The following is a 72,089-nucleotide window of genomic DNA, read 5'->3' on the forward strand; positions in this document are numbered from 1 at the left end:
CAAACTTCCTCACCATTTTATATAATTATAGAATGTTTTTTTTTCTTTTTGGTTCACACAAAAAGAGCAATAAAAAGATTGTTTTGAGGGCTATGTATACCATTCCTCTGAGTATGTGAAAAAATTAACAACTGGAGCATTCAAACCCTTAAAGAAAAACTACAATATTTGTAGAAAGAAAACCTTTTAAATCTTATTGGTTGTGATTTAGCCCTTGAACTCAATTTTACAATTTGTTGGTTTCTAGTTTTGTCTTTATAAAAAACGGGGGTTCTTGTTAGTTTCTAGTTTTGCCCTTGTATAAAACTAAGTTGTGTTGGTTTTCTTAGTTTTGTCTTCTGTGGAAAACTAAGCATTTGTATTGGTTTCAGTTGAGCCCAAGTTGGGAGCGAACTTGTCAAAATTATAAGTTTAGTGGAAACCTATAGTTTGAGTAAAGTGAGTGTAGTTGTGAGTTTACACTAAACCACTGTAAATGTTTCTCTCCTATATTTCTATCCTTTTCATAAATATAATTGCTAATAGTTTAATCCACAATTTTCTTAATTAGCAACTATTTAACACCCCCCACCCCCCGGGTCATTCTAGTTGCACCTTGTTTTACAATTGGTAAAAAAGCTTAGTGCTCTAATATTTCTTAATTGCAAGAGTTTAAAGATCCAAGTGCAATGAAAGATTCAAGATATTTATCAAAAAATCCATTCTACGATGATTTGAATAATAAAAGTGATAAAGAGATGGCGTTATTCATCAAAAGATATAATAGTGTATCCAAGAGAAAGCTTGACAAAGAGAGGAAGATGGAGCTTCACAAAAGAGCTTTTATGAAAGAAGACTTAAAATGTTTTGAATGTGGAATAAAAAGGACATATGAGAAATGAATGTCCTACTTCAAAAAAAAGCTCCTCAAGATGGAACAAGGAGAAAGTGAAGATGAGATAAGAAATCATAAAAAAGAGACACTCCGTGTTTCATGGCATTTAAAGAGTCCACCTTCAAGGTAAGTGATGCTCCTGCCACTGATTATGTTAGTGATAGTGATGATAAGAAGATCACAATGATGAAAACTATGGCTAAGAAGATAAATGATTACAAAAGAAAGATTTTTCAAGTTTTAATATGAAGTTTAATGTTTTTTAAAAACAAAACTGTTTTTTAAATTTATAAAATAAAGTTATACAAGAATTTTTACTTCAAGGTAATGCTTCAAACCTCACTTCTTATGAAGCTGTGAAAAGTTGAAGAATGAAGTAAGTGAGTACAGACTTTTTTTGGGTCAAATTTCAAAAACAAAGACAAACTTTTTTCATAAAAGAAGATTTGAGAAGTATGTAATCCTCTTCATCATCTCCACCTCCGAAGATCTCTCTCAAGAGGGCTACAACCACTCATTTTTCTCATATTGATGTGGATGCCCTTAAGAAGCTTACACCCTTCTAGTACTTCAATGACTAAGAAGGATGATAGCACTTCCAAAACTAAGACTAACGCATCTAAGGATGATAAGCCTCAAGGTTTCAAGCCAAACATTCCTACTAATGCTAAGGCCAAAACGTCTAGCCTAAGCATAATTCCCAAGAACGATAAGGTTAGACATGCTTACATTTACACAAGATAACCTCATAAATACTGCTCTTGTGGTCATGGTACTCAATCATCTTCTCCAAAAGCTTTGAGAATTAAACTTAATAAGGCTAAGTCATATATTTGATGTTTCTATCGCATGAAGGTTGGGCATATAAATGGTAAATGCTATGTTAGAGAAATCCATCTGAACATGATTTATTTGAATGGCTTTAAGACTAACCTATAAGGATCCACGTACATTTGGGTACCTGAAGTTGCTTGAGCTTATGCGATATGACAAAGGCATGGTCATCTAGGAAGATCGATCATGTTGTGTGGATAGTGGATGTTCTATGTATATGACCAGAAATTCAAGACTACTCGTAACACTTCAAGTAAAGGATGGTGGTCATGTGACCTTTGGAGACAATGCACAAGGTAAAGTTGTGGGTATTGGCAAGGATGATAAGACTTCTAATTCATCCTCTTGCATTAAAATTTTCTTTTAATTGATGGAGTAAAGCACAACCTATTGAGTATGAGTCAATTGTGTGATAATGGCTCAAGAGTCACTTTTGATTTTAAGGCCTGCTACCTCATTCAAATGGATGATAACAAGACTATCGTTGGAGGAAAAAGAGATGATAACATCTACATAATTGACTTGAGCTCAATTACTAATCATAGCTTTAAGTGTCTTATGTCTATCAAGAATGAGTCATGGATATGGCATAGAAGGCTTGCTCATGAAAATATAGAATTGATTGAAAATTTGAAGAAAGAAGAACTTGTGGAAGGACTTCCGGAGATCAGTTTTTAACAGGGCAAAGTTTGTTCTTCATGCCAAAGTGGGAAGTGAAACTCATATTATTGTTATACATATATGCATATTATATTTAACTTGTAACCAAAAATATCAAACCCGGGACTTTAAAATATTTTTTTTAAAATAATTATTCTTTTAAAATATTTATTTTTTAAAATAATTATTTAAATAATTATTTCTTTCTAAATAATAAATTTTTAAGATAATTAGCGATGGTTCCGTCGCTAAAATATGTCGGTAATTTTTAGCGTCTCGCTTCTTGCCAAATTAGCGACGGAATCGTCGGTAATTTAGCGAGGACAAATTTATCGCAAAATCCGTCTAATAACAGATTTAGCGACATATTTTTGATCCATCACTAAAATCTGTCAGTAATTTGCAGTTTTCTAGCAGTGTTAGATTATTCAAAAAACAAGAAGGCACATAGAGTTTTTATCAAATCATCCTTGATTGTTGAAGAATATAAACATGTGGTCTTTGATAAACTTGATCCACTTGATAGAAAATGAATTTATTATTTTGTAGATCATTTTAAATATTTTGAGATCAATGAAGAAGAGGTTCATGTAAATGAGCACAATGATGAATATGATGTCCAGAAAGATCAAGAAGTACCTGAAGGTTCGAATCGACCAAAAGTATCTAGAACATCAAAGAACCACCGAAGAGAGCAAGTAATTGGTGGATTTCAACGAGGTATATTTACTAGATCTAAACCCATAAATAATCTTGCTTATCAATCTCAAATTGATCCAAGCATCATTGAGAGGCTCTATTTGTTAGTGTTGCGTGATTATATTGGAAAATAATCTCAACGGGTTTGAAAAATTTGCTTGAATTTGTTATGACTTATTAAAACGATTGGACCTTTTATATTTTAATTCAATTTAATAAATTATGATAAATTGTTCATAATAATAAATTAATTTTTGTTCCTTAATTTTGAGACCAAGGCTTATAAGCATGATGCTTTTTAAAATCTTTTTTTCCCTCAAAACCTATCAAAGTTTGCGAGCGTCAACTTCATTTTATGCTCGTGCAAACTTGTGTTCGCGACGGTAAACCTTGCAACTGTTGTTAAAAAAATTAAATTATTAAACTTCATGAACGCGAACCGGACTTCTCGATCGTGAATGGTGCAGTTTTCAAATAAAATAGTCATTTATAACCATTTTACGTCATATGGTTACAAAATTTCTAACACTTTTCATCTTGAATCTAAGGCATTTTACTCTCTTTTTTCAATCAAATTTCAACACTTTTCTCACACTTCATACATAAACATTCATCACTCATCATGGAATTCTTGAGAAGCATCAAAAAAAGGAAAAAGCTCTCAAGAAAAGAGAAAGTTCTTCTAGACAAGTTCAAGCACAAGAAGTGCCTCCTTCTCCTCTCTTAATTTATATTCCAATACTTGATCAAGATGTAGAAGCGATTAGGAAAAAAAAGCTTATTGAGCAGCCTGTTTATGGGACTCGGTTTCCCGACTTTTCTGAGTTGGAAAAATATGGAGTTAAGGACACGGTTTTGAGATGGTTGATGAATTTGGATGGAGGAATTTTTTATAAATGCAACATGATGGATATGATGTTTTAGCACGAGAATTTATCATCTCCTAACAAATCATTCAAAAGAAAGATAAAAAGATTGTATTTTTTAGCATCTCGTTCAAGGTAAATTGCCGCCTTTTTCGTCTTTCAACCAAGAAAATAGGTTAATCATTTGGGTTCACTCAAGGATATCACACTTGTCCTACCAAGATCTCCTTTGATAAGAACGGATTTTGGAGGGAGATTAGCACGAAACGACTCTATAAGTCTACTTCTTCCACCCCCGAGTGCATTAAGACCATGCCACTCTTTGTTTTTCATCAGATTATCACCTACACCATCAATGTAAGACATGAGAAAAATTAAAAGGTGAGTAAGAAAGATTATTTTTCATGTATTGTGCCTTGAAGTAAAAGAAGTTCTCTCTACTCTCTTCTTTTTGACCCATATGTTTAATTTGGACAAACGACAAAGTTATCTTTGGGTCCCCTCGTTTGTTACATGTCTTGTGAAAAAGGCAAGCGCATGGACTCATCAAATGAAATGTTTGAATGGAGTTTTAATAAAATGGATAGAAATTTCTTTATTCGGTCCAACACATTGCGAGAGGTTGGGGATCATTTTGAGCATTTGATAGGTGAATTATATGTGTTAAGGGAGATTGAGCGGATTGCTCAAAAGAGAAGAACACAAGAAAGAAGAGAGAAACCATAAAAAGATGATATTGACAAAGAGGTAGACGGGGTGTTAAGGAGTTTCATGAGGAAAAAAAATCAAATGGAATGGAATATGCCTCCTCATATGGGTATGAATTGAACACAATTTCTTAAAGCCGTCTATGGCCAAAACACCCAAATGTTGTAATGGATAACAAATTTAGAGAATTGGATGTCTAAAATGCAAGTCAACATGACTTCCATGCGGACAAGGATAGACAACTATTGGGGTTTTTACTCACCCCCATCGGCATCTTCTCCACTTCGGGATAAAGAAGAAGCCTGAGAGGGAAGCAGAAATGGAGATGATTAGAATTCAATTGCATATCATTTCATCTCATTTTGTTTTCTAATCCTCATGCCTTACGTTTTTAGTTATTTTGGAACACATTTTTCATCCTTTTTATGTCTTGTATTTTTGTTTATTGATTAATTAATAAAATGATATATTGTGTATATCTTTTGCAACTATGCTTCTTTATTTCTATGTGCTAAAATTACTTTTTGCATTTGACAAAAGAGCAGAGAATTACCTTGTTCTTAACTATTCAATTAAAATTTTATCTTTAATTTTATGCTAAAATGATAGAGTACTTAACTTATTTATAACTTACTTATTTTGAAGTCGTTTCAATTATATGCATAAGTTGAGAGGGCCAAAATTAATTTGGACTCTCACTTTACTCTTAGCCATTTATTTTAGTTGATTGTCAAAATTAAAAAAGAAGAGAATTTTGGACTTTAACAATTCAGTATCTCTTTAATTTTGATACTGACAATCAGTAAGAAGTGTTCAAATCGTTTTATTTAACGTATAAGGTTATTATAAAATACTTGGAAAAGTAATAGCACCCCTCTAGCAAAAAAGTCATACTTTGGAATTCAAGAGATACAACGAAATTCGCGAGTATGACCCGAAAACTTCTGGGTGCAAACTTTTCCAGATCAAAGAATTTATGAAGGTTCGTGAGGGCCAACCCTAATGCAAAATGGTTCATGGATGCAAATTGTATAACTTGCGGGCCTGACGTATGGTTGGTTAGAAAATAAGTGCAACAAACATATCTTGTTCCGATAATGGGCTGACACCGCAGCAAAAGAACCGTTGGGACTTTCCCAATTTTGAATTTGCAGATATGAACTTCCGAAGCATTTTACAATTTTTAAATGCTGCTTTTGTTGCTTCTTGGTTCGCACAAAAAGAGCAACGAGAAAATATTAACTTGAGCATTGAAACTGACAGAGTTGGTCCTCTTAACGGGGTTGACCTGTAAAATAAAGGATAGAAGGCTGATCGGACGTTGGTTTTTCGATAAGCGCTCTGTTGTTTAAGTTATCATTTTTCTATGATGGTTTATGCAAGTGTAAATAATCATGTCCAATTTGGCTTATCTCGTGTTCCTTTTATATTAGTAAAATGAGGATAAACCTAGGAGTGTCAAAGTAGGATTAGGATTTCTATATTGAGGTTATCCTTATCCGAGTTGGACTTGGACTCTTTCAATGTCGCTATTTTAGTCTAAACAAAATTCTCTAGTGTGTCTTCTAGCAGATCCGAAGTCTTTTGGATGATTTCAGAAGCTTCTAGATTGATTAGAAAGTCATTTAGTAAGGGATTTAAATATGGATAAGATAAGATTTTAATGCAATTTACACTGTCTTGGCAATTAACGTTCTCTCCTAGTCCCTAGAGACTCGGTCGTCTATTTTTAGCGAATCAACTATCTCAATAGGCGATCCTTTATGGCTCGGTCTATTGATGATTCGAACGACCCAATTGGTTGTTTATAGATCCCATATGGATTCAATATTGAACCACTGGATCCGGTTTCCATCAAAACTCTTAAAATAAACTTCAATACTTATGTGATAAAACCTTTTAAACCTTATTGGTTGCGAGTTAGCCATTGAAACTAATTTATTGTTGTTTGTTAGTTTGTAGTTATGTTTTTGTGAAAAATTAGGATGGTTGTTGGTTTCTAGTTTTCCCTTGTAAAAAATTAGATTGTGTTGTTTTTTTTTTAATTTTAGCTTGTGTAAAAGATTAAACATTTGTATTGGTTTGGATTAAGCCTTGAAAGACCTAAGTTGGAAGTGAATTTGTCAAAATTTTAAATTTTATGAAAATCTCTAGTTGAAGGAAAATGGATGTGGGTATGAATTTACACTGAACCACTATAAATATTTGTCTTTTATATTTTTTTTTTAAATATAGTTGCTAATCGTTTTAATTCATAAAAAAATTATTATCAACTATTCTACCCCTCGCCCTCCCCTCCCTCCCTTTTAGTTGCACCTTGTTTCCCAGCTTCTAGCTGGGAGGGTGGTCGACACCCTTTGTATTTTTCTGTTGAGGAAGGTAAGCCTACCCTCCTCGGCCTTTTTACATCTGCCTTTGTAACGATAGATGAGTGGACTTTCTCAGCATTAAGTATCATAAAAAATATATTAATTATAGGATTTAACTCTCTTTTCGTAATAAATATAATCAGTATCATTTATTTGTATTGATATTTTTGGATTAAATTGTATCTCTCTATTAAATTTTTGATTTCGCTCTTCTTCTTTTTAAAATAAAAAGTTCTATTAATCAAAAGTTGGTTGATCAACCAGTACATAGAATTTGATAACTGGAGAAACATGTCCCAACCAATTAGATAAACTAAAATAGTCATATGTTATCACATGAGATATTCTATGGTAACTAAAATAACATTTATACATCTCAATTAAGTTAAAGTAGTCATGTGCTATCAAACTGATAATATTATAAAGCAAAGAGTTGTTGTTGAAGGCATCCATTACAACCTTTGAAACAAAGGGAATTAGATTAGTTTCGCTGACTATGATAATACTAACTTTAATCGCACGACCACTACAACTAGCAGTTATAATTTTATCGTTAAAGTCTCTGATCGCATCTCATGTGATATATCTATTCTCTTAAATATTAAAGATATCATCAATATTAACGCAAAACATATCTATATTTGGTGAAATTCGTCGTAAGATGATGACTCCAATTGTTTCAGAGATCCAAGTCGCTTGCACCGCAAAAAACAATTTCATCTTCTAAGATAAAAAAAATAAACTATTCTTAATTGCGATTAGATCACATCTAATAAAATTAAGATACTAGGGTATAAAATAATTTATAGATTCAGACTAAAATTGGCTAAGAAAGAAACGTTATTCAAAATTAAAGATAAAAACTATAAAAAAAAACTAAAAAAACGGAATTTTAGAGATTGAGAAGGTGATTTTTGTCTAAAAATAGCCAAAAACCACCTCCCAAATGAACAAAAAAAAAACTTGATAGAGTTTGAGAGGTTTTTCAAAAAAGAGAGACGGCTAAGGTTTTGTTTTGTAATACTTAAAAACCTATTTTTAAGACATAAGAAATGTGATTAACATGCTGAAAAATCGAATAATAATCGCTCAATTTCGCTCTTCTTTAATTATCTCAATTGTGAGTTTAGTTCAAACATTATAGCTAATGCTTTCATTAGAGTTATTTTTTTATAATTTTTTTTGTTAATTTTAATATTTGGATGAAAGATAAATACGATTAAATTAAATTTTAATTATAGCAATCAGACTCTTTTGATTAATTCATATAAAAAATAGTAGTTATTCAATTCAACTCATTGCTTCCATTTTTCATTATTATCTAATTTTTAGATGACTAGTTTCGCATCATGTGCTATGCACGTGGCTCGTAACGTAACTCGTCAATGAACATATTAGTAAATTTATTATAATTATATCAATTTTTTATTATAATTAATATTAAATTAGTTAATAATTTAATTAGGACTTTAATTTTAATAATGATTAATTAAATAACTAATTAGTTAACGATTATAAAACCTTTATTTAGTAGTAAACTGAAAAGGATTATTCAGTAAATTTGTTTGTCCCCCATCCGTGCTTTTATATATAGTATAGATAACATATAAAGTAGAGTTGTAATATAAAATTTATATATTTCAATAATATATCTCCTCGGACAATTATATGTAAATATAAAGCAATTGACGGTTATGAGTTTCGAAGGAACGTGGCAGCATAACCTACATATGTTTAGAATTTGATAATGGCATTTTCACGAGGCAATTTGAAAGGGAATTAAATCCCTAAATTGAAAGAACATTGAAACATCAGCCACGTTATTTGCAACATAAACCACTCTCTCATACCAATTGGCTGATCCCCTACTACTGCTCCTACTTAAATTTAATTGCACCCATAAATAATTTACTGATCGACACATATAATAATTATAATAATACTGCAAAACTAAATTAAAATTGAAAACAGCACATAAGTTTAAGCAATAATTATTAAAACCGTTAATTAAAATAGCAATAAAAGTACTCATGAACTACATAGTTCAATTAATATAAATGTTGTTAGATTGTGAGTTTAAATCCTTTTACAAACGCTCTCTCTTTTTAATTTTTAAAATAAATAGCAATATAAATTTAAGGAGTAATTATTAGAAGTCGATGCTACTAGATCAAACTAAATTAATTTTTTTACCAATAAATTATAGTTTAAATGGTATAAACGCTAGCTAACATTTTGTTAAGATCGTGAGTTCAATTTCTTTCAAAAATACTCTCTTTCTAATATAACTTTTAAAATAGTTCATATATTAAACATTCTTCTAATATTGATGACATGAATTTCGGAGTAATTTTAAATGATATTATTAATTTAATTTCTCAATTTTCAGAAATTAAATTTTAGTTGGGTGGTCTATTCGGTGGCTGAAAAAGTCCTTAGGGCATCTCCAAGGGGAGTCGCCATTTTTTCCTCACCATTTTTTAATTTGGTGAATTTTCACCAAATTTACTCCAATGTTTATCACCAAATTCTTCACCAAAAAACATATTTTTTTACTTTTTAATAAAATAATTATTTTTAATTCTTAACATTTTATACACTTTTTACCAATTACACCCACAAACTTATTTATTCTCATATTCATCCGAATTATAGTATTATTTATATTTAAAAAAATAAATTACTATTCATTTTTTTAATTATGAATATCTATATAAAATTTAATTTATATTAAAATTATTTAAAATGAACATTACATTAATTTATTTAAATTAACACAATAAAAAAACTAAAATAAACATTACACTAATTTATTTAAATTAACACAATATAAAAACTAAAATTAACGAAAACATAAATCAATCCTCATAATCACAAGATAAATCCATGCAATGTAAAAAAAGTACAATTTTTTTTTATGATTACTTTATCCATATGAAGATAAGGGTGAAATCTATCCAACGATCAATTTATTTACGAATTCCATCCAACGGTATTAAATTTTTACAATTATTTTTATTTTGTTTTTTACTTTATCCATAAAGAAGATAAGGGTGAATCTCATCTAACGATTGATATTATTACGATATCCATCCAATGATAATAAATTTTTACAATTATCTCTTTTAATTTTTACTTTATCCATACTTTGTTCTATTTATTGAAGAAGATTTTATAGTTCTCCAACCCACAAAAAAATTCTATCTTATTTTCAATCAATAATATCACCTTCACATTTTTAATAGCCTTACTTTCATTACAAAAATGTCTATTCGAACGTCCGGTTACGGTGTGCATGAAGATATACGATTATGTGAAGTCTATATGGAGATTTCTCAAGATTCTATTAGAGGTATGCAACAAAGTTCAACTTCATTTTGGAATCGAGTTGAGGAAGCGTATAACAAAGATAAAAATGAAAATTGGGAGGAACGCAACGTTAGATCGGTGGGTGCTCGTGTTCGTGCTATAGAAAAGGCAATCCGAAAATAAAATGGGTGCATGAGACAAATTGAAGTAATGAATCATAGTGGAGCATCGAATGAAGATATTGTAAGTACTCGAAATGTAATTTTATATTTTAATTTTATAAAAAAAATTCTTGAAATTTAATTTAAATATTTATTTATTTTTTTAGAAATTATTAACTTGATATTTTTAATAACTTGCAGTTAGCCCAAGTAAAAATATTACTCATACAAGATCCAAGCTACAGTAAGGGTTTTAAATTCAACCATGTTTGGAATATCATGAAAGATTTTGAAAAATTTAATAATTGATAGAATATGTGTTCTATTTATTTATTATGTAATGTCGTAGTATGTTTTGTTTTTAGGTTATTATATCGTAAAATTATCTATGTAATGTTTTTATATTATTGTCTCGTAAAATTAATTATGTAATATTTTTTTAATTGTCTCGTAAAATTATTCATTTAAGTTTTTTATGTTATTGTTTTATAAAATTATTCATGTAGTATTTTTATATCATTGTCTCGTTAAATTATTTAAAAAGTAAGTAATTAATTAAATACAACTACAAATAAATTATATATATTAAAATATAAATTAACCATATTATTATATTTAAAAAGTGAAATGGTGAAGGAAAAATTTCTTCACCATTTTTTATGAAAGAGAGTGTGAGGGAGTCATTAAAATGCATTTTGGTGACTCCCTTGGAGATGGGGAGTCATCAATTGGAGATGGTCTTATGGATGACTGCTTTGCAGTTCTCATCATTTAATCATGAAATGACTTATTGATCAGTGTTGAGGAATCATTTCCTATTTGTATATATCATTCTTCATTCAATAAAAATTAATTTTTTTTGAAAAAACAATATATTTTAATTCCTTTTTATGATTAATTATATTAATTTATTTAATAAAAAATGTGTCAACAAAATAATTTTTTGTGCATTATATGAATTTTTTTTCTAAAATTTTATAAAATTTTAAAATTATAAAAATTCAAATTATGTTTTTAAAATAGTTCATATATTTATTAAATTATTAGTGACATGTATACATATATAATTATATATTTTTAATTAAATTTAAAGTATTAATAAATTAAATATGTGTATTTATAATAGATTGATGTAACTAAATGATGGAATACTACAAAACCCACAAATCCCAGATCGCTAAAGAAAGGAGGACACGCGAAAAAATCTATAAAAGGGTAGCGGTGTTACTCCACTGTGTTCTTTCACATACATTTATCACCCACATTCAATACCCTACTAACATAAGCATTAGAGTGAACTCACCGCCCAAAGCCGAAAGTTTTTTATCTGTCGTTTGCAATATTTGTCCTCCGCAAGAGATCTGGCTCGTTCATAAACCACACATAGATCTATTAGAAATCACACTAAACCGTCTTTCTGGATCCATCATTTGGCGTCGTATGTGGGAACACCGTTTTCGATAAACTTTTAGTGATTAGATCCCAAAATGACGGAAACAAAAAAAACCCATCAAACCCACAACAACAAAAAGCCCTACTGACCTAGGATGTCAGAGAAACACCTGATGATACCTCATACACGCCGGCAGAACCACCACAAACGGCAAGGTCATCGCCTATTCACTTCCAGGGGTTTGGAACGCCTAATGTTCCGAACCAACCTTACATAAAGTGATTAACCAGACCATCGATAGTTTGCTAAAGCAATTTCGAACAGTTATAGCCACAGTAATGGAAGAATCAACCAGCATGTTGAGGTCCAGGACTCTAATAATAAAAACAAGAAGGAAACCAAGAATAGGAAATGAGAGAAGAGGAAACCACCAGTGACGAAATAATAGACCAACGGGACATGACAAGGATATAAACAGACAAGAAGCAAATGGAGCAGTTCTAAACCATGCAAACAGATAATAGGAATAAATTGAGACTCTACCAAGACCAGCAGTGAAAAGACAATCGGAGATAACAATGGAAAGAGTTGACCTAATAGAAGTACAGAGGCTAATAGAAGAGGCAATGCAATCAGCAATGGAAAGCAAAGCAAGGGAGCACATTAAACACCAGAAGTTTAACACGAGCGAAATCACCACTAGCCGCAAGCATCGTATCAGAGAAACAACCCGAAAGATTCAAAAGACCGAACTTTGATGGGACCAAATGTCCTGATAACCATGTAACCAAGTTCTACAACAAGATGGTCCTTTTGACGTTACTAATCCCATACTATACAAGACATTTCCCACCACTCTAAGAGATATGGCGCAGCGTTGGTTCAACAACCTAGAGGTAGGAAAAATCAACACCTGAAAGCAACTAATTCAAAAGTTTATAATGAGGTTCTTCATAAACATTCCACTCAAGAGAAGCTCAGAGGAATTATATCGATGTAGACGAAGAAAAGGAGAAACGTTGAGGGCATACATAGAGCGGTTTAACAATAAAGTAATGAGGATTGAAGACTTGAACAATCATACGGTGGTGCATGCACTAAAGAAAAGAACCTGAATGGGGGTGCTAGGAAATAAGCTAAGTTTCAAGAAACTAAAAACTTACCAGGAAGTCATTGCAGTAGCACAAAAATGCATAAATTTTAATGGCGGAAGAAGACATAAGAACTAAGATGCACCAAAGAAGGAAGAAAACAAAGGAAGCTCCTCGCAGAGATAAATGTCCCACTCACGAAGAGATTACCTTTCCAATCACCAAAGTATCAGCTGATATTCTCCTTACAAATACTCCAGCCATTGGCAAAATGAAAGTATGTACACAAGCGAAGATTACGGTAATAGAAGATACATCGACAGAAGGAAATGTTCACCCCGCTCAACACTACAAGGACCAACGTGTTAATATGGGTCAAATAGGATTCTGATGACATAGCCTTAGAGGATGGGGCACAAAACCGGGACAAAGGATGAGAGCAGGCATTGCAAATTCCACGAGGATTATAGACATGACATAGAAGAATGTTACGACCTAAAGAAGAAAAACGAGAAGCTGATAAAATCAAGATCACTGAGGAAGTTCACACACCAAAAAAAAGAAAGAAAAATAACACCTAAAGTAACAAGCGAATAAAGAAACAAAGGAAGAGGAGAAGAAAGAAGCAGCAGGAATCATCAATGTAATAATAGGAGGGAGGACCCTGAGAACAATAAGGAAAAGATCAATGGCATAAATTATACATGTAGCATAAAGGGCATTAGGAGAGTCAAGTGCGGCGAGTACAATCACTTTTGGACCAGAGGATGGAATGCACGTGCAGCGACTGCATAATGATGCACTGGTATTTGGGGGGATCATCAATAATTATTTGGTGATGAAGTTGTTGGTCGACAAAGGAAGCACAGTCACCCTAATGACTTGGGAAGTATACAAGAGCATTGTAGGAGATTTGGGGAAGCTTAAACATTTTCCAACACCCATTGTCAGCCTAGGCGGAAATCCCATTCAACCTAAAGGTTTGATAAATATGATTTTGGAATTTGGCAGAGGAGAAGAGGCAGCGAAGCAAATCAAGACAAATTCAACATAGTTGATATTCCATTTGCATACAATGGGATACTAGGAAGGCCGTTCCTCAACGACTCGGGAGCAATAACAAGCATACATTACTTAACCATGAAAATACCAACGGCATAAGGAATTGTCAATGCAAGAGGAGGCTACATAAGGTGGCAGCAAGATGTTAAACGATGGCCATGGAAGAAATAAATGAGGAAACAAGCAAGACAGAGGAATAAGCAGGCGAAAAGGGAAGGATTGATAAGGAGAAAACGCAAGAAAGAGAAAAAAAATCAGTAGCAACAATAACCATTGTAACGGTTACCAAAATTAAATATATAGTATTTTCAGAAAAGTAGCAAAGCAAGAAACAAATATTGAAAGAAAGGAAGTTATGATATGCCAGGGCCATGAGCCTCGAGCATGTTTAGTTCAGGTCCCTCAACTACGAAGAATTAGAAGGAAAATAAATCGCAACAAAAGAGATATATATCTTAAACAAGGCAAAGACCAAAGTATATGAGAAATATTTCTCCTAAGGCTACGGTCAAACAATATGAGTAACATATCTTATAAGGCAACGACCAAAGTATATGGATAATATTTTTCATAAGGCAACGACCAAAATGCACTAGAAATATTTCTCGTAAAGTAGAAACCATCATACATGAAGAAAATCTCCCACAAGAAAAATAAACAAAGAAACGAATGCATTATCCACAAAGCAACAATAACAAAATATTTCTCGAAGAATAAACAATATTCAAGGGAAATAAAACAAAACCAACATCTTATTAAAGAAAATAATGTATGCGCGACACAAACCGGGGCCACACTCCTTCACTATATATATATACATAAAAATAACAATAACAAGAGAAGGAGGAGAATAAGAGAAAAATAACGAAGAAAAACTACACTCATCAAAGTTACTTACGAGCAGCTTGTGTAAAAGGCACAAGGAGCCCAAAGGAAGCAACAGTTGAACCCTTCAGAAGCCGAGGAGAAGAACCAAACTGAAGAAGTAACAACCCTTTAATGGTTGGGAAGATGAAAGATCAACGGAAGATAATTGGAAGTGATGAAAAAGCAGAAAAAACAACATGAGCGGCACCGAGGGAACTCGAAGAACCATCATGCAAAGACAAAGAACGCCTCTACTCTATAAGAACCGACAAGCATTGACCCTGGCAGCGATCAACTTGCAAAAAAAGACATATTAGTCCCAAGATGAGCTTGAAGGATAGCTAAACGAATGTGCTGGCGATACTCCTGGAATATAAAAGGAACTACCTCAGTAGTCTCCTTTAACTGCTCCTCAACTGCTTGACAAGCCATATCAACTCGTTCCCTATATGCAACGGCCTCACTCCTCTCAAGGGTCGCATTATTGTCAGCTTTCTCCAAGTCACGAAGATATCATCTTTGATATGGGAAAACTAGTGAAGCTCCTCAACCTGCTTGCCACAAAGATCAAGATGCTTCTCCAAAAAAGAAGTGGGAGCAGTCTTCAAATCATCATTGGAAGCCCTAGGGGCATAATCTCTTCCCCTTACTTCCTAGAATAATCTTGAAGCCTCTTCAAGACCCCATACATATTTTTCATTTCAAATCCGAATAGTTATTAACCCAGGCGGATAAGCAGGCGCACTATCCTTCCAACCGCCCCACACCGTCTAAAACACAAAGGTGTCCCCAAAGAAAATAGGAGCAATCTCCTTACTAGAAATAGTGTCATAAGGAGAAATAGGAACCTGACACCCAAGAAAATGGGTTAAATATATACCCACATGACTGGCGCCCAGAGGAGCCCCCTTGGGAAGGACAAAAAAATCACTATCCACAGGATTGCCTTTGGTGAATAAAAGAGAACGAGGGACATCCTTTTCGGGCACGCTGCTCGGGGGAAGGGTCCGAATCCAAAAGTGAAGTAGCAGGACGTTTCTTGTTCGCCTTTCCAGAAGGCAAAACTAAAGTAGAAGTGGTTGAAGACAAATGAATGATAGAAACAATTACTAAACCAATGACTACTGAAGTAAGTGCACTGGTGAAAACGTCAATAGGCATGATGGCGGGAAGGGAGGCAAGAGAGGCAGGGGCAGTAGAAGAAGGAATAGTTTTGTCACCAGAGACCGCTCGAGTAGTAAAAGGAGTGGAAGGACGCTCTAGCATAGAGAGAGAGAGACAAGATGACTACATCATCATCACTAAGTATAGCTTCATCCACAGCATCGAAGATGTTTGTTGCTATTTTTGTGAAAGAATATACTAAAAGAAAGGAAGCAGGAAAAAATAAGAGGAAACTAGATGAGAGAAGTTAAAAAAATAACGAAATGTTTAGTAAAAGCTATTTATAAGAAGAAAAGAAAAGGAAAAAAGAAAATCAAAAGACAACGGCTCAAAAATTAAGATCTCAAACAATAAAATGGAGAGAGAAAGAAAAGAAAAGGACAAAAAAATAAAAAGACACCATTTAGTATAACCCAAAGAAAACATGGAAAGCGAGGCTATGTGGGTAAATAGTCGTAAAAAAAACATTAAAGGCAGGCGATCTGCACCCAAGAAATACTGAAGCACAATATGCAAGTAAATAGGTGTATTGTAGAAGAAATGAAGTATAAATATGACCCAGGGAAAAAGCGAAGAACCGTAAAGAAAAAGGAAAAAGCAGATAAAATGCCCCTCTGATTTTTGAAGTAACCTCGGCGTTGGAAAAACGTCCAAACCCTAGGTTACCCAAAAAATCAAAGAAGCGTTAATCTAGAAGGAGAAAAAGATGTAAACCATATTACTGTCCTTAGTCTTTGAGGTAACTTTGGGATTTGAGCAACGTCTGAATCCCAAGTTATCTCTAAGACCTAAGAAACGGCAATATGATAGAAGTCTTATAAAAGACACATGGGTCCATTTTGGTTTCGGAGGTGATTTCTGGGTTTAGAGACTCATCTAAATCCCGAAGTACCTTCAAAACCTGAACGTATATATGAGGATAAGCACCCTGCATGGAATGTCCAAAACTAGAAGCGCTAGAGAAATCTGAAACGGAGCACACGAATAAATAGAACTCACAAATTCAAGCTCTTCCGAATTTTAGACATGATCTCTAAATTTGGACATACGTCCAAATCCGAAATCACGTCTAAAATTCAGGTGACTTACGGAATCCAAAAAATATAAATGTCACACACATTAATACCGCACTGAAGAGAACTTAGCCATAAATACCTAATCGATGCAGACCACCAAAGAAGGGTATTAATTATGGAATATTACAAAACCCACAAATCTCACATCACTAAAAAAGGGAAAGACCACACGGAAAAGCCTATACAAGGGTAACAGTTTCACTCTTTTATGTTTTTTCACATACATTTATTATTCTCATCCAATACCCAACTATCTTAAGCATTAGAGTGGACTCGGTATCCAAATCCCAAAATATTCTCGTCTGCCGTTTCAATATCTATCTTCCGCAGGAGAAACGGGTCGTTCATAGACAGCACGTATATCCGTTAGAAATCATACTACTAAATTGTCTCTCTGAATCCATCACTAAATCTTTCTAATAATAAAAAATTAATTATCATTAACATTATAATTATTAGAATCCTTACTGATCTAAATTAATGTTGATATTAATTACAAATAAATTATGATACATATATATATATATATATATATATATATATATAAATTAAATTTTAGTTATAGACTTTTTTACTAAAGTCAAATCAAGTAACACAATTAATCGAAAAAAATAGTGATAAATTTAATCAGATATTAATATAAAATATTTTACTGAAAAGTTAGTCAATTTGACAACTATCTTATGATTTTTAATAATTAATTTTAATTTTAATTTAAACTTAATTTGGATTAGCTCTATTTGGCCTAGCACAAGTAGCCAAACCCTTTAAGTGTATTTTTGAGATGTCGTCTTTTAGCGTAATTAAATTAAGACTAATTTGATCTAGTATATGTCTAACAACTTAATTTAGATTAGCTCTATTTTTTATTAAAAAAGTGAAATAAAATAATTTATTTTTTTATTTAACAAAAAAAAATATAAAATTTAACATTAAAAGAAAACAGTATGATTTTCTAAAAAATTAATAATAACGTAGATAATATATTTTTCTACAATATTTAAACTAAATATTAAATAATTCCACCTTTTTCTCTCCAAATCCAAAGAAGACAAAAAGTTTAGAGATAAATACGAATGCAAACAATTTGAGAGGGATATGTAAATGAATTGCAATACTTGAATGTTAAGTATTTTTATACAAAAATATCATAAATGTATTTAAAATTGAATTAATGTATAATAAAAACATCTTAAAAAAAAGAGACAAAAATGGTGATAGCCCACCCCACATGGCGTGCGAGATGAGAGCCAATGTCCCAAACCCCACTCTTTTCTTTTATCTCTTATAAATACTCACACTTTCACACCCACCACACCCCTTCTCTTTCTATCCCGCCCCACCCCTCCCCTCTCCCACCATGGGCTTACAAAACCACCTCAACGACGTGTCGTCCGACTCCATCCCCTTGCTCCTCTTAGCAATCATCGCCAAATCCATCGATCATCTCCGCTCCTTCTTACTCTCCCTCTTCAATTCCATCGGCTTCTCCCGATTAATCAACTCGTCCTCGACTCAGTCTCATCAACCCATCGATAATCTGTTCGGTTCGTCGTCCGGCCTCGCCGGTCTCGTCGTGCTCTCCGAACAGCTGAATTTCAACCGGATTTTTTCTTACCGGTACATTACTAATCATCGAGGCGGAGGCGCCGACGAGGGCTGTGTGGTGTGTTTGTGTAAGCTGAGAGACGGTGATCAGGTACGGAAGCTTGATTGCCGACACGTGTTTCATAAGCACTGCTTTGATGGCTGGCTTGATCATCTTAACTTTAATTGCCCTCTCTGCCGGTGTCCGCTTGTTTCCGATGAGCGCGTTGTCTCCACGCGCCAGCGTGTCGGGGCTGATTTGGTCAATTGGTTCTCCTCTGTCAGGTGATGATGGACGGTGATGATATATAGATGCTTTTTGTGATGACATTTATGGTTATATATATATGTGTTGCTTAGGATTTGTTTTTTATTTTTTTTTTCTTTTTGAGATTTTCCATTTTTTTAAGAGCTCTCTCGAGAGTTCTTTTTTACTGCTTGTAAATTGTTTTCCTAGATTTAGTATTTTTCTTGAGAGTTACCTCTGTACAAAGGCTATTCATAGTCTATATAATTTACACTGCTTTTACATTTTCTAATCTTATTCTCTTTATTTAAACTTTTTATTTCAATGTTATTGTGCCGAATGACTAAGCTTTCCAATTGTATTTTTAAAATTTCGGTTTCGAGTTTCAGCACAGCATATTATTTCGACTGGTTTAACTAATAATTTTAAGATCTAACCAAGCTAACTAATTTCCGTTATCAATGGGTATAGCTCAAATCGTATACACACTTAGTAATAATGTGCTACGCTACGCTGAGATTCATTTTCTTTCATAAGCGCTTTTTCTTTTCAAAATCCATCAAGATTAATATTAGATGCATATTTGAAAATTTTATGGGTTTAGTTTTTTATAGAACCAATTATAGGTTTTGATATTTTTATTTTAATTAAATAAATTAGATTGTTAGACATTGGAGTATAGTTGCATAAGAATTGTATGCAATTAATTGAAGTGTGTGGTGGTAATAAAGTTTGTGATTAGAAAGAGAAAAAGGAATAAAACAAGTGGAGTTGGATTATTTTTGAAGGTATTTTAGTGTTTAAAGGGAATGATCAAGAAAAGTGTAAAGAGAAAAGGAAGAGAGAAGCATGTGCTTTTCATGTTATTTAAAAGTGGGAAAAGAATTCTCAGCTTAAAATAATATCCATTGAACGTTTTATTCAACCTAATTTCCAGGGTATGTTCCTAATGTTTGGATAATAATGATGTTATGCTCTTTTCGATTTAAATAAATTTTATAAAATTAGGTGAAATTTCATTTATATAAAATGGATTTGTATTTGATTTGTTTAAATTTTATATAGTTCTATATTAATTCATATTTTCTAATTACGTGATCGAGTGCTGATCGATAACGAACTCTAAAGTCTAAACTTTAAACATCCATATCATAGGACATACTTCTAAAGAGGTTTGGATTGAAGACCGAATCCTAAAGAATTTAACTCCAATGATCTAACCCCTAAGAATTCGCCTTAAGCATTCTTTGAAAAATTAGCCTAAACCTTATTTTATACGGATCAAGACTTTATATTTTATTATGGCTCGTATCGCAATTAAAAATGTTTTTCTATTATTTCGAAATACAATACTTAATCCTAAAAGGATTGAAATCCTCTGCCAAATAGGACAGTAATCTAATAGGATTCGGACTTTACTAGATGTCTTAAACTTACAACTACATGAATTGAAGGATGCCTTCATTCATCTCATTATTCATAAATACACAAAAAGCTCTTAAGTTGCATAGTATTTCATCCTTGACTAACTTTACTGTCAGATTATTCATTAAGCTAGCATTTTCCGATCAATAGTCTAACCTATATATTTTGCAGGTCTCTTATAAAAGTTCAAGCTCCATCTATTGGCACTGCCTATGATAAAGTTTTTCCAAACTAATCAAAAGCTTTCTACGAAAAGAAAAAATATTTATTAAACTCTGTATGACTTCGAACGAGACCAACCATTCACGGGATAAACATCCTCTCATCTAGTGAAACATTGGCCAGATGTCGCCACCCATCGCCAATTGACGTCAGATTGTCCAACCAAATGGATGTCAGACTAGTTATGGTAACCTGAAGTATCGATCTAATACTAATGTGCTTACCCTTGACCATAGAATGGACCAGGTCATATTCATTAATCTGACCGAATTTCGTCACTCGATGGATTCGAAGGGAGCATTCCGGAAATGGCCTTTCCACTATTATATCATAAATTCTTAATGAATACAATAGAGGAGTTCTAGAAAAACCTAGATCAGATAGCTCAGGAGGCCAGAAATGTCACCAGAGCGCACTTAGAAAGCATTAAAATCTAGAGGCATGAGTACGTGACTCCAACTCAAAACCAAAACCGAGAAAATTTGGCGCATAATTGTGAAATTACAACTCAAAACCGGAGCAATCCCGACACAAAACCAAGAAAACATGCTCAAAACACCAATGCGTGTAATGGGCCAATCAACGATAGAGAGACTAGAAGAAATATGGCACCCAGAGAGAATGCCAGTAGCGAAATCCAACCAGGGCGTACTTTATGAATGGCCAAAGAAAATGGCGACAGTAGAAAACCCAAAAGACGAGGGGGAATTATAATCATTACCCAAAAGTAAAGCGACCTACACATGCTTAGAAGACGAAAAAAATAGTTTGTGCACTAGGTGGAAAAGCTAAACATAGAAGAGCTCAAATTGAATGGATTGGCTCAAACAACGAAAATAATAGACAGCCACATTCTCAAATTTTATCAGTCTTGTCCAAAAGTACTTTGAGTTGAATGGAGGAATAATGGTTATTCAAGGCAAAGAATTTAATACTAGAAAATCAAAACACGAGAAAAGGCGAAAGAGAAGTATCGCTCAAAGAACGAAAAAAGGTCCTCCCATCAAGCTGATAATAGGAGGTACCATCCATATTAATGATACGAAAAAAAACACTACACACCACTTACCACGAACATAACGCGATGTCCATATATGGATCAAACAAAAATGCCAAAAATGTGAAAAGGCGCCAAAGATGAAAGCAAGCCAAATAGACACTAGAAGATTTTGCAAATTTTATAAGAAGCACCGTACAAGACACCAAGAAACATTGGGACTTGAAAAAAGAAATTGAAAGAATGATAAAAAAATTATGCTTTGGTGATTGAGGCATTAATAATGATCTACGAAGGCGTCCTGGTGAATCTGTTAGCTGATGAAGCCTGCATAAGGCCAGGAGGAACTACATCTAAATGTTGATATTTTAGCAAGTATATGAAATTGGAAATTGCACAAGTAATTAAGAGTTAGAAACAAGTCGATCACATGAGGAATAATCTAAAATTATCTATCATTTTTAATTAAGGCTGTCAAGTTAAAGTTGAATTAGCTAACTAAATTAACTAATGTAATTGCATAAAATATAAATTAATTAAAAAAGAATAATAACAATAATGATAAAAATGAGTATTAAAATTCATCACAAAATCACATATATAATTAATGAATTAATTTGTAAAGATCTTAATTATCTAAAAGCATTGATTAACCGTTGTCAAGCACTAATTGACCAAATCCAATTTAATTCAATTAAAAATTTAGTTAATCACTTTCGTTCAATTAATTAAAATTTATAATTAAATCTAAATTGAAATATAAAACAAGTTTACGGATTTTGAATCAATTATCAAGATGCCTCATTAATAATCAATTATCAAATGATTTATATCTATAATGCTATTATTTTCGATCAATAACATAACACAAATAATTAAGTAAAATTGATCAAAGTTCCAATTAATACGAAAACACTAAAATCCACAAGGCATAATCAATCTATGAATAAATACTGTAAATGTGTTAAGGAATGTTAACTTAAAAGCATTTAGCTGCCCATGATAATAAATATATTCAAACTAAATTAGAAAGAAACCATTCCACATGAAGGCCAAGAACAAACTTAACTTCTTCAAACATTCATCCTCTTTTCTCTTGATTGTGTTTCCATCCCTCTCCATAAAAAATTCTGTGTCAATTTCTGCACAATTTTCCACACGCTTGTAAATGTGCTCTTAGAAGAAAAACTCACAGAGTGTTTAACTCTACATAAGAAGTAACCCAAGTGTTAGGATTAAATTATATTTCTTACATCACACGCACTTTCCTTGTTCCCTTATTAATATCAATATCTACATTGTGTGTTCGATTCTAAAAAAATGAATAAGGTAGGATTGTTATAGTGAATAAATAATCCATATGACATCAGGAGTATTAATCCTAATTGTACTATACATCATAATTAGCCAATGATAACAAAATTATCTTCCACCCAAATACTCCACAAATATAGTCCTAATACAAATAAATTCTATGCATATTTCAACAAGTGGGACTAGTGAAAAGACCAACCAAAAAGCTAGTGACACTATTTCAACATAGTGGGAATGAAATTTTCTTATAATACCATTATAGGAAGGCGGTTCTTCCATGATTCGATAGATGTCATCAGTAAAAGAGCTCTCACCATGGAGATACCCAGTACTAGTCCGAGAAGACTAAGAAGCTGTTTGAAAAAATACTACAGCTTGACCGTCAATGATACCACGAGGTGATGTCGATTGAAAAAATATTGATTTTGAGGAAAGTTAAAACAAATTAGATGGGAAAATACAACAACTGATACTTAAAAACTTAGCACTAGAAATACAAGTTGGCATTGAGGTGGTCCTAAGGAAAAACGAGGGAACATTCACGAGTAAGGCTTCAGAAATTGTAGGCATTGATCCATATATCATTACACATAAATTTAACATATTGAGGAGCCCAATAGCAGTCAAGCAGAAAAAGAGGATATTCTTTCCAAAAAACAAAAAACATTACAAACGAGGTGGACAAAACTAAGTAAAGTCGGGTTCATAAGAGAAGTACACTATCCATGATAGGGGCAAACATAGTGATTGTGAAGAAGGCGAACAAAAATAATAGGACGTGTGTTGATTGCACATACCTGAATAAGGTATGCCTCAAAAATAAATATCTACTAGTCAATGTAGACTAATTGGTTGATTCAACTGTTGACTATAGCTTGTAGAGTTTTATAGATGCGGCTTAAAACTATCATTAGATGTTATTGACAGGAGGATATCAAGATAAGACCTCTTTTATCACCAAAGGAGGAAGATATTAATATACAATGATGCTTTTTAAGCTAAAGAATGCTAGATAAATACTCATGAATTTCATGTTCAAGGAAGAGATGAGTAGCAGGTACAAATCTATATGAGTGACCTTCTTATTCAAAGTGAAAAATCGAAGAACCATAAAAGGTACTTCAGATCCTTAACCATTTCGAAAGGAAACTTAATTTTTATAGTAAAATGACAAATTGGAATAAAATGAAGCAATATAAAAGGTATATTTAGAATTCTTTTAAAATTTTAAATTGAATAAATAATTAGGCCTAATTACTTAAAAACCACTCACCTTGTAATTTTTTTTCATTTATACCACGACCTAGGAAAATTTTCAATTGTACCCTATTTTCGATTTTTATGTTTCGTTTGTACCCCAAGAGTAATTTTTTAGATAATTTACTTAATTTAAAGATAAAAATATTAAAAACAAGATACATAAATGATTAACATTAACATTTTATTAGAATATAGGTTAAAAATGAAGGACTAATTTAAACTTTTTTTCATAAGAAAATAGGTCAATTTAACTCATTAGGGTAGAGATGAAATATAAAAATGAAAAATAGAATACAATTGAAAATTTCCTAGGTCATGGTATAAATGAAAAAAAGTTATAAGGTGAGTGGTTTTTAAATAATTAAGCCAAATAATTATAATTGAAATTGAAAATTAAAATTAACAATTTTAAAAGTTTAAACTATAAATAAAAAATTGATTTTTTTAAAAATAATTAAGTCTTTTATTATGATATGATTAAACTCTATTTGGATACAAACATAGTGTTGGGACATTTTCATATGCAGTCTTAAAATGTCCAACAATTGAATATTCAATAAACAACGGTTGATTATAGCTAATTTGATAGGAGTATATGATAAAATTGATAAAAATAAAGCTTAATGCCTGTGAGATGATAGTTTTTTTCGAATAAAGTTAATTAAAATTTTAAAAATATTAGATTAATTTTAATAAATATATTTTAATTTTAAACTATTATATTTTCAAAAAAATATTAAATCTTTTTTATCTGCTTTATTTATTATCTTTCAATAATTATATTCTAATTTTAATATGCATTATGTTTAAATGAAAAAATTTAAATTTAATTAAAAGAGAAAATTCAAAATATATTATAATAAATATATATATTTAAAAAACAGTTTTTTTTTATAAAATTCTAAACAAATTATATTTAGAATTAATTATTCCCTCCGTTCTTTTTTAGTTGTCTATTTAGCCAATTTTATTTGTCTACAAATAGTTGTCCATTTAGTAATTTCATGTGATATTAGCTAATAAATGACCCTATGTTTTAATTTAAAAGGTATTTATTAACTAATAGGGCTATATTAATATTTTTCTTTATAAATTGAGACAAAAGAAGCACTATTTTGGTATGTGCAATATTGGCTAAATGGACAATTAAAAAAGAACGGAAGTAGTATATTTTTTAAAAAGTACAATCAGTCTGTATTTTTAATTTTTTCAGTAATTGTTTCTGGGAAGTTGTGTCATGCAGTAGACGGCTGTAATTAGGCCAGATATTAAGTCAGCTGTAGCAAGTGACGGGCTGGACTTTCAGCTGTATCTTTCCTATTTTTGGATAGACGGCTAGCTCTCACTTTCATGCCAGTGTTGGGCTCTCACATTTTCCCATACCATATTTGCCTTCAAAATTTGTAGAATTGTTTACATAAATACAAGGGCTTTATCATTTTTAAATTATTTATATAAATTTGCTTGTTTAATTTTTGGATTATTTACAAAACTAACATATAAAATCACATAATTTTCAAAGAAATACATTTTTGAAAACTTTGTGAGTACTAAATGAATCTTTTTTGAATTACATATTTTTAAAAACTTTGGCTGCTTTTGTTAATATTTCTGTAATTTTTATTAATTTTTCTCACCCAAAACACTATTTCAAAAAATTAAAGAGGGGAGTTCTTGTGGGAAAAACTAAATACACGACCTAGTAAATTGTCGTTCAACGCTTATACCATTTAAGCTGCTATTTTTTACATTTTATTTTACAATTATACGCTTTTAGTAGGTTATTGATAGATTTTGATAGATATAAAAGATACATTTTGCACACAAAAAACATAAAAAAACTATATTGTTTTCAAAAAATAATAAAAAAGCATACAATTATAATTTTTTTTAAATAAAAGCGTATAACAGTATAACTTTTCCTAAATACTACGAATATAATAAAAAAAATTATAAAAAAATAAATATATAAAAGTTAAATTTTATAGAAATACTAGTAAGAAGAATCGTTCAAACAAACGATTTGGTTTTCTTCACCTGGAACCTGAACAGGATGTTTATGATTCCCTATATCGATTGAATAACGTGTTTATTGGTTCAAGGAGAATCCGAGCTTATATATCGAAATTTCCAAACCCTAATATCAGTAAGCGTTCCGAAAAACCCAGCACTGCTCAGACACGGATTCAGCAGAAGCAACATGATTTCGTGCCTACTTTAAGGGATTCTCGTTCGTATGCTCAAGTCGTTAATAAGAGCCCCATCGTTTATGTTCCATTGTAGAATTCAAGCCGCCCATGCTCGATTATTGTGACTGTCAAGATGTTACCGCATTTGCTGAATATTGCCTCTTATCTGTTGAATCATGGACTTGTCTATGAATCTTTTTCCTTACTGGGAGGAAAATACGTTTTGTTTAATATGTTCAGCAAGGAGGATGTTGATCAATTTGTGAAACTTTTCCCCAAGCTATCAGATTTCTTTAATACAATCATGCCTTGGTCTGGGTCTTTCAATTCTGGAGAAATATTTGCATGGATTAATATATCTGGGGTTCCATTGATAGCATGGGAAGATAACTTCTTCAGTTTCATAGGAGACAAAGTGGGCTCAGTTGTTTCCCTTCACCCTCTTATCTCTACCAAGGAACACATGGACACAGGATCAGTCCTCATCTCAACAAGTTCAAGCCGAATATATTATGAATTTGATATTACAATCAAAGGTGAAGTTTTTAAGATTCAGGCTCTTGAATCTGACCTACCGGTCCTCTGGGATAACTCCATGGATATTTCATTCACTGATACAGAAAGTGATGATAATGAACAAACGCTGCCAGAAAATGAACACATTCTCAAGGGCCATCAATCTGCAGTCCACAGTCATCCTACTTTACAGACAGATCACAACATCTCCAAGCAGCAACATTCAGAACTAAACCCAGAATTGAACCCAGGCAGCCAATCCTCTTCTTCGGTTAATTCCATCAATTCTAAAGCTACTTTCCCAGACCCTGATTGTATCTTTATCACTCAGCGCAAGAAAGTTAAGAAAATAACTCCATTGGGAAGGTTGAATTCATGCTCACAAAGTGCTGTAGTGATTGAATCGGAGGAATTAATTAGAGACTGCAACGCTCAGAATTTCAATTCACAGCAGCCTGCATTTGAATCGGAAGCAAAGAAAACATGGGACATCGGAATGAAATTGGGTCTATTCTCGGAAGCAAACCAGGAAGAAATTCTAAGGCTGTTAACACAGGCATTAGACAAGGAACAACCAAACTTGGTTTAACCAGGTTCTCGTCTTATCAAGGCTTTTTTACTTTTAAATGATTAGTCATTTTAACAGTATTGCATGGAATTGCCGAGGTGGTTTGTCGTTTTCAAGGAAACAACGTGTTATTCGATCTATGGTGTCTTGTCACGACCCATTTTCATGAATCGCGACCGACGCTAGGGTATGGGTAATGTAGTACCAAAACCCGTAGCTAGCCTTTCATCTAACATATAACCATGTAAACCTGCAGAAAACCAATGCTCGGGGGCAACCGAGACTTCAGCCTAAATCTAGCAGTTATAATATTCAACACTTAAAATAACATGCTTTCCAATAATAGTATTAAATCGGCTTAACATAAATAATCCAGAATAAACGTTTAACATGCCAATGCAATAAATAATCAATCAGACCAATCTGACAATAACTAGAATAAAATAAAGACGTCTAGTTACTACTGCGGTCTAAGAATAAAACAGTTTTACAGTTTGTCAAAAATAAATGGAACCTCCGAGGAAAAGTAAATGCGGAGATCGACATACTCTCTCGGATCATAACCCTGGGAAAAATTGGGAAAACAACGGGGTCAGATATACTGAGATGAGTTTATACCACTATCTACATTTATTAAGTGGAAAACCTTTAAAACCGTTTAAAACATTTAATAACGATATTACGAATAATAGTTGGAACCTTAATCCACAATTCTAAATAAATAACATAATCCAATAGGTCTGGTCCCGAGAGCTGAGCTACACCGAGTTACCACTGACCACACTTATACCAGAGTCCCGGGAGCTGAGCTACACCGAGTTACTCTACCTTGTCCCGAGAGTTATGCTCACACCGAGTTACCACATTTCCATATATAACTTACCCAGATCAATACTGGTGCGCACGTAGTCCTAATGATGCCCATTAGGTAGCATGTTCCAACTAGAAGCCATAATATAAAAACAGTTCGAAATATACGTACAGTATTTAATATTATAATAGCAATTTACTTAATAAAGCGGTAAATAGTAAGTACAAACTCACTGCTTGCTAATCCACGTGATAACTGGCAAGCAACTAATCCTGTTTCGCCTCTAGAGCACGAACAATAGACGGGTCTAGACAAATAAAATAATTATTAAAAACAGACCCTAACTCTAGAGAGTTCTAGACACCACATAGGACTAGCACAAATTATACGTCGGAATTAAATAATCCAAAGCAACACAAAAATACCCAAAAGGTAATAAAGTCCAATTAATATAAGTCTATTGAGTTCTCGCTTTAAAATCCAATTTATAAATATTATTTCATAAACTTTAAATAATAATTAATTTCCAAATAGTGGGTTAGCCGAGTTACCAATAACTACCAAGCTAAACACACTTGTCGGGTGACCCAAGTCTAACCCGACTCAACACGTTTATCAAATATAAACTCGAGTTTATATTTATAAAATAATTCGATAAAATAATAATCCATTTTAAAAACGGAACTCAATAACTTGAATTTTGAGTATTCCAAGTTACAACCCAAAAATCTAACCATTTTAAGTTTATAAAAGTTTAGGGACTAAACTGTACTTTAGCTAGTTAGGGGTTAAACTGTACTTTTTCCAATTAGGGACTAAATTGTACTTTTAACCAATTTGATATTGAAAATCAAATTAATTACTTTTGTTTATAATTAATACAAAATATAACGTTACTAATCAAAAACTTAATTTAAATAAGTTTTAAAATGTTTAGGGGCACTTTTAAACTCAAAAACTCAATATAATTACCCGAGTAATTATATTATCTTTAATTACAAACAATAATTACTTATAAGTTTACCAATCAAATCAAACCATTGTAAAAGTTATTATCAAACAAATGCTAACAATCTAACTTAAGGATTTAATTGATTTAAGCAACACATTTTTGGTGACCATACACGGCAATTGACCATCTTCAACATTTCAAACTCAGGAAACCCGCCCAACATGAACAAAACATTAATCTCCATTCTTTTAGCTACTGAAGCTAATTCATGACCTTAAGCCATTGGTTTTAAACTATAATATCATCATTTTTGAATTAACCAACACCCTAATCATAACTAAAACCCATTCTCAGTAGCATTTAAATCAAAGAAACGGTAAGGCATGATACAACGACGAACGGTACGACGAACAACACATCGGATATCATCGCTCAAGCAAAACCGTAACCCAACAAATAAAGGATGTTAATTATCACCTAGGTTATCAAATCATGGCTCAAAACAAAGAAAAGCTTCGGCAGTAACTACATCAACATGAAACAGTTTATAATAACCTTTAATACGGAAACCGTACGGCGATTGAAACGAGATCGATAACGTACCGTTCAACAAAAACGAGGTGGGGAATCGAAGGTATGTGAGTCTAGAACGCTTGAGATCGAACGGTTTTGATTTCGATCTAAAAACGAGCAAGAACGATCAAAAATACGGAATTGCCGCTTTGAACATAAACTGAATTCAAATGAATTAAGAAGCTTACCGGATTAGCAACTTTGAGAGATGATTTCAACAGCGTTCCTTAGCGAAAATGAATGTTAAAGGTGGCTAGGGTTTGCTTGTAGTGAGGAGAATAGATTAGGTTTAAAAGTTTTGTATTTAAGTAGGTCGATTAGGTTAGAAATGATTGACGAAAGTGCCCCCTCGCAAGGCTAGGAGAGACCAGCAGATTTAGGGCAATTCTCGTTCGAGAATTGCCATTCTCGAACGAGACTAGCTGAATTTAGCTAGGGTCTCGTTCAAGAATGGAATTCTCGAACGAGACTGGCCTCAAATGGCACAGGTCTCGTTCGAGACCTGTGTTTGGGCCGAAAGAAATTTGGCCCATGGGCCAAACCCCCATGGGCAACCAAAACTATATAGGGCTAAAATCAAACCCAATTTAAACCCTATACGCAAACCAAACGATCTACGATACCGAGATCGATTCAAATTATTTCCGCAACTTAATAATAAAAAATTTAAAAATTCCCGGGATATTACATGTCTAAAAATCAGCTTTCTATTATTGGCTTGATTGAAATAAAAAAAGAGACAGTGGATGAATTTTTAATTAATCGTCTTTGGCCTTCGAACGATTTCGGGTATTGCTTCTCTCCTTCCATTGGAGCTTCGGGTGGGTTATGTTGTATCTGGAACTCGACTGTTTTGTCTCCTACTCGAGTAGTCACTTATGCTCGATGGATTAGTATTGATTTTGAGCTTTCTTCAATCCAATTCAAGTTCATATTAGTTTATGGCTGTTCAGCGGCAGCATATAGGCTCTCTTTATGGGCAGATTTATCTTCAGAACTTCAGACGGACAGAATTTGCTTTATGATTGGGGATTTTAATGAGATCTTACATCCGGAAGAGAGATGGAATTTTACGGGTTATACTCCAGGAATGCATCAATTTATGGAGTTTGTTCAGTCTTGTAATGTGATGGAGGCTTCGTTAAGTGGTCGGTACTTCACTTGGCAAAAAAGTAACTCGCGATCAAAGATTGATAGATGTTTTTTGTCCCCTGCAATTTTTTCTCTATGGCCCAGCTTTGATCTAAAAGCTCTTCCCAGAAGCTTTTCAGATCATGTTCCTCTGCTGTTAGCTCAGCTACTTCTACTGAATGGGGAACGAAACCATTCAAATCGATCAATGCTTGGTGGAACGATTCTTCTTTTTATATCTTGATTTTGGAGTCTTGGAAAGTTATATTTGTCAATAATTCGGGGAGTAATCTAGTGGTCAAATTGAGAGAGTTTCGAATCATAATCAGAGAGTGGAATAAGAATGTCTTTGGTAATCTGAATACCAAATTTGAGCAACTCCAACAGGAGATACACACGCTTGAGGCAAACATGGATGAAGGTACAGATTTGGATTCGGCAAGATGGGCTGATTTGCATTCTGAATTTTATGATGTCTCAAAACAGTTAGAATCTTTATGGCACCAAAATCAAGACTGAATTGGAACCTATATGGCGACAAGAACACAAAATTCTTCCACACCATTGCTGCGATTACTCTCGAAGTAACTTCATTACCGAAATTACAGTTGACAACCAAACTTTTTCTTCCCCAGATGAGGTAAAGCTTAATATTCAGGCATTCTATAAGAATTTGTTCAGGAAACACTACCCGATCAATTTCTCCATGGCCAAACAGTCTATCATAGTCCTCAGTCAAACTCAAGCGGCCGAGTTGGTTAAAGAATTATCGGAGAGTGAAATTTTTGCTGCTTTATCAGATTTCGACGATAATAAAGCTCCAGGTCCGGATGGGTTCAACTTCTACTTCTACAAAAGAGCTTGGCCTATTTTAAAACAAGACTTTCTTAACTTGTTTGATAAATTCTTTAAAACAGGATTTTTTCCACACAGGTTAAACACATCTTTTTTGGTTCTAATTCCAAAGATGAAGGGTGCTTCGGATATTAAAGATTTTCGGTCGATTAGTTTGATCAATGGAGTCTTCAAGCTTCTCTCCAGTTAGCTAACAGGTTATCTCCTATTCTTCCTTTAATTATTTCAGAGAACCAATTTGGTTTTATTAAAGGGAGAAATATTCATGATTGTCACATGATCGCTTCAGAATTGATTCACTTAGTCAACAAAAGGAAAGATCAAGTTTTTCTAATTAAACTTGATTTTAAAAAGGCCTTCGATTCTATTTCTTGGGATTTCGTTCTTCAGATGCTAAATAGAATGAATTTTGATCCAGTCTGGATTAAGTGGATTACTTTTTTTTTTGGCTCCGCCCAATTATCGGTATTGATCAATGGCGGTCCCTCTAAAAATTTTAATATGGGTAGAGGAGTCAGACAGGGAGATCCAATATCTCCGATGCTTTTTGTCTTGGCAGTTGAAGGGCTCAAGGCAATTTTTTCAAACACTAGCAGTTTGGGTTTGATTGATGGGATTCACGTTGAAAATTACGCTGAACCAGTTTCTATCCTGCAGTTTGCGGATGATACTTTGTTGTTCATTCCGAATGACTTGGGGATGATTAGAAACCTTCTGCGGATTCTTCGTTGCTTCGAATTAATTTCGGGTTTACAAATCAACTATCAAAAATCGGCAGTTATAGGTTTGAACGTTGATGATGCCTCTTTGAACGCAGCTGTTCACATTCTTTAATGCAAGATTGATTTCCTTCCTTTCACATACTTAGGCTTACCTTTGGGCTCTAAGTCGATTAAGGCTGATCTGTGGCAACCAATTGTGAATAATTTTTCTTCTCAGCTAGCAAGTTGGAAAGGCAACTTACTTTCGCCTGCGGGAAGACTCGTATTGATAAAATCAGTCCTTAGCAGCTTACCAGTATACTTTTCATGTTCCTTTTCAGTTCCACACTCCGTGATTAATAATCTTGAGCGATGTATGCAAAGATTTCTTTGGAATGGGTCAGTTGATCGCATGGGTTTCAGTAAAGTTGCTTGGACTGACTTTTGTTTGCCGATTGATAAAGGAGGCTTGAACATAAATCCGCTGCGTTTTAAAAATCAATCTTTGCTGCTCAAATGGATATGGAAATTAAGAACGACTAGCAAGATAACCCTTTGGTTTTCGGTAATCTCATGCAGCTCGGATATCTCAGATTGGAGGGATTTGGAAACTATTAATCTTGGAAAATTATCTCACATGTGGCGGGGAATATACACTGCTTGTGTTAAAAATAATCATATTTGGGATGCTTTTAAAGGAGAGTTGACAGCTAATTTGGGTAATGGAGTTAACATCGATTTTTGGCAAGATAACTGGACTGGAGACTTGTCTATTTCTACTGCATTTCCGAGATTATTCAGTTTGGCAAAGGATAATCGAATTTCAGTTATGAAAGCATATAGTGTGGAGCAAAATTCTTTTTGTCTTCGATGGAATAGAAATCTTCGAATAGGAGATCAGCAGCTCCTTCAACAGCTTCAAGACCAAATTGCTTCTTTCGTTCCAGATGTGGAAAGAAATGATCGATTATGTTGGAATAAAAAGGATTCCTAAACTCCGGCAGCTTTCAGGCAGTACATTCAGCAGCGGTCAAACATTTCGGTTCACAGAAACAACAGGTCGTCTTCTGCAGCTGCTCACAGTTCATCGCTTCAGCATTCAACTCATCTGGATTGCACATTTTTCTGGAAATTCAGAATTCCTCCAAAGTTTCACATCTTCTTTTGGCTTTTGATGAGGGACATGATCTCCTCCAATGCTGCACTTGTTCGTAGAGGTATTTTAAGTTTAGAAAATATCAGCTGCTCATTATGTTCTTTCGACGAAACAAGCCTCCACATTATCATGCACTGTCGTTATACATGGTTGACGTGGACTAAATTGCTTCGCATGTGTGACATCCATTCGGCCTTACCCTTTCATGTGCTTGAATTTTTTTAGCTTTTGGACATCTCTTTCCGTCAAAAGATATCGGGTTCTATGGCAAACAATTTGGTTCTTTTGCGTTTGGGAACTTTGGAAAGCTAGAAATAAAATGGTATTTCAGAATTTGATTGTTGAAGTGGATCAGGTTATCTTCATGTCGGTTTGCAAAGCGGTGGAGTTTCACAAGGACAACAATCGAAATTTTTCATATTCCGGAATCGATGTTCATAGAAACTTAATTTTCTTTTGTAATTTTCATTGAGCTTTGCCTTTTAAAGGCTTTTGCCAATCACGTTTTGTGATTGAGCTAATATATCTACCATTTATTAAAAAAAAATTGCATTTTAAAATTTATGTACACATATACCTAAAGGATCCTTTAAGAATACTTTATTTTGTACACATTTACATATATATAATAGTTTTAAGGAATTGGTTAGTTATCCAGTGAATTTTAAAGTTTTGATATCATTGACCGATTTGTACATATATATAAAAAAAAATTAAATTAAAAATTTCAGCATTTATTTCATTAAGTAAACTTTTACATAACTATCCGAGAAAAGGTATAAAATATTGGCACGAAAATATAATTTCCCGAGACATTAAAAAAACAATTTATAAAAATATTGAATTAAAAATACACAAAACATACACCAAAAAATACATAAAATACAAAAAAAAAAACAACTCTTATAATATGCTCATATATAACAGTCAACAAAAATGAGCAATTTACTAGTTAATAGTGAGCATACCACGTGTTGACCGTCAGTCAGATAATTTTCCGGCCAAAACTCCAACTTTTGTCAGACTAATGCGATGTAATTTTTAGTATTTTATAAATGCAGTATTTTATAAATAAAAATTAAAAATATTTAAATGGTCAAATATTAAGTGTAACTTTTAAAAATTGACAGTTTTTTGTAAATAAATTTTATCAGATGGCGAATGATGTACTTTCTTTGTTTTTGATAGTACATATTAATCTCAATTTAACCTATTCAATTAAATTAAAAATTACTTCGAATATTAAGCGGAAATATGCAGTTAAAATTTCTATTGAAAAAATTATATTTTTAGTTTCTTAATTTTTTATCAAAATAATTTTATAGTTTATATTTAATTATAATATATTACAATTTATTCATAAATTCTGTTTTGACTTTTGTATTCTCTATTAATGTTACTAACTATAAAATAGATATATATGTAATTTCTTAGTACGCATACTATCATAATCAATAATTAATAATGTTAATTTTTTATATAATTATTAAAAATTAAAAATTTCATCATTAAAACATACTTAATAAAAACATTATTATTTCTTAGTAAATAAAGTTATTGAACAAATTAATAAATTCACGCTTAATTTTTTAGTGATTATTATATTCATTATTTAAAATAAAAAAAAAATAATTTAATAATTCTTAAATTGCAGTATTAATTATCACTTAATTGAATATAAAAATTAAACATGAACTTGATCTTTAAAAATTTATTCTTATTTTTAATAAATAATTAATGTTTTTAAAACATATAGTAACTAATAACAAATGAACAAATGGTCAACGCGCCCTCTAAATTGTGACACGGGATCATCTAACTCAATTTATACGTTTTTGAGCAACTAACCCTAAAACTCTTTATTTTTGGATTAAATAACCCAATAATTTATATTTTATTTTCAAAAAATAGATTTAAGATAATTATATCGTAACAATTAGGGAAGTATATTATTTTTTTGCATCTCTCATCTCCGATTTGTATTTTATGCGTTTTAAAAATACAATTAAGAAGAGTTTTGGGGTTAATTGCTCAAAAAAGTATAAATTGGGTTAGATGATTCCGTGTCACAAGTTTAGGGGGCGCGTTGATCCTTTGTTCAATAACAAATGAACTATAACTCAAATGGTTTAAGTGCTGAACATCAAATTGCTAGATCGTGAGTTTAAATCCTCCCACAATCGCTTCCATTCACTAATTATAAAAAAATATAACTAATGATATTTAAAAATGTAAATAACTATGTTAAGAATATAATGAAAATTGAAAAAAAAAACTAATTTGACTATTTTGTTTTTATTTTTTAAAATAAATTTTGTATATGTTTGTAGGACGTAAAGAATGCAAGTAAACAAATCATACTTGATTGAATGTCTCGTTGATTTATGAAACTAGTATTGCACTAATGAATTTATATTTTCATCCAGAATTAAATTAATGACCCAGTTCAGATATTAATCTGTAGAATATAAAGTTATATTTTCATGAAAAATGAATTATACTCTCTTTTTTCATAAAGATAAAAATATAGATTTTCTTCACGAGAAAAATGTTAGTTCAATATAGTTAAGTTATTAATGACTCCAGAGATCCGATTGGTAATTTGGTACGAATCTGCACAGATCCGTAAGTGGTTTTACTGACGAGCCGGATCACCGGTAAAAAGTAGATAATGGAAATAGCAAAAGTGAAACTTTGGTATTTAGGCTCGAATTCACTCTGATGCTAAGTTAGTGGGGGTATTGAATAAGAGTAATAAATATATCCAAAAATGCAAAAGAGTGAAACTATTACTCTTTTATAAGCTTTGTCACGTGGCCTTCCTCTCTTTAGCAACGGACTTTTGGATTTTTAGTGTTCCATCATTAATCTCCCCCTGCAATTCACGTCGGCTAGGTATATAGGTTCTTCTCCTTGCAATTTAAATTCGCCAGAATTTTAGACGTGTTTTCAGATTTAGGCATTCGTCCAAATCCGGAAATCACGTCTAAGACTCGGAAGAGCTTGCGTAGTAGGCTATTTTCCACATGTCGTTATTTGCTCCTTTCAAATTTCATTGTTGCTTATGGTGATATGGAACATATTCTTATAGATGTGTTCAAACTCCGAAGGTATTTGTGAGTTTAGGTGAGTTTCTAAATCTAGAAATGACCTCCAAAGTTCAAAGAGATCTAAAAGTTATTCGTGACATTTTATTGTCAGGTTACCGTTTCTCGAGTCTTGGAGATAATTCGGGTTTGAACGTTGCCCTAACCCCAAAGTTACCTTGAAGACCTGGAAAAGTAACCAGGTTTCTTCATATGTTGCTTTTGCTTTCTTCCGTTGCTCAATATTGTTTTCCTGATGTTTTTGTTTATTACTACTTCTTGATTGCTGTTTTTCTGATTTCTGAGGTAACTTGGAGTTCGGTTGTCATCCATAGCCTGAAATTACCTTAAAAATCAGTAAACACGTTTGACGCGCATATTACTCGATCTGGACTGGCATTTGAGGCAAGTATCAGGTACTCCTAAGCATACATCTAACATTAGAGGTTTCTAGCAAGTAGGCATAAGTCTGACTAGTTTGGATTGATTACATGCACAAAGCCTAAACCAGATGTATAAGTGTAATTTATTGATTTTATGAGGTGAGTCTTGAAAAACCTAAACAATCGTTACTACATTTTTATATTAGTCCTACGATGTCTAAGTGATGGGCTGAAATTGTATTAATGGGCTAATTTTAGGTGATTAGTCATTTAACCGGTTATTATTTGATTTGAAATGCTTTTGGACAGTGATAAACATTGTCGGCATGCTCAGGGGCAGTTGGATATACATACAAGGTTAGAAATACTTTTTAACCTCGTTGATTTTGAGTGTCTGGCACTCGCGCGGGTTTTGACCATTGGTCTGCTCAGAATGGGCTCTCGGTCAGATCACGAGAGTTGTGCGTCTTATCGATCCGGTTCTACTGGTTTAAACCGGCGACAATTTCGAGTTCCGGTTAGCCCGAAATTTGCTCTGGAAGTTACTAGTTTGCTAGGCCTTAGGATCGTGGGCCCAGTCTGTACACTATGTTACATGTTTGGACTTTTGGGTTTGTTTTACAGATATGACCGTTATAATACAGAATATGATTCTACATTAAATTATCTACGTATGGGTTCAAATTGGGCCTTATTTGGAGTGCGGATAAGCCCGGAAACATATTTTGAAGTTCGGATCACGTCTGAAAGAATCTCGAAGCGAATTTAGGGAGCTAAGGAGCCATGAACACGGCGCCCGTTTGATCTGGCGGCACCGTCAGTTCATAGTGGCGGCGCATCAACTTATTCCGGCGGCACCGGCGGCTTCAGTGGCAGCGGCGGCGGTGCGTTGGCAGATTCAAAGGTCGTTTTGTTTTACTTCATTCTCAATCGTTTCAACTCCGTGCAAAAGTAGTCAAAATCGCATCAAATCAAACAAGGAATCCAAATATGGCATAATCAAAGTGCTTAAAGCTCATTTAAGGATGATGTGGTAGACGGGGTAATACCTAAAAATTTCTCATATATCACATCTTTTTTCTTTCACATATATGCAACACAGAGACATGCACTCTCTCTCTAACACATATTTAAATATTCTAAATACTTTTAAAATATTGATTATTACTGTTGTTATTATTATTATTATTATTATTATTATTATTATTATTATTATTATTATATTTTTAAAAATAAAATTTAATAAGTAATTTTTATTTAAATATATTATTATATTTACTATTTATTAGGTTTGACTATTTAATTTAACAATTACTATTTATAAAAAACTTTGAAAAAATTATATTTTTACTCATACAATAAAATTATTTTATATACATCTACATATTACTCAATTATAATTATACTTCACATATTTAATTGTTGATTTTATTAACATATTTCATCATATTTTTAATTTATAAAACTTGATTATATGATTTTTTTTTTATTAATTATAATTTACTAAAACAATAGTATCATTTTTTTCTATCGTATGTAGTAATTATTCTATATACTCTTAATATTGATAATTAGTAATTATATTTTATAAAATAAAAATTAAAATATAATTTTATTTAAATATTATTAAATTTTATTTTTGATATATATTTTTGATTTAAATTATCTATATTTGTTAAAATAAAGAAACCAGAGCTAACTCTATTAAAATGGTCAAACTATGGACCCCAACAAATCTTGTTTGATTTCTGATCCAATTTCAAAAATGTTGATATTTTTAATATTTTTAAGGTTTAATTTCTTAAAAAATCTCCACCTTACATTTTTTTTTCGTTTATATCCTGACTTTGTAAAAACACCATTTGTACCCAATTTTTAGTTTTTATGTTTCATCCCTATCCAAAAGCATTAAATTGTACTCTTTTCATTTAAAACAATCTTTTATTTTTAACTTATATACTCCCTCCGGTGCATAATATCTGTCGCATTTTGACTTTGGCAGAAGAACTAAAAAAATAATTAATATGTCTTAATTTGTAAACATTTTTACTAAGTTAACCCCATATTGAAACTTGTTTATATTTATAACTACCATTTTTATTTGTTTATTGTATTCTTTCAATAAATTAATAGGAGTATTACCTCAAAAAAAAAAAAATTAATAGGAGTAAACATGGAAAAATAGCAATCAATGCTCTATTGATATTATAACATGACAAATATTATGAACCAAAAAAATTTCTCAAACGCGACAAATATTATGAACCGGAGGGAGTACTAATTAGATATTAATGTTATTAATAGTACACAAATATCATCTTCTTCAAAAAATTAAAAATAATAATAATTTTTTTTAATTTGTTTAAAAATATTTTCGAATTTTTTTTAATTTTTTTAATTTTTTAAAAAATATTTCCGACAAAAAAATTAAAAATAATAATAAATGTTTTTAATTTTTTTAGTATTTTATAAAATTAAAAAAAAATTAATTAATTATTTGGATGTATTTGATTATTTTTTAAGTTGAAGGATTTATTTGTATTTTTAAAAATAGAGAAAAGTATGTTTTAAACTCTTTTCCAAATGAAAAGAGTACAATTTAATGCTTTTGGGTAGGGATGGAACATAAAAATCCAAAATTGGGTACAAATGGTGTTTTCATAAGATCAGGGTATAAACGAAAAAAAAGTATAAGGTAGTTTTTTTTTAAGGAATTAAGCCTATTTTTAAAATACATTATTATGGATGAAATGATTTAAAAAATAAAAATTATTAATTTAATGCATTTCATAAGAACATATAGAAACCATTTGAACCCTGATTTTGAATATGTTGGATCAAGTCCCATTTGAACCCTAATTTTGAGTTTGAAAATCAATTTAAATAGCCTAATCATGTTTATTAGTATGTAGGAACATATAAAAACCATCCCGGGTCAAATCGGAGCTTTCTAGCGAGAATCAAAAAATGTAGGAACATATAAAAACCATCCCGGGTCAAATCAGAGCTTTCTAGCGAGAATCAAAAAATCGACTTTTTGACTAGTTATAATAGCTTTTCGCGTCCGAGATGCTTTTGGCAACGCAGGAGGCGTGATACATGTATCTCCAGCGTGATACATCTCATCACGGCGCGCGACAAATGGGGCACTACACAATGGATCTCGGACGAGATCAATATGATCGTTGGAGGTCTGACAGCTCTTTCTGAGCACCCCAACCAGAGGATGACATCTGGGCTTCTCCCATTGATACATCTCTGACTTTTGAATATCACGGGCGCGATATGGTGCTTTTCATCACAACTTTGAGTTTTCTTCTAGAAGACTCATGAGCTTTTTGATGGGGTTATAAATACCCCTTGTCTACAACATTTATTTGATTAGACACTCTATCAACAACCAAAGATTACAAGCATTCAATTTCTTTTATCTAAATATTTATTGTGCATCAATTTGTATTGATTGTTTTTCTTTTCTTTGTTGATTAGCAATTGTTTGATTAATCATTTATTGTTTGTAGGTTTGTGATTAGTCTTGAAAAATGGCTTTGTAATTTTGAGATTAACTCTAAAAAATCTCTTTGTAATAGTTAGTGTTTAGCTTTAAAACACATTGTTAGTAGATTATAAAAATCTCGATTTTTGATTGAGTAGTGGAGTAGAATCGACTTTAGATTCGAACAACTCTAAATCGCTTGTGTCTTTCTTCGATCTCTAAACCTAATACACCTTATTCACCCCCCTTAGCCCTATAAGATAGCATTTGGGATTTCAAATAAAAATAAATTTTTAAAATTTTAAAATATTAGTTATATTATTTTGTTAGTGATAAAAATGTAAATGTTTTTTGACAATTCAAATAATATTCTATTAATATCAAGCAGTTAAAAGTGTAAGAATTTAAAAAAGTATAATCTTTTCTAATAATCTGACATAGAACAAGAATCAAAGTCTTGTTTGTAGATCGCCTCACAAAATCAAAATCAAAATTATATTACTGCTTTACCATCGTAAGTATTCATTTCTTCGCTGTCTAACAGAAGACTCACTAAAACTTCATAAAATATAACAAACAAATCTTTCGATGTAGAAAGGACAACAAACCTTTCGATATAAAAAAGACAACAAAACTTTAAAAAAATAAAGACAATCACCATAACAAAAAGTATCAAAAACAAAAAAAACTTATAAACCTCTAAACAATTTCATCTTCAGTAAGCTCTTAATTTATCTCTGATTTTTGATTCGATATATATTGATATGATGTGTCTCATCGAATAATTTACCAACAAAACAAAAAAGATGAAAAAGGAGTCGGTTATTTATTTTATTATATGTAAATAAAGCAATAAAAAAAAGGAATGGCTATCGCCAACGGTAAAAATCCACCATTGATAGCAACCGAAGCGAAAAGTAAAAAGAAAATTCTTAGCGGTTAGGATTTTCCATTTTAAAAGAAAAATGACAGATATGTAAAGAACAAAGGTTTAACGCGCCCCTTAAACTTGTGTCACGGAGTCATCTAACCCAATTTATATTTTTTTGAGCAACTAATCCCATAACTTTTCATTTTTGGATCAAAAAACTCCATAATTTATATTTTTATTTTAAAAAATAGATTTAGAATAATTATATCACAACAATTAGGAAAGTATTTAATTACTTTTTTATATCTCTAACCTCCGATTTATATTTTACGCGTTTTTAAAATATAATTATGGAATTATTTGATCTAAAAATGAAAAGTTTTTGAGTTAATTATTTAAAAAAGTATAAATTAAGTTAGATGATTTCGCGTCACAAGTTCATGGGACACGTTGACCTTTTTGTTGGATATGAAAATGTAAATTTTTTTGGGACGATGACAAAAGTACCTAAAATTTTAAAAATATTTACAAAAGTACCTGTAAAGTTTTTTTATTTACAAAAATACGACTGATTTAAAATTAATTACAAAAGTACCAAAAAATGAAAATTAATTACAAAAGTACGATTTGTATAATGTCGGTATAATTATGGTATAATTTTGGAATATTAAAACTATAAATCAGATAATTTAAAAATAATATTTGGTTTATCATTGGTATAATTTCAGTATATTTTCGGTATATCGATTATAAATTTTATATATATTTTCTAGTTGATAACATGTATATTTTGTTTTATATGTATTTTTCATTATAGTTGGTAATGAACTAGAGAATTTGTATATTGTTGGTATAATTTTAGTATATTGTTAGGTTAATATTTAGTATGCGATGTGGTGTAATGTTGATGTAATAATAAATTTCAGTATATTTTGATGTGTACACTCTTGGTATACTGTTGGTATAATTTTGGCATATTATTAATTTAATTTTTAGTATACGATTTGATGTAATTTTGGTAAATTTTTATTTAATATTAATAAAATCTCAGAAGTATAATGTTGGTATAATTTTGGTATAATGTTAATATAATGTTGATATAATGTCAGTTTATTAGTATACTGACATTATACTCATAATATACACCGTATGTTTGATATTATTTTTTATTTTTTTGTACTTTTGTAAATATTATTAAGATTTTTGTAAATGAAAAAAGTCAACATGTAGTTTTATAATTATTTTCAATTTTTTGGTAAATGGTGTAAATAAGCTGAGCAAAATTGGTCTTGACCTTTTGTTCTTTCTTGCAAGTCTTCTCCAAAAGACCATTATGAAGAATCAATATCCACCTAATTAAATATTAGTTCCTCTTCTCCAATCAATTCTTCAACTTGTAGCTCTTAGTTTCTCACTTTACTACACTTAATACACTTCACCTCACTAATTTAAAATCATCACCACTTTTACTTTAAACAAAAATACCAGTCTCTGTTTCTTCAATTTCTCATCAATAACAAGATTACATCAAAAAAACCATGAAAAAAATCCAAGAACCACCCACAATCTTAATCCTCACACTGCTCCCTCTACTAATCTTGTTATCCACAGCAACCAAATCTGAGTCAAGAACCCTCCAACAAACCTGCTCATCATCATGTGGAGACATCAAAATCAGCCACCCATTTCGCCTAAACACTGATCCACCATCTTGTGGCGATCCAGACTACGAAATTTCATGCAACAGCAACAAACCCATCATACAGTTCCATTCAGGGAAGTACTTAGTGTTACAAATTTCTTATGAAAAACATGTAATTCGGTTGGTTGATGTTAACTTAGCCAATGGAAGCTGTAATCTTCCTTATGTGTCGGTTTCAGTTGAGGAAATGAGCGGTGATAGTCGTTATATAGGATTAGTTTCGAGTACTTTTACGAGTTTTGTTAATTGTTCGAGTAAATTTAATGATCAAGCTTATAGGGAAGTTCCTTGTGTGAGTGGTAATGGGTCTTTTGTTTATGTTAGTTATAGTACTTATGTAATTTCTGATCTTGGAGGCTCTTGTTCTTTTGTTTCTAGGGTTCCTAGTGTTTATCAGAATGTTTTGTACCCTTCGTATGGAAGTATTTTGCAGTTGATGGCTTTAGGGTTTGATCTTGAATGGTCCGTCGAGTGCCGGGATTGTTTGGCAGATGGTGGTTTTTGTAGTTTGAGCTCGATGGGTTCGCCTAATGTGTATCAGTGTCGTTATTATTCAGGTTTGTATGTTTTTTTCTTTTAATTTGCTAAATTAGCATAGAGACTTTGTTTATCGAGTGCCTATACAGTGTTCTTGGTAGAACGGATACGGAAACAGGACACTTAGATATGGACACACTGAAACGGTGTTATTTTAAGGTTTCCTAACTTAAAAATAAAGTTTCGTGTCCAAATCGCCTAAGTGTCAGACATGTTTTTAAAAGGAAAAACATTGATGAATGAAGTGTCTTTGCTACCTGGATTATGTTGTTTTAGTTATTGAGTTTGTTGTAATGAAGTTGTGCAGGAATTGATTTTGATCCATTGACTGTGTTTGGTTGTGTTATGTGCAGGAATTTATGTACCTGTTGTAATCACACTTATCCTTGGTGCTATTTGGAATGTTTTGTTAGGTAAATTCTCCGGATTGAAACTCAATTACTTGTTAATGTCGGTAATTTTGATTAAAATCTGATAAATTTTCTATATTTGTCTCTTTCAGGAATTAATTTAATTGCAAGATTCGTGCTTGCTCCGATAGTCATAATTGGATTTCTGGTTCATAAACATAAAACGCAGAAGAAGATGGATGGTAACACGGAGATTGTCTTATCCAATGAACGATCCTTGGAGCCCAGAAGGTACTCCTACTCTGATATTATTGCAATTACTAATAATTTTAAAGATAGATTAGGGAAAGGTGGCTTTGGGATAGTGTATAAGGGACAGCTTCCTGATGGTCTTTTAGTTGCTGTTAAAATGCTTAATGACTCCAAGTTCAATGATGAGGACTTCATCAATGAAGTCTCCACAATCGGTAAAATTCGTCATGTCAATGTAGTCCAATTAGTCGGGTTTTGTTCTGAGGGGTCATACCGTGCTCTTCTTATTGAGTATATGGCTGGTGGATCTCTTGATAAGTATATACTACAAAGAGGAGCAGAAATCCAGCCATTGAGTTGGGAAAATCTCCTTCGAATTGCTATAGGGACAGCGCGAGGGATTGAGCATCTACATGTGGGGTGTGAAGTATGCATTTTGCATTTCGATATCAAGCCTCATAATGTCTTGCTAGACCATCATCTCGTCCCGAAAGTTTCCGATTTCAGTCTCGCAAAATTTTACCCTAAGGAAGACGATTTTGTGTCTATTAGTACTACAAGAGGAACTATGGGGTATATCGCTCCCGAATTGCTTTCGAAGAGCCTTGGAGATGTTTCATGCAAATCAGATGTCTATAGTTTTGGAATGTTGTTATTGGAAATTGTTCGAGGAAGAAGCAGAAATAACGCAATAGGAAATTCTTCGGGCAAAGTGTATTTCCCTTCGTGGGTTTATGACCAGCTAAATGAGGGAAGAAACTTAGAGCTTGAGAATGTTAGTGAAACCGAGGCTGCAATAGCAAAGAAATTATGTATAGTTGGGCTGTTGTGCATTCAAAAGAATTCTTCAGATCGTCCATTGATGACTCGAGTGGTGGAAATGTTAGAAGGGAGCATTGTTAATCTGCAACTGCCTCCTAGTTCACTGTCTTTTCCTGATCATGTTGCTGGAGAAGGGCCAGAGTCGGATTCTTTGACAGAGTTGTTAATATCGGAGACGGCGGAGCAAAGCTAAATTAGAAGTAATAATTAGTTTTCTTGTACATTTGCTTCAGCCTTCAACAGAGTTGTTCATACCGAGTCTGCGTGATTAGGTTGCAATTTTTCTCTGTTTCAGAGTCTTGAATGTTTTATCTTTTAATATGTAGAATGCCACATCTGCATAAATTCATAAAATTTATCTTTTAGAATTAGTACGTAGAATGTTAATTATGCATAAATTGGTAGACATTTTCAAAATATGTAAAGTTATAGGAAATACATCAAAATTTCACATTCAAGGAATTCTTATGACATGACCAGAATTCATCCTGAAAAGAACCCATTACACATTCTCGTGCAGTTGCAGATATGAATTAAGAATATCTCTGAGGCTCTGTTGATGATTTTTCTTTTTTTTTTGAGATAAAAATTTCTATTAATCAAAAGCTGATTGATCAGCCAATACATAGAATTTGATAATCGGAAGGACATGCCCCAACCAATTAGATAAACTAAAATAGTCATATGCTACCACATGAGATTTTCTATTAAAACAACATTTATGCATCTCAATTAAGCTAAAGTAGTCATTTGCTATCAAACTGATAATATTACAAAGCAAAGAGTTGTTGTTGAAGGCATCCATTACAACCTTTAAAATAAAGGGAATTAGATTAGCTTCGCTTGCCATGATAATATTAACTTTAATCGCACGACTGCTACAGCTAGCAGCTATAACTTCATCGTTAAAGTACTTAATCACATCTTCTGTGACATATCTCTTCTCTTGAACATTAAAGACATCATCGATATTGACGCAAAACATACCGATATTTGGTGAAATCCGTCGTAAGATGGTGGCTCTAACTGTTTTAGAGATCCAAGTCGCTTGCATCGCAAAAAACAATTTCATCTCTAACGATGAAAAAAAACTACTCTTAATTTCGATTAGATCAGATCTAATGAAATTAAGATACTAGAATAGAAAATAATTTCTAGATCTAGACCATAAATGGCCAAGAAAGAAATTTTATTCAAAATTAAAGACAATAACTATGGAAAAAAGCTAAAAAGACTGAATATGAGAGATTAGGGAGGTGATTTTAGGCCAAGAATGGCCAAAAACCACCTCCCAAATGACAAAAAGAAGAAAACTTACTAGGGTTTGAGAGGTTTTTCAAAGAGAGAGACGGCTAGGGTTTTTTTAAAATTACATTCTCTCCAATAATTCTGTTGATGATTTTTCTATGTTAGAAAATCTGGCACTACTTGTTACTGGAGAGAAGTATAGCTAATTATTGGGCTGGGTACCCACCAAGGCCCGGCCCAACAGGTCGGGTTCAGGAAAAACCCTCAATTTTTCAGAAATATTTGTATTTTCTATCTCAACACAAAAAATTTAAAGAAAATACTTCCAGTTTAAATTTTTACTCGTAAGAACTATTTTAGTTACTTTTTAATCTCATTAATTCATATTAAATTCTCTTTATCCTTTTTATAGTTATTTTCTTATTTTGTTTCTTTATTTCACGGGTTAATGACCATTAAATTACTTATTTGTTAATTATTTCTGAAATTAGGCCCACAAATTTAAATTCCCATTTTATGCTTTATGGACCGCGGAACAGTTCCGCGGTTTGTGCAAACCGCGGAACTGTTCCGCGGTCTGGCCTACGTGGCTCCTCGCTGGCCAATCAGGGAGGAGCCACATAGGCAAAAGCAAACCGCGTAACACTTACGCGGTTTGCATTGCCAACGTGGCAAACCGCGTAAGTGTTACGCGGTTTGCTTTTGTGCAGCCAGGGAATTAATTCCCTGGCTGCACTGATTGGGAGAAAATTCTCCCAATCATTTAAAAAAAATTTAAATTAATATATTTTATTTATTTGAAAATGAAAAAATCTTTGGTTAAAAAAATTGTACGTTTTAATTGTTGAATTTTTTAAATTTAAAACGTTTGAATTAGTTAATTTTTTTAACATTCTACAAAAATAAATTTATAAAATACTACAAAATAATTATATTAACAAATATTCAAATATAATTTATACTTCATAACAATAACATATTTAATAAACTAAAAATTACAAATTAAAAAAGATTACTACATCAGATAATAATGTACAAAGTACAAAAAAGAAATCACCTAGGAGTCCTATCGTCATATCTGCTAGTGACCGGGAGGTTCGAGCGCAAGTTGTTTCTGTTACGGTTCGCCCGACGGCCTGTACTGATGGTGCGGTAACGTCAACCTGGGCGACCATCACCATCTCCCTCTCCTGCATCGGCGTCCTCGTCGTCGTCTCCGTCGTCACCCTGCTGGTCCTCGGGAATGGCCGTACTCGTCGTTGCTGGTGGCGGGGTAACAAATTCTTCTTGTTGGCGGAACATCATCGCCTCCATGCTGTCTAGCCCTAACCAACTGCTACCATATGACAGAAAGTCTGTATTCCCAGGTGTCTCTGGAAGTCCCTGTGAAGCTGGAAAGTCCTGTGTACCCTGTGTAGGCTGATCCCACTGCACCTGAAAAGGAGGCACCGTAGGTGGTACATAAGCAGGCGGCGGTGGAACAAAAGGCGAAGAAGGTCCTGGTGGCACTGGATATGAACATGACCCCTGAAAATAGTGATGTGCCGAATCCCCGTAAAACTGTCCAGATGAAGAAGGAGGACCCGATGAAAAGGGTGGCGGTGCAGAGCTGGACCCCGCGTAATAGTAATGCCCTCTGAAAGGATGAGAAACCACTGGGGGAGGCATAGGATCGGTTGGACGCTGAGGTGGTGCAGGGGGGTGACACCGCTCTCGCCGTCGATGTCGCAGTGTAGTCGGATCTATCGGCGCGTCAGGTATGACTGGTAGTCGATGCGGCGGTATAGAAGGCTCGATAGAGGGCGATGTAACATCACGGCGGTCCTCTTTAGTGCCTCTCTGTGTGCTGGCTGCGAACCGCCGAAGCTCAGTGTCAACAGGAGCATCCCTACGTACACGCTCCACAAAATCGGCCTGCAAATAAAGATATAATACGTTAAAAAAGTAGGAAATTAACCCACAATTTATTGATTAATTAATTGAAAAACATATAATTTAAAAAAATACCTGTGCTCCGAGCTCTGCGCCCTGTCGTGTGATCCAGCGACACGTGACATACCGAAACCAATCCATATACTCGGAATGATAATGAGGTGGGTCCTGGAGGGGCTGTCCTGAAATTACAAACCGGAGCCTGTCGTCCCACACACGAATGTAGTGAGAGTGTGTCTGGATCCAAGATGAGCTGCTCTTTAGGGTAAGGGTGTGTAGTGAGTGGTCCTGAAGTGGGGCGTCTGGATTACCCTGTTGCATATCCGAACTGCTGCAGAACTCTGTCTGCCTGGTGCCACTCCACAATATGAAAATAGATAAGTGGAACCGTGGCCCGCCAAAAAGCGCACCCATCCAAACAATACGCTGGGAGAGTGTCCAGCATATCATCAGTGTACGGCTGCCAGATAAACTGCATGTATAAAATATAAGATATTTAGTATTAAAACATTCTTACAATGAGCTATTTAACATACGAGATAATAAAACCAAAACATAATTTCTTACATCTTCGTAGCGAGACGTGTCAAGCCGAACACGGATGTCAGGCAGCGAGTGTCGGGCCGCACGGCTGGCGTTTCTCCGGCCTCCTCATCTGTTATTCAAGAACAACAACACATTAACAGTCAAATTTTAAGAAATAGAATAAAATTAAAATATATTAAACAACAGTAAAACACACCTGTCGCCCAGTGGTAGTTGTGGTGAAATAGTGGGATCGGCAAGAGCGGGAGCAACAACTCTAAGTTGGTCCAATGCCCACAACTGCAGTATCCACAATGCCCCGCCCATGTTGCGGCGATTCGTAGACCGCAACGAACATGAGCAAAGCTCGTGATATAAGTAAGCCAGTGTCGCCGATCCCCAGCTGTAGGTCCGAACTGCCGCCAAGTCCTCTAAAAGTGGAAGAATCCGTAACGAAGTCTTTCCACTACCGAGGTCAGTGAAGCACAATCCTGAGATAGCGAGCAAGAGATACGCCCGTGTGTACCGATGGACAAGCTCATCAGTCGCCTGGTCTGGTAACGCATTGAACTGGGGGAAACAATGTAGGATCCAAGAAGTCCGGACTGTGGAATTTGTATGGTTAACAGGATATCTGCTCGCAGGAATCCCCAAAACCCTCTCTGCCACTGCAGCCCAATCATGTACACTACCCCCTGTAACAGCATGACCGTCTACTGGTAGTCCGGTCTGAATGGCCACGTCCTGTAGGGTAACCGTGCACTCTCAGCCGGGTAAGTGAAAAGTGTGGGTCTCCGGCCTCCACCTCTCCACAAGGGCTGTGATCAGTTGCATGTCGACGTTGTAGTGACGCATAGCAAAACAGCCTGCAAATCCAGTAGGCTCGATCATCGACCGAATACGGTGGTCCAACTGAGCGAACGGCAGAACGGCGCTCCGTCTAGTCGTACAGCTAGTGCGAGACAGAAATCCCTCGTCAGATCCCTGAAAAAAATAAACATTAAGTTAGTTCAAAAATTTAATTAAGTTGCAAACGTAACTGTTGAAAAAAAAAATAAGATGCAAACGTAAGTTACCGTGCCATCCCAGACATCCTGAGAGATATGATCATGCTGTAAAAAAAGTAGCGACGGTCTTTCAGGACCCGGCTGCATGTGATCGTGTACTCATGAGGAAGGCGCGACTCAAAATGATCTGTATTTTGTTCCGACTCACCACCGACATTCTCACCATGGGTGCCATCTCCATTCTCACCACCGATGTCATCATCATCATCATCCTCGTTGTCATCAGCAACGGCCCCGTAGAAGTGTTCTTTTTCCTCATCTTCATCACTAAAATCATCACCATCGTCTACATCCGCACAGTCGTCTACATCCGCACAGCCGTCAACACCGGCACAGTCGTCTACATCCGCACAGTCTTCTACATCCGCACGTACTTGAGATAACGGATTGTACACAATATAAAACTCAAGTACCCTCATTTATGGCGTCCGCGAAACATTACGCCACATTGCTTCCATATGAACATCTGTCTCCATAGGAAAACCATCATATTTTTGAAATCTTCCATGTTCATCGAAATGAGGCACTCGCAGATAAATCTTCACTATCTCGTCAGCATCCTTCAGCCCAATTACCCTTCTAATTACGACTTGTAGTTGTGCAAAATTCACTACACTCGTTAGCTCAACCAATTCTGATTTACCGGAAACATAATCAACTCCACCCGGAGTCGATAATATTGTACCATCCCAATAAATTTTTAGGGCTGACAGCTCATTTGTCGTCATTACTACATTAAAAATATATAATTTTAACTACATTTTTAGGGCTGGCAGCTCATTTTTCAAAATTAATCGTACAAAATTTATCACATAATTAAAAAGAGGGTTACTCTCATTTAAAATATAATTCGAACATTCTACATGTCAAATTTAAATTTTTAATAATTAGACGATTTAAATGTAAATACGAATATTTTATGTTAACTTTTTTCACAAACCTACAGTTATAAAAAATTATATTTTCTCCAAATACTGTTAAAAACAAATACCTATTTTTATATTTAATTTTTTAATATTTCGAATCTATTTATATAATATAAAAAATAAATTTTAATATTTTCACTAATTCCAACCTAATTTAAAAATATTTTCATATATTTGATTTTCTAATTTTAATATACTCTATTCATTTCTATAAATTTTATACACATTATTCTATTTTATAACACATGTTTTTAAAATTTTAACTAAATCTAACTATGATATTAACTAACTACATTTCAAACATTATTTTAGTCTAACTACATTTTAAACATCATTTACATCTAACTACATTCAATAATTAAAAATAACATATCTATATATTTTAAAGACTCACCCGATAATTCCGCCAAAAAATAATATTCCCCGCCAAAAAATAATATCCGCCACGAAAAATAATATTCCTTTCCGAAAACCGACTCCGCAAAATCTTGTCGATAATATCCTGATTTAATAATACCCGGATCCGTTCCCCCTATCTCTCTACATTTCTTTCTCTCATACCTTTTTTTTCTAAATTTTGTGTGAATGAAGAGAAAGGGGGAACGGATCCCCCTTATATAGGGGATGCAGACCGCGGAAATCTTTCGCGGTCTGCACCTGCCCAGTCAAAGGGAATTTATTCCCTGTCAGAGGGAATAAATTCCCTCTGTAAACCGCGGAAAAATTCTGCGGTTTACGCCGACGTGGCTCCACCTGCGTCCAGATGGAGCCACGTCTGCAGACCGCGGAACACTTCCGCGGTTTGCTGTAAGCCGCGGAAATGTTCCGCGGTCTGCGTGATATAAATTAAGAAAAAACGTTAATCTAGGGCTAAATTAAGAAATTTTTTTAATTTTATAAATAAAAACGTCATTAACCCTTATTTCACACCGTTCTTCCTCCGCCACTTCTCTTGAATTTATTTTTATAATTTTTATTTTCTTTTTCTCTAAAAATATTTGTTTTAAATCGTGATTTCGAAGAACAATCAATAAAATTCGGTTTTTGATATTGAATTTTGATGTTTGTTTCAGTTCGAAATTAATTATAAACAATTATTTCAGTTTCAGATCTAAAAATTTGCAAACAAAATAATTTTCTATAGAAAAACTGTATTTTATCATTACTAAGCCATTATAAATTTAAGATACTGGTGAAACAACTGTTTGGATTGAAGGGTTCTGAGTATTAGAATTTATAAATTATATAGAATCCATAAATTTAAATTGAGTGATGCTATATTTTTATCCTTTATTGTGCCATCTGATGTGGCATTAAAAAAGTGGAGATATTTTAAGAAGGAAATTGAAACATGCATTTTTGGATAGGAATTGAAAAAATTAAAAATTACCACGTCAGGTGGTACAATAAGGACGATAAAAATAGTGGGTTAAATAACATTCTTTATTTAAATAAAATTCATCATTTAATAGGATAAAAAGCTAAAGGAATCTATGAATTCTCTATTGCAATATCCATTTGCTCTGTTGTAAATACGACATCACAACCATGTAAAATAGATTTTAATTTTTATCAATCCAAATGACACCTAAAAGGAAATAAAGTGTGGGAACTTCTCTCTCTAAATTTTTTGCTCTCTTCTCTCTAAAAAACTCTTCTTCATCTTCATCCTTTTAAAAGTGGGAGAAGGTAATTTTCCAATTTTAAAGGGTTTTACTATTCGCCGCCCCTTTTTACTTAATGCCGCCCCTACAAAAGACATTTTCGCCTTTCTAGTCAAACCAAAACCAAAAAATTCTCTCAACTCATTCGAACAAATACGTAAAAATTCGATTAAAATGACGGATAACGATTATAATTCGTCGGGTAACGATTATCAACGTTCGGAAACAAGTTTTTCCGGTTATACCGAGATAAAAAATAATTTTTTTGTTCTAAATTCTAGGGAGACGTCCCGGAGGGACATCCCTCCACAAGAAGGGACGTCCCCGAGGGACCCCTTTTGCCGGTTATATTTTAAAAGATAATTAAATTTTATAAATTGTTAAATATAATTATTTATGTTAAACGTAATTTTATAAATTTTTAAACGTAATTATTTATGTTAAACGTAATTTTATAAATTGTTAAACGTAATTAGTTATGTTACACGTAATTTTATAAATTGTTAAACGTAATTGATTACAGCGATCGGTTTTTTTTTCAGAACATGGGTTTGATATTGATGCTGTAACAATTAGTTGGGCTAAGAATATTGCTATAGGGATTGAGTTTGAGTTAGTCATTTCGTCTCATAAGAACGGGAGAAAACGAAAGTTTTTGAGATGTGCTCGGGGTGAGCGTTACAAAGGTTTGGTAACAGATTCTGATTCAGCCGTACGAAAAAATATTAAGTCATACTACTAATATTCAGTAAATATTAAATCGGTTAAGTTTAAAATAACTAAAATTACAAAAAAATTAATTATATATATATTTTTTTTATCAACCCGACTGCGATGTTTCCGGTCGCAGCCGGAAACATCCCCTTGAAGGAGGACAGCCACGTAGAATATGGTTTTAGTTTGAATGGGTTGAGAGATTTTAGTTTTGAATAGAAATAGGAAAAAGGGTAAAAAGGTAAAGTGTAGGGGCGGTGGGTAGTGAAAAGGAGCGGTATTTAGCAATCCAGATTTTAAATGGGAATCATTTCCCTCCGTCCATAAATAATACATAATCTATAGTTCTAATCTTTTTATTAATAAAAATATTTTGATATGAAGCTTATCTAGCCGTCATGGATTTTATCTTTTATTGAAGGAATTTTTTATGATTGTATGTTTATTTTGTAGTTTGTTTTTTTAGATTGATCAAAAATCTCTAGTGATATTCCGGCTTTAAAGTCAATTTTTTGTAAATTTAAGATTTGTTGATTTAACTTTTAAGAATCTCATTACCAAAAATGATCGCAAATATCGAATTTCAACGGATCAAACGGGTCATGTGTATTGGCCGGTCTATCGAAAAAAAGGCAAATTTAAATACCCGCTCCAACAGAACTCGTGTTTTTCGTTCGGTCCAAATATGCGGAATCAACGTCTATAGATTTTCTGTTCCTTCGATTTACTTATTTCCTATGAAGCACCGATACGGGTACGGGTACGGGTACCGACACGGGTACGGGTACGGGGAACGGCATTTTAGAAAAAAATAAGACACGGGTACGGCGGGGACACGACAATTTTTTTATTTTTTAAAAAATATATATTTACTCGTATATAAAGTTTCAAGATGCAAAAACAATAAATATTATGTCATAAGATGCGTAAGTAATATGTAAGTTAGTTAAACTAACAATTCCAACATAAAGAAGTTAGGGTTCTTTTTTTTACTGTAATTTTTTTAAAATAGGGCTGCTGTATTTTTTTAAAATTAAAAATAGGGTTTAGTTTATATTATTATCTAATTGTATTTCGGTTTAGATCTATTTATTTAATTTTTTTTATGAAAGAAAATCCATACAAAAGAAAATCTAAAAATAATTAAAATGCCACTAGAAGTGTCCCCGAAGTGTCCCCGGCGTGTCCCCCCCCTTTGACCAGTCAAAGGTACGGGGACACGCCACGTGGCGTATCGGGTACGTATCCCCGCCGTGTTCCCCGCGTGTCCCCGTGTCGACTCCCTATATACGGCACTCCGACGGAGTGTCGGTGCTTCATAGCTTATTTCTTATATCTTGTTTTGTTTGTTAATATTTGTTAGATCTTGTTATATGAAATGGCACCTAAAGGCAAATTAAACCAAATCAAAAGATCAGTTGGGTTAAAAATCAACCCGTTACAATGATAATATGGGTGACATGGCCATTTTTCTCTTTATATTGCAAAAGATTCAAGCAATTAAGCTTACTTATCACATTAATCTGCAGATTCTGGTGGTCCTAAAAATGGCAGATCCTTGCAATTTGCTTTCGTTATCTTTTCACAAAAGCTGCAAACTCTAAACAAAGTAAAAGAAAAGAAAACACAGACACTACAAATTTTAGTGCAGATGGCAGTAATCTAGAGGCTTGAACCGTAAAAGAATTGAAAAAGAAACTCTATAATCAAATTTCCAAAAAAAGACAAATAAACAACTTTTATTCCTAAATTTGCTTCAATATATAACTTTTCTTGTAGCAATTATTGCATGTTACACATCAGTGGGACTGTGGATTTAATACTTTCATCAAACAAACTATGATTTTTTTCTATTTTTAAAAGGCCATTTTCCACATTTTCATTATTTGGTGATAATGAGCTAATAATTAACAATCCTCTCATTCAGCAGAGGATATAGTGGAAACTGGCAATGATGCCACTGCTTTTTTTTTTCTTTTGCTGAAAAGAAAATTAAATGATTATAATTGTACCACAATTTTTTATCATTTTTTTGACAAAGTTGAAATATGACTTTTAGAATCCAATGCTAATAGATTATTTACTCATAAGGTCCATTATTCTTGTTATTTATTGAATCTTCTATATTCTTGTTTGTGTATAGATGAAATTCAATTTATTAATAATCAAATGGATGAGACAAATGATTGATGAAACAAAGCCATAAACAGCAAATCTGCAAGCTCACTTCTAAGGGGTTATTTTTTAGGTCATCAAACTATAGTGTTTTTATAAAACGGTTATCGAATTATAAAAAGTTATAAAATGGTTACCAAACTGCAGTATTTTTACAAGGAAAAATTATTGCAAGACGGTACTGAACTATAAAAGATTACAAAATGGTTACCGAACTATTGTTTGTTTATAAAACGGTTACTGAATGTTGTTTTTTATCAGAAAGTTATCTTACTGTACTTATTTTTTTTGTCCACGTCATTAAGATGGTAACCCGCTTATAAAAATATAACACTCAAATAACCATTTTGTAAAAAACCTATAAATCGGTAACTATTTTGTAACTTTTTATAATTCGGTAACCATTTAATAAAAACACTATATAGTTCGGTGACCTAAAAAAATATTTAACCCCATTTTGAAGTTTTTACTAGCACAATATCAAGAATTCGATTAAAGAAGCAGATCAAGATTAAAGAATCAAGAAGCAAGATTCCAGAATCAAGAATCAAAATGAAAAATTAAAGCATGAAGCAGAAAATAACTGCCACTGCAAAATCAAGAATCAAGAACCAAGAATCAAAATGCAAAACAGTAAACAAAAGGGAAACATAAGTAACTTTCTTTGATATTCAAATCGTAAAACAAAGCCAAAACAATACAAATACATGATTGGTGTAAGCGATGCATGCCCAGCAGAGAGCTACCTCGTATGCATCTCTTACATCCCATGTTTTATATATAAAAAATCAAAATCAAAAAGAAAATAAAATAAAAACCCAAGGACTAAAATGTAAATAAGCAGAAATACATAAGGTTAAACAAACTAAACAACAGACCCTAACGTTAAAGGCACGTAAATTCGGACCGCTACCCTCAATTCCCCGCGATGCAATAATTTCACTCTCCCGATTCTGCCCCTCAGGCTAGAAGCTCAGGAGAGTGCAATTGCAAAGCTTTTTTTTTTCTTTAGCCATCTCATTTTATCCATATTTACAAAAGAACCCTCCAACTCCGCCGTGCCACCATGAAAACCCATCACCACCTCTTCCTTTGTAGCCACCGCCGTAGTTGACGGAGCTCCGCCTTCCGCCGCTGCCCATAGTCATATTCATATACAAGAAATTAAGTAAGGAAAATAGAAAAAATGCTTCTCCTCTTGCTAAAATGTGTAGCATATAGACATTGCTAGAATTAGCAAAAGCACATAAAGAGTAGAGAATAGAGAGTAGTGTAGAGTATGAGGAGACATGTTGGGCCATATATAAAGGCAATATTTTCTTTTACTATTTATTTATTTTATTTTTGCAATTTTTTTGATTATAATTTTTTTAAGAAAAAAGAAAAGTTTTGCAAGAAAAAGAAAAGTGATGTTGAAATTCTTGGTCTAAGCTGGTTAAGGGCATGTTTGTGGGGAATACAAATAACTCCACTAACTCGATTTTCAAGACTTTTTGGAGTTTTCATGCATTACTATTATGGTAAAATTTAATCCTTTAACTTATGACCCTGAGTTAAATATTTTTCTCATTTATTTTAATTAATTAAAAATAATATTTTAAATTTTGAATTAATTAAAAATAATTATCTATTATCAATTAAAAAAATACTCTCTATTTTAAAATTAATTAAAAATAAATTTAAATCATATTAATCCATAAATTTGTTCATATTATACAACATTATTTTTATCTGATTTAAAAATATAAATATCATTTTTAATTAATCAAAATGATCAAAATAAATCAAGACCAAATTGATTTTTTATTTTAATTATTATTATTATTATCATTATTCTCATAAAAATTGAGAGAGGGATAAGAAAAATAAGGTGGGAATTGAATTGATGGGGTTTATTTGTCTGGGTATACGAACGTGGCTTTGTTCATTGCAAAAATGAAAAGGATAATACATTTCACTATACAAATCACTTAGCTCAAGACAAAAAAGTAGTGTTGATGGCCAACTTTTTAGTTTAATTAGCTTATTATTGAGATGTGGTGTGTAATGGTAGTGGATGAATGAATGGTTTCATGGCCAACTTGCTTTTGCTAGTCATTGCATAGAACGACGTGCATTATGCTCTCTCTTTCTTGTCTAGAGTTTGCAATTCTTGTGGAAGATGGAGCAAGTCATGACGGAATACTATTCATGAAAATTCATTTTATTAATCGGTGGATCGTATAATTGTTGGATTAGTTAATTAAAAAAATGTTCAATTTTTTTTTTGTATGCATTCATGTTTGTACATTACAAATGTAATAAGTGGTGGAAGTGGAACCGGAAAATAAAAAAAGCGAATCATAAAATAGTCCTAGAGTAAGAAAACAAAATAGCATTATTCAAATATAATAAAATAAATTTTGATATATTTATATCCTTGATCAAAATTAAAGTGTTCTTAAATTTTTTTGTGATTATCTAATTAGTCAATTTCACAATTTATAATAATTTATTTAAAAATTTGTAAGTTATTTTTATAATTGATAATTTATTTATTTTTTCTTTGACAAGTGGTTATCTTATTTATAATCGATATTTTATTTTAGGTTGTTGGTGCGATGGGTCTTTATAAATTAGCAGTATTAACCGGAGAAAATTTGTAAACAGTAAATAGCGACTGTTACACTACCCCTCTTCCCCAAGATTAGTACTTATGTAGGAAATTTAGGGGTGAGAACTTGGAGACGTCGGGTGACATTGCGTAAAATGAGTAGATAAGAATGACATGAAAATTTCTGCTACTTAACTAGTACAGCAACAAATGAACTGAATCGTGCTTGAATTAGTGATAATCTCATCTTCAAAAGAAAAAACATTTTTTGAAGAAAAAAAAAATGTCACATATTCCAAATTGCAGCCTGAATTCCAATCAACCATAGAGCAAAAAGTTGAAAAGAGATAATTTACATAAGCAGCAGCCACAAAGATATGAATTTTTTCTTCTAGTTTTACCCTCATTTTCTTTATTATTAGTGTAGTTTTTTCTTCATAAATTATTATTGGTATAGTTATACAGTCTTTTTTTTTTTTTTTTTGAGAATAAGTTATACAGTCTTAAAATTCTTTAAAATAACACTGCTATTAATCAAAAATTATTTTGATGTGATATATAAAACCTATATTCTAGCTACCATATCCTAATACCGTTAAACGAATAAGCTAGACCTAATTGGTTAATTTACAGATAAAAAAGAGATGGGAGTGATGTGTATAGTTGATTAGACGAGCTACTATCTATTTAACATGATCGATCGAGCAATGGACCTATATATGTGTATGTATAGTGCCAGAGCTGATGCTTGATTTTGCTATTAAATTTCTAGTGGGACATAAAGCATGTCCATTTTGAATGTAGTTCATGTTTTTCTCTCAAGGATAACTTAAGCCAACGACAAGAAAATGCATGCTAATTTAGATTACATGCAAGTAAAATACGGTTTGTTGTTTATTTCAACCATAAAATTTTAAATTATTTCTATTGAAATACTGAATTTTAAAATTACAAAGCATGTTAATTATTTTATTGATTTCAGACAAATTTGATTTTTTTTGTCGGAAGATAAAAAATTTCGTTGATGAAAAAACTGATTACAAGAGTTGTAATTCTTGCCACGATATTTAAACTAGAAATCACAACAAACTTTACATGAAGTTTGGGCTTTTGGCTATCGAAAGCCACCCAACAAACGATCTAACACATTAAATTCGTAAAAAGGAAGATCCTGGCTCAGGATGAACGCTGGCGGGATACTTAACACATGCAAGTCGGACGGGAAGTGGTGTTTCTAGTGGCGGACGGGTGAGTAACGCGTAAGAACCTGCCCTTGGGATACTAACTAGAGAACGACATCGATTTTACTCTAAAGAGATAAATCTAGCTTATTAAACATAATAAAATATAGGTTTAAATAATTACAGTTAGAAAAACCACATATCTATACAAATTGAAGACACATAAATCAAGTTGAACAAATCTAAACTTGTTAATTGGTCTTCCAAATGAAAGGCACAAGTCGAGATCATACCCGGCCGAGAACCACTAAGTGAATAAGAAATACCTTGTAGAAGCTTCAAATTTGAAAAAAAAAAAGAGAAATTCAGTCTCCACAGAAGAGTCTAAAAGACCAGTAGCAGGACGCTTCCTGGTTCACTTAGAAGAAACGGAAGAAAGAGATACGGAAGATGTAGCGGCTGGAGAAGACACCACCACCACCACCGACACGGAGTCGATAGCAACAGAGCTAAAAGCCCCAGACGAGGTAACGACATGCATAACCACTGGAAGAGAGGCTAGAGAGGCAACCGCCGTGGAAGGAAGGAGGTCGCCAACGGAAGTGGAAAGCCCATCCTCGTTGTCCGACAAGAGGGAGATGAAAGGGGCAACCGGCCTTTCAAGTAAAGGAAGACTGGGGACGATAGTGACCTCGTCGTCACAGAACATACCGGCATTCATAGCATTGAAGATGTTTTTAGCCATTATGATGAAAGAAGGAAAATGACAATGGAAGAAAAATGAAAAAGAAAATTCCAAAAGAAGTAAACAAAAGGAATACCAAAGAAATGAGCTCTTTATAAGCTTTCCCGGGAAGGCAAAAAGGCAAAACAAAAGGGCAAAAGAGGAAAAACGTAAAAGTGATAAATGGTAATAAAATAATTGTAACCACTGCAGCACCAAAATCGAAGAGGTGCATGCAACTTAACCGTCAAAATCAATCAGGAGAGAGGCACGAAATGCGAAAAAAGAGAGAAATTCAGAAAGACGTGAAAACTATAAATGCACCACCACACGGCACTATAAGAGAAAGAAGGAAGCAAACTATACAAAAAAAAAAGAGCCAAAGCATGGAGCCTCCCTGAGCCTTTTTGTAGCTTGCTTTAGTTGGGTTGAACAAAACCAATCAACCCAAACAAGCTACGAAAAGCACTGGGAGAACCCAAGAATGCAAAAGATGAAAAACAAACGAGGATAGTTCCGGCCTGACTAAAGCATGAAACTCCCCTAAGTCTTCTAAAGGCCTATTCCGACTGGGTTAAACAAAATTAGGTAACCAAAACACGCTACAAACAACATGGGAAGACTCCAGAAGAAAAGAAATGACAAAAATAAAAACAGTAACAGCCGCCCCAGACGACCGGAAAAGAGTAAAAGCTAGTGTTTTTTGTAACAAAACCGCGGGGATAAACGAACAGGACAACACCGACAAAAGAAGAACGGGAGAACAGAAGACAATAAATATTGCAATGATCGAATCTCGGCATAAATACCCAGCCATTACAAAAACACGTGGGGGGATTAATGATGTAACAAGCAAATAAATGAAGCAAAAGTAAGAGAGTCACAAATCCCACATCGACCAAGAAAAGAAGGGAAGACAACGCGCACCACAAACACTATAAAAAGGGCCACAAACCCCTAAATCAGGACACACATTCTAGAGGGACGAACGTCCACACGCCTATCAGTTCGTCACTAAACAAACACCCAATCCGATATTTTAGATGCTTTGTTCGGATCATGAACCCCTTATGGAGTAGATGCTACCGCCGGTCCAATTTTAAGAACTTTGCTTATAAATAAGCACTTTAATTACCAAATGGCATATATAGCAATGCAATAAATGTGAATATTTTCTTACTTCTACATCGAAAGATTATTTATAATTGGTTTAAAATTTCAGGTTTAATTTTTGTATTATTATATAAAAAAAGTTCGAGTCTTATGTATATACTAAAGGTAATCGTGCATTTAAGCAATACATTTGGAAACAATTATTTTATAATCATGGCTAAGAAAAGACATTTCTTGTAGTTGTGTCAAAAGAATTGTTTTCTTTATCAAATTAAAGAAGAAAGTAAAGCAAGAAAATTACTTGTCAAAATTCGGTGGGGCATGCATTGAATTTGAAGAAAATAATTGGAGTAGGTAATTGCATGTAGGACAGAGACGTAGATATATAGAGAAATGGAAGACAATGCTTTTTTAGGGTTGATTGATAGAGGAAGAAGATAATGGAAAAATTAAAGATAAAGAAATCAAAATCACTTTACTATAGATTTGTCTATAATATGATAAAACCACTCATATTAAAAGCTAACCCTAAGTCAGCGGCCCAGATTCTGTTTTTATCACTTTTCTCTTTTTCTTACAGTAAACTTTAAAAGTTGAGAATCTACCTCTTGGAAAAAAAAAAAAAAAAAAACTTTAAAAGTTGAGAGCTTATTTGTGTTATTCTATCTTATGATAATTACCCAATTAATGCTCATCCATAAATTTATAAGGGCTAATCATATAAATGTATCCATAATGTTTTAAATTAAAGTGAAGATATGCTCTCATTATATGTAAACATCATAGAATTGTATGAATATCTTATAAAATGTTCTCGTATTATTTAAAATAATTAGACAACGAAAATGCAACTAATTTCAAAATGACTTTAGGAGTAAAATATAGATAAATGATAAAATAATAGTTTAATAGCATTATAGGTAAAATAAAAAAATTAAGCATTCAATAGGATTGGTTGCATTTTAAAATCGCATTTTAAGAGATTTCGATCATATTTCATGTTATTGTCACATAGACAAAATAATGGCAATTCAACGGTAAAATCAAACAAAAACAAATTTTCCTACTCTTAATTACTTATATTCAAATCAATCTATTTTAATCAGATTAAATTAAAATAAATTATACTTTATTTTGGATAAAACTGTTGGATTGGTTCGATTTTTTCTCTCTCCTAATTTTATAGTTTTGTTTTAAATTTATTTTCACATCATTGAAATAAAATTAAAATTTTATTGAGTTATAAAAAACTCAAATTAACATTGAATTTAAAATTTTATTTAGTTTTAAAATGTCTGAAAATTTAGTAAAACAAAGAGAACATATTTGTAAAATAATTCTGATAATTATAATACCAAACTAATTAAATATTTTTTGATAAGATTGTAATATGAATAAAATAAAACATTATATTGATAAGAAAAGGATTACATGTCACACACATTACCATTCTCCAACATTATGGACAAAATTACATCTGTTCAAAGTTGACATACTATGTGTTTCCTCACTTTAATTTTACTTTTGTTTTTGTTTTTTGTTTGTAAGAAAGATTTAGACGTGAGTGCCTTCCTTGTCGTAAACTAGCTAACGGAGTCTAATATTATACTAAATAAATCATAGCCGTCCATTGAGTTGATGCTAATGGGACATTTGATTTGGATATAGAAATAAATTTTTAACGTCATCATGAGGTTATTTATACGTCAATTAACTTTTCTGTTAGATTAGATACCACTATATTTTTCGGGTTAAAACTAGATATGAGTATGAGAAAAGAAAGCAGGTTCGAAATTTAGCCAAAATTAAAACTAGAGTCTCATTTTAACGATTGATTCTCTTCAGGGGCGGAGCCAGGAATTTTATACGGGAGGAGCCGATCATATTTATTAGCAATAATTAAATATTCAAAATTAAATTATAAACCAATAATTGATAAATATTTAAAATGCAAACAAATAATTATAATACGAAAGGTTTCTTTTTCGGATCACGGAAATCGTTAGTTAACGAATCTAATTTAATTTTTTTTACAATTGTAAAATGTAGAAATTAGATATGATAGTCTTTAAAATTTGGCTAATCACCTGTAAAACTACCGACCTTTCATTTTTTTTTCAATAACACCCTCACCTTGTAAAAACTTCAATAGCACTCTATTTCGCATTTTTACGTTTCAATAGCACCCTACATTTAAAAAAATAGATGATTTTATTATTATAAGGATTAAATTTAATAAAATAACTAAATGAAAGGATCATTTTATACCTTTTTCTGATTAAACAAATACAAACACATCACTTAACTTAAAAAACATCCAAATAAGCCCTCTTCCCCACTAGTTTAAATAAAAAATTAAAAAAATATTAATTTCAACTCTACATTTTTCCGGTTTCCTCCTCACCCCGCCACCCGCCGCTTCTCCACCATCATCCTCCATGGGAGGACGAGCTCGTCTTCCCATGGAGGACAAACAGAGCTCGTCCTCCATGAGAGGACGAGCTGTTCTCGTCCTCCCATGGGAGGACGAACAGCAGCTCTGTTCGTCCTCCCATGGGAGGACGAGATTCGTCCTCCATGGGAGGACGAGAACACCTTGTCCTCCATCCTCCCATGGAGGATGAGTTCTTGAGGAAGAACTTTGTTCTTCCTCAAGAACAAGGAAGAATTTTGTTCTTTCTCTATGGTGTTTTTCAAAAAAAAAATAGCGAATTGCGGTGCGAAAGAGTCGGTAACGGATTTGGGAAAGTGGCGATTGCTCGGATTTTAATTAAATAATTTTTTTTATTATTATTCATCTTTAAATATGGAGAAGATAGTTTTTTTGTAGTATTTATAACATTTAATATTATTTAGAATATGTGGTAAATATAAAGGACTTATTTTGAATTTTATCCAACTGAAAATAGTTCAATTTAATACTTTAAGGTGCTATTGAAACGTAAAAATGCGAAATAGAGTGCTATTGAAGTTTTTACAAGGTGAGGGTGTTATTGAAAAAAAAATGAAAGGTCGGTAATTTTACAGGTGATTAGCCTTAAAATTTTGAGCATGGACTTTATAATTTGTTAATAGGCACATAATAATAACAGATTTTATAAAGAACTAAAAAGTGGAGGGGTCAAATGTGTAATGGGCTTTAGAATATTTAAATTTTTTGAATTTTTAATATTAATTTTATTTAAAAAAAAAAATTGGGAGGGGTCAGGACCCCTCCCACCATTAACTTGCCTCCGCCCCTGATTCTCTTAATATTTACTTTGAGTAACATCAGTCCGTTTCTATATATACTAAAAGTTGAAAACTCGTTTCTTAAAAAAAATCATATTTTATATAAAAAAATTCTTAAATAGTTAAAAAACCCTATAAAAATTACTTATAAATAAAAAATCTAATCAATTACTCATATACTTTATAGTTATGGAATTTATTAATATATTGTATTTATTATATATTTAAATTATATAATTTATAATTATTAGAATTTATAAAAAAATATTTTCATATAAATAAACTATTATAACAATTAATAAAATAAACTATTTGGATATACATACAACAAATAAATTGTTATAATATTTATAAGTATATTTTTATAATTTTATTTTTTACACGTTTTTTCTATATTTTCGTTCTCTATATTTTCAAAAATCCGTTTCGCGATTTTTGTTTCTGTTTCCGTGCAACTTAGGTCGACTGTATTAGCACTTAATAAAATTGAATGATTGGATAATCAAAGCTCTCTTAGATCCTTCAACTCCTCAAAATGCGACATCTGTCTTTAGTTGTCTGCCTATTGGTTGACAAAAACGGAGGTGAGGAGTTGAAAGCGTGTCTCATGCAATTTTCAGCCGTTTCAATCAAAACTCGTTCTTCATATAAAATTTTTCTTCTGTTTTTTGGATTAGCCGTTCTTGATGTAAACACAAACAGCAGCGTAGAGACAGTTTTACCGAGGTAACTATTTTTATTTTCTGTTTTTGGGACAAAAATTAACCCAGTTCCCACGCATGCCTCACAACAAAATTCTAAGCATTGGATCCCGTTCAAATTTTGTTACTTTGATTTAATTAACTTTCAATATGATTTAGTTGTAAAGTAATTGGTATTTTTTTCTAAGTGACAAGGTAGGTGCTAAAGTGACGGAGAAATTATAGTGTGCGCGGGTGAATGTCGATTTTCAGTGCTTTTTCTGATTGTATGGCAATTCAATTATTCAAAAATATTAATAAATCTATAAGTCAATTTTAATATCTGAGATGACTGAGTGATACGGAAATTTTTTATTTAGACCCGGTTTATAAATTTTTCATGCACCTATTCAATAAGGCGTTAGAGAAATGAAAAAAAAATGAGCTAGGTTAGAATTTCCCTGAGTGATACATGTGTGAGGGTTTTAATGTCAAAAAGTTAGCTTGGATTTTGTCTAACATTGAAAAATTGTAATTGCACTTTTATCGGTGGTAGCAAAAGAAGAAAAATATCAGATTGAAAGAGGGAAACATAGAATCTGGGCAGGTTTAAAAGTTGGGTCACCAAATTTTTCAAACTTCCCTTAATTTGTCGTTTTGGCATAAATTTTTCCACTAATTATAGGAAACTTCAGCTGCTAATTCAAATTAATGATGTTGATAACTTGTGGGATAGCGGCGACTCCTTGATCCGATGGTGGCTTTACAATCGTACCTGAAAGGTACAACCGTTAGAAGGGTGCCGGAAAGGGATTCCGGCAAACTACTCCAACGGTCAAGTCAATAGGTATTTTAGTGAGAGAAAGAATAAGAAGTGAAAGAGAGTTAAGAGTTGAGAGATCGAAAAAAAAAAAGAATTAACCTTTTCACCTACTTTTTTTTAGCCTTTTATATTGTCCCTTTGTTTCTTTTTGTCTGGGCCGACAGGTCTGACATAATTCTCTTTGTTTGTGCAGGGACAGCAGGGAATGTCAGAGTACTTTCTGTTCAGGTTGTCTCCTTACTAAAGAGGTTGTGTTCGGTGAAACCGAGATGTGATCCGTTGGGTGTCTTGATCGGTTTCATTCTGGGGTGGTCCTGCCATGGTCCTTAGATATTTTGTATGAGTTGGTCTATTTCGGATTTATTTGGTTGTCTGGCCAGGTTGTGTCTTTCTCGGTTTTCTTATATCTGCTCGGTTATCTGTTAATATTCGGCCATGAAGTGCCTCTTGTTGAGGTCGGTTTATTTGTCTTGTTATCAGATGTTATTCTTTTTCACTAGCTAAAAGGTCTGCAATCTATTAAAGAGCAAATTACTATTAAGATTTTTCACATTTATATTAATTCATATTTTAATCTCTCTTTTTTGAAAATCAAATAATATTATCTCACTTTTATTCCCGTTAACAGTTTAATCCACATCGACTTGTGAACCGTAGCCATCCTTTAGTTATATAACCTTGATTTTTAATAATATCGTGATCCAATTTTTAAAAAACTGTGTTTAATCCTTAGCTCTTTCAATATTCTTATATTTTAAAGAGCAAATTATTATGAGACCCCCTATATATATATATATATATATATATATATATATATATTCATAATTAACAGTTTAATACCTCCTTGTTTGAAAACCCACTCAATGGTCCCCTACTTTCAATTCCGTTAACTATTATGCTCTTTTATTAATTTGGGATATCAAATCGTTAATGGAATTGAAAGTGAGGTATCAAATCGTTTAACAAAATTAATAATCAGGGACCAAATTGTTAACGAAATTGTCAGTGAGGTATCAAATCGTTTAACAAATTAAAAATCAAAGACCAAATTGTTAACAAAATTGAAAGTGAGATATCAAATTGTTTGAAAGTAAGTTCTGAAATTATTGAAAGGGTCTAATAGATAACAAAATTGAAAATAAGAGACCATAAAATAGGATTTTAAAATAAAAGGTATCAAACTGTTAATTATGATATAACTCCGGGACTTTAAAGTAATTTGCTCTATTTTAAAATATAGAGTATACTCTGGCACACTTTATATATAATGTAATTTCCGGTGTTATCTCTTTTTTTTGAAACTTAAATAATACGATCTTTAATTTTTATTTATGTTAATGTTTTAGTCATTATACCTATTTTTCATATTTATTTTTAAATTTATAAAATACGAGTATTAAAAATTTGTTATTCAATTTTTAAAAATTAAAATATAAATAAATTAATAATTCATTGAGCCATTAAATCTCATAAAAATATAAAATTTATATTAAATTGAAAGATTAAATTAAAATTTAATTTTATAAATCAAACTCTTCAACTCATTTAACTAACATGATAAATAATGAAAGGACTAAAATATTAGTGGAAACAAAAATGAATGACTGCATTTTTTAGTTTTCAAAAAAGAGGTATTAAACTGTAAATTATAATTATATCAATGATGTGAGAGTAATTAGCTCTAAAATGTATGCATCAATTTTTAATCCGATTTGATTATTCACTAATCAAATGTGAAAGTTTCCTCCATTTTCTTTCAAAACATTCTGATGTTCTTCTCGTCTATCTCCGAGCATGGCGGCAACTTTTTCCATGGATCTAATTAGACTCTCAAGGTTACAGATCCAATCTTTTCAGCAAGATTTCTGAACAATTCTAGCAAAAAAAAATCAAGATCTTGACCAGTTTGGTATAGCTGAGTACAAAAAATACAAAATACTAAATTCATAGAACAAGATCGATGACAAGCACAAGATGAATCAAATCAAAAACTAAAATTTTACAAAAATAAAAGAGAATAGATCTAAAAATTTAAAATGAATAAATATGTTTTTGAGTCAAAAGGGAAAGGAAAGAGCCAAAGGAAATCACAGGAATGGGCGGAGTCGGAAAGAAAATAACGACAATCTCTTTCCGATCAGCCCATTACCGGAAACTTCCTGCAGCCTGCTTCCTTTCCCTATCCTCATTTTCAATTTCAATTGCCTATCTCCTACCACCAATACCGCACGATGCACGTCTATATAAATAAAGAAAGGGATAAGGTACAAAAATGAACCTAATATTTACCCAAAATCTCACTTAAACCCTTCATGTTTCTCCCCTTAACCAAAAAAAAAAACCACGGCTCAACGGGAATATCCATTTTCATCAAGCTATCTGATGTTAAATTTTTTTTAGGTAGACTCGGTCCACCATGTTATCTGTGGACTATCCTATCATATTATGACACGTCATTAAAATAGTGGCATTGTCGTAATATTAATATTCAAATGTGTAAAAAAAGTAATAAACAAAATTACGATAGTGTCACAATTTTAATGACATGTCATAGATTGGGATTCCCTCAAGTTCATTTTGAACTTGAGAGGGTCATGTTCACGATATACACTATTCATTACCAAATGAACGGTATAGGTCAGAAAAATACAATTTTAATCAAATTAATCTATATCGTTTATTTTACAATAAATGGTGTAGATCGTGAACATGATCTTCTCAAAATCAAATGAACTTGAGAGAATCTTAATCTCATGTCACAATATAATAGGTTAGTTCACAAATAATGTGATATATTGAGCCTAAATAAGAATTTTTCGTTTGACGCGGCACACGTTTTCCACCATAAAAATCCAATGTGGCTATGTCTTTTACTAAAAATACAAAAATAATCTTAATGTTTAATCTGAGTCTCAGTTATCTGTTTAATGTTTTCTAAAATTTTAATTTTGACCTAAATGCTTTTGAAATTGAATATCTCCATTAACAATTATGACATGATATCAATTTAAGAAATTATGAATATGAAAAATTCTGATTTAATACAAATTAGTCATATAAAAAGATTAAGATGGAAAAAATGTTAAAATAAATAATTATTTTGAACCCTAAAATTTCACATAAATACTTATGAATCTCTCTGTTTTTTTTAAATTTATTAACGTGCTTTCATTTGTAATAAAAAATATTTTATCGATATTATTTAAACTTTTTTAAATCTATTTTTTAATGTTTTGATTAGTATTTCTATTTAATTAATATTTTAACCGTTTAAAATTGTATCAAATGAGCACTTTTAGCTATTTTTTCATAACTAGACTACTTATTATAAGATGAAAATAAATTTTAAAGTTGTTGATATAATTTATTATTTTAATCTAAATAAGCAAACATATGTGTTTACACGCGCTACCATTAGAATTTAAAACAAAAGCAAAACTAGATAATTTCTTGAGTGAATCTAGTTCGCCATGTAGGGTTGTAAACTATCCATTAAATGCAGAGTATTTTATACAAATCCCCTAAAAAGGGGTTTTGTTTATGTTAGTGACCCACAAAATAAATTTGTCCAGAAATCTACTATAAAAATTCAAAATTTTACTTTTATACTTCAATACCCTGGAAAAGCTAATTTATAATTGAATAAGACAATTGTGACATTCTCTAATAAAAATGTATGAAATTATCTTCTCTATCTCATCATCATAAACGTGATCATCACTGCCGGCGAAAATAAATTCAAAGTGAAGAACGCCGCTAGTGTTAGCTTTATCAAGATGAGGAGGCAGCAACAATGACTTTGAGAGCAGCGAATCTAGCTAGCAAATCGTTTTAATTAGGAGCAGTTGTTTTGGGTTTGTTGGAGGATTGAAAATGCTTGAATTTGTAGCGGTGGTCGGACCGGCGTCGTGATGGTCTCTCACTACCAGCGAGATAAAAATCCACGCGCAGGCAAAAGATGAAGAGAATTTGGCGATGTAATTTATCATGACGACAGTTTTCAGATGCGGAGGATCAATGCTCTGTCTAAGAAAGGAGATTGAATCGATGTAGCTAGATTTTTTCTTACAATAATGGAGGCAATTTATCATTTACATTATCAACAAATCAAATGCTCTTCAATTAGTTTTTGTTTTGGTTTAGAAATTACTTTGATATTTTTGGAGAAATTTAAATTAAAGTAGTAATGACGTTCAATGTTAAATCTGAAGAAATTTAAATTGAAGTAGCAATTATGTCATGTTCAAATCTGGAGAAAATGGAATATAATGAGTTGTTGCATAATGATTTTGTCTACACATGTTCTAGTTCATCGTTTATATCTAGTAGACGAACAATATTCATTTTCTATACTGGTTTTTTAATTTGTTTAGCATGGATCTTGAGTTAAAATTCATGCTCAAATCTGGCGAACTGCTCATGTCCTCTTCTAGTCTATCATATCTAATTCAACCTCATCAACCTTCTTTAGCCACACTTGTATTTTATAGTTTATGCTTTCCCCTCTTTATTGAGCTTATACTTCACAATTTGTTGCACTTGGATAATATGCAGTGACTTGATCCTTGACGCAACCTGTTTTCAGGAGTACATTTTGCAATTCCAACAACAAAGGTGACCAAGATAACCAAAATAGATGTTTTCCATGGAGTAGATGAAACTTCATGAAACCATAAAAATTCAGCCATAAGAGTTCATTTGAAGACATTTACAATCATAGAGTAGATTGACATATATATGTTAATTACTTGAAATCATTGACCATCAACACATAATTTGTAAAAATCTTATCTTTGGGTGGATAGTGAAAATATTGCGATTTTTAAATGTTTAAAATATTATAGTTATAAAAAAAGAAAATCAGGTTTGCTTAAAAAACTAAATGTCATAACAAATGCAATAGATGCCATGTTTATGAACACAACATGAAAACTTGCAAGAGTATGTATAAGAAAAAATAGTTTAGTATGTGGTACTATTTCAGGTTCACATGCGGTTAACATCAGGTTGCTTTTCAGTTTTATAGATTGTCAATTACATTTCAATTAAAAAATTATTCAATTCTTATAATAGACTATATTTTAAAATACTCTCTATATAAAATGTCAAATAAAATTGTAAAATGCATCAAGACAAATTTTATTAAAAATTAAACTAAAATAGTTCAATTGATATAGGTTCACATCAGGTTGATTTTCGGTTTTATAGGCTGTCAAATATATTTCACTTAAAAGAGATATTTTATTTGTTATTACACTAAATTTCAAAATTCTCTCTATATAAAATGTCATTTAAGATTGTAAAGAGTAATAAGATAAATTTTATTAAAAATTCAATTAAGGTAATTCAGTTAATACAGGTTCACATCTGGTTCACATCAGGTTGGTTTTTGGTTTTATAGATTGCAGATACATTTCATTTAAAAGAGATATTCAATTTATATATTAAACTAAATTTCAAAATTTTCTCTGTAAAAATGTATTTAATCTATACTATATATAAAAGCACGGATGGGGGGGGGGGACATGCAAATTTACTGAATAATCCTTTTCAGTTTACTACTAAATAAATATTTTATAGTCATTAACTAATTAATTATTTAATTAATCACTATTGTAATTAAAGTCCTAATTAGAATAGGTAGCTAAATTATTTTCAATTTAGTTTTAAGTATGTAAAATATAACTAAATTGTCTCCAAATTAGTAGGAATACCTATCTTTTAATTTGATTCAATTACAAAATTAAAATACTGTATTTGTCAATATATTATTATTTAAATTTCTATCTTATTATTTTTAAAGATATTATTAATAAAATTAAGTTAATTATTTAATTATAGTTATTATAAAACCAAAAGAAGAATAAATTCAGTATGGAAAAAAATTTAATAACCGAATATATTATATTTACTTTTACAAAAATTCTTAACTAATTTAATATTAATTATAAATAAAAAATTGATATAATTATAATAAATTTACTAATATGTTCATTGACGAGTTACGTTACGAGCCACGTGCATAGCACGTAATGCGAAACTAGTATTATAAAGAGCAGCAAGATAAATTTTATTAAAAATTAAATTAAAGTAGTTCAGTTGATATAGGTTCACATCATGTTGATTTTCGGTTTTATAGTCTGTCATATACATTCACTTAAAAGAGATTCAATTTGTGTATATAAAATGTTATTTAAGATTTTAAAGAGCAGCAAGAAAAATTTGATTAAAAATTGAATTAAAGTAGTTCAGTTGATATAGGTTCACATCAGGTTCACATCAGGTTGATTTTCGGTTTTATAGTCTGTCAAATACATTTCATTTAAAAGAAATATTCAATTAATATATTATACTAAA

General features: G+C 32.2%; 3 protein-coding genes and 1 long non-coding RNA gene across 4 annotated transcripts; all 4 read left to right on the forward strand.

The window, feature by feature from the left end:
* Positions 1-10,213: 10,213 nt before the first annotated feature.
* LOC130015358 (uncharacterized) lies at positions 10,214-10,887 on the forward strand. The gene is made up of 2 exons (XR_008790487.1): positions 10,214-10,562; positions 10,682-10,887. It is a non-coding gene; the product is annotated as an uncharacterized LOC130015358 (long non-coding RNA).
* Positions 10,888-18,443: 7,556 nt separating this feature from the next.
* On the forward strand, positions 18,444-19,259 carry LOC126671029 (E3 ubiquitin-protein ligase RHA2A). The gene has a single exon (XM_050364718.2). It carries the CDS (start codon positions 18,494-18,496, stop codon positions 19,007-19,009), a length of 516 nt encoding a protein of 171 aa, XP_050220675.1. The 5' UTR covers positions 18,444-18,493; the 3' UTR covers positions 19,010-19,259.
* An 11,223-nt stretch (positions 19,260-30,482) lies between these two features.
* On the forward strand, positions 30,483-36,906 carry LOC126672777 (uncharacterized). The gene is made up of 11 exons (XM_050366729.1): positions 30,483-31,081; positions 31,255-31,346; positions 31,412-31,565; positions 31,607-31,749; positions 31,843-31,965; positions 32,010-32,528; positions 32,649-33,452; positions 33,555-33,698; positions 33,863-33,959; positions 35,968-35,970; positions 36,729-36,906. Exons 1-11 carry the CDS (start codon positions 30,483-30,485, stop codon positions 36,904-36,906), a joined length of 2,856 nt encoding a protein of 951 aa, XP_050222686.1.
* A 5,869-nt stretch (positions 36,907-42,775) lies between these two features.
* On the forward strand, positions 42,776-45,507 carry LOC126674209 (LEAF RUST 10 DISEASE-RESISTANCE LOCUS RECEPTOR-LIKE PROTEIN KINASE-like 2.5). The gene is made up of 3 exons (XM_050368623.2): positions 42,776-43,732; positions 44,066-44,125; positions 44,215-45,507. The coding sequence occupies exons 1-3, from the start codon at positions 43,012-43,014 to the stop codon at positions 45,327-45,329; spliced, it is 1,896 nt and encodes a 631-aa protein (XP_050224580.1). The 5' UTR covers positions 42,776-43,011; the 3' UTR covers positions 45,330-45,507.
* The last annotated feature ends 26,582 nt before the right edge of the window (positions 45,508-72,089 follow it).

The sequence above is a fragment of the Mercurialis annua genome, linkage group LG3, assembly GCF_937616625.2.
Source record: "Mercurialis annua linkage group LG3, ddMerAnnu1.2, whole genome shotgun sequence".
NCBI classification, from domain to species: domain Eukaryota; kingdom Viridiplantae; phylum Streptophyta; class Magnoliopsida; order Malpighiales; family Euphorbiaceae; genus Mercurialis; species Mercurialis annua.

Coding starts and splice junctions, on each gene's coding strand:
- LOC126672777 (XM_050366729.1), top strand. CDS start 30,483: ATGTCTAAAAATCAGCTTTCTATTATTGGCTTGATTGAAATAAAAAAA. Junction 31,082..31,254: donor TCAGATCATGTTCCTCTGCT/GTTAGCTCAGCT, acceptor AATCATAATCAG/AGAGTGGAATAAGAATGTCT. Junction 31,566..31,606: donor CTTTTTCTTCCCCAGATGAG/GTAAAGCTTAAT, acceptor GAATTTGTTCAG/GAAACACTACCCGATCAATT.
- LOC126671029 (XM_050364718.2), top strand. CDS start 18,494: ATGGGCTTACAAAACCACCTCAACGACGTGTCGTCCGACTCCATCCCC.
- LOC126674209 (XM_050368623.2), top strand. CDS start 43,012: ATGAAAAAAATCCAAGAACCACCCACAATCTTAATCCTCACACTGCTC. Junction 43,733..44,065: donor TCAGTGTCGTTATTATTCAG/GTTTGTATGTTT, acceptor TGTTATGTGCAG/GAATTTATGTACCTGTTGTA. Junction 44,126..44,214: donor TATTTGGAATGTTTTGTTAG/GTAAATTCTCCG, acceptor TGTCTCTTTCAG/GAATTAATTTAATTGCAAGA.